The sequence below is a fragment of the Crinia signifera genome, chromosome 9, assembly GCF_055691185.1.
Source record: "Crinia signifera chromosome 9, ASM5569118v1, whole genome shotgun sequence".
NCBI lineage: Eukaryota > Metazoa > Chordata > Amphibia > Anura > Myobatrachidae > Crinia > Crinia signifera.
The window spans coordinates 128,135,234-128,207,097 of record NC_139225.1 but is presented as its reverse complement, the minus strand read 5'-3'; the positions used below and the strand labels follow the sequence as shown (position 1 = coordinate 128,207,097).

General features: G+C 46.7%; 1 protein-coding gene across 3 annotated transcripts; it reads right to left on the bottom strand.

Annotated features, from left to right (window-relative positions):
* Positions 1-22,026: 22,026 nt before the first annotated feature.
* Positions 22,027-62,776, bottom strand: AKT2 (AKT serine/threonine kinase 2). 3 transcript variants are annotated; one of them, XM_083159737.1, is made up of 14 exons: positions 62,573-62,776; positions 44,377-44,497; positions 38,644-38,778; positions 38,450-38,561; positions 38,090-38,246; positions 35,252-35,383; positions 34,389-34,454; positions 34,230-34,298; positions 30,547-30,669; positions 30,115-30,243; positions 28,588-28,802; positions 26,345-26,432; positions 25,148-25,250; positions 22,027-23,689 (listed from the first exon to the last, which is right to left on the bottom strand). In XM_083159737.1, the coding sequence occupies exons 2-14, from the start codon at positions 44,420-44,422 to the stop codon at positions 23,610-23,612; spliced, it is 1,455 nt and encodes a 484-aa protein (XP_083015863.1). In that variant the 5' UTR covers positions 44,423-44,497; positions 62,573-62,776; the 3' UTR covers positions 22,027-23,609. The 3 variants fall into 3 exon arrangements, with proteins under 3 accessions (XP_083015863.1, XP_083015864.1, XP_083015865.1); XM_083159738.1 differs by having other exon boundaries at positions 62,598-62,776; XM_083159739.1 differs by lacking the exon at positions 62,573-62,776 and adding an exon at positions 53,967-53,989.
* Between the last annotated feature and the right edge of the window lie 9,088 nt (positions 62,777-71,864).

Below are 71,864 nucleotides of genomic sequence, written 5' to 3'. Positions count from 1 at the left end.
GTGTGAGGCATATGTATATTGGGCATCACAGTGTGTGACATATGTATAATGGGCATCACGGTGTGCGGCATATGTATAATGAGCATCACGGTGTTTGGCATATGTATATTGGGCATCACAGTGTGTGACATATGTATAATGGGCATCACGGTGTGTGGCCTATGTATGTTGGGCATCACTGTGTGTGGCATATGTATAATGGGCATCACGGTGTGTGGCATATGTATATTGGGCATCACGGTGTGTGACATATGTATATTGGGCATCACGGTGTGTGACATATGTATATTGGGCATCTCGGTGTGTGACATATGTATAATGGGCATCACGGTGTGTGGCATATGTATGTTGGGCATCACTGTGTGTGGCATATGTATAATGGGCATCACGGTGTGTGGCATATGTATATTGGGCATCACGGTGTGTGACATATGTATATTGGGCATCTCGGTGTGTGGCATATGTATAATGGACATCACGGTGTGTGGCATATGTATAATGAGCATCACGGTGTGTGGCATATGTATATTGGGCATCACGGTGTGTGACATATGTATAATGGGCATCACGGTGTGTGGCATATGTATATTGGGAATCACGGTGTGTGGCATATGTATAATGGGCATCACGGTGTGTGGCATATGTATAATGGGCATCACGGTGTTTGGCATATGTATATTGGGCATCACAGTATGCGGCATATGTATAATAGCATCATGGTGTGTGGCATATGTATAATGGGCATCACTGTCTCCCCTCCCTGCATCCTCCACCACTTATTGACTCCCCTCCCTACATCCTCTGCCACTCTGCATTCCCCCTCCTACCCGGCATCCTGTGCCACCATGCCCCCCTCACACTCTGTGTCCTGTGCCACCCTGTGTAAGTCTTCCCTCCCTTCGTCCTCAGCCACCCTGCATCTCCCCTCCCAGCATTGTACGCCACCCTCCGTCCCCCCTCCCTCCCTGCATCCTCTTCCACCCTGCCACTCTACTCTCACCCCTCGTCACCCCCTTCTCACCCTTCATTACCAACCCCTCTCACCCTGTGTCTCTCATTCCGTTGCATAATGTTTTTTTATCTCAGCCGCAAAAATTGGGCGTGGCCTTGTCGGGATAGGCCACACCCCCATACTGATAGACCACACCCCCAAAAATCGGGCGCGCCACCGGCGCGCAACAACATCCCCCCCGCCCCCTGTCAGGGCTGCTTCAAAATATTTCCCGGGCTGGTTTTAATTTCCAATCCGCCCCTGGCCATCGCCATCCCCTGCAAAGATGAATCCCGCTACATCTGTATGACAAAGGAGCGGCTATGCAGCTGACTCAAGCGCAGTGGAGAATTATTTCCATCTTGTCCAAGGTTTTCCCTTTGAACTTGCCACATGGGAAGTCAGTTCAGACACTGCCAGCTTGAGTCAGGACATTTCCCTGATCAGGCTGTTGTAGAAGCAGCTGAAGAAAGTGAAGGAGCTAAAAAGGAGCGATTCTGTTAAGTATCTAGGTTTTGTTAATGAAGCCCTTTATCCGCTTTGCTAGGATTCGAGGGTGGTCATTCTGTTCAAATGACCACTGCATTTTGGCTACCGTGTTCAATTGTAGATGGGCCAGGTGTTTGTACCACCCACTTGTGTCGCTTAGCATAGTCATCCAGCTACCTTGATGCAACCTTTAGGCCTAAAAACAACATAGTGAGGTGTTCAGAATAGACTCGAAATGAATGTTAGTGAGGTCAATAATAGCAAAGGAACAAACAAAAAAAATTATGATTTTATCTGTTTTTGTTTTTTTGTTTAAAAAAAAATACAGATCCAAAACACAAAACGTGCCCGGTACATACCCCAAATTACAGCTGAAAGCAGCTCCAATGGTTAAAGTGAGCTGCTACCAGCCCAAAATCGTCCAGTGAGTATGGGCCTTTAAAGGGATGTGAGGGGAGGTTGTTCAAAAAGTTGTCAAACCCATTAACATCTGGCAAATAGTTATTGCATTATTATTATTATTATTATTATTATTATTGTTTGATTAGTAGCTTTAGCCCACTTTATAAATGGGCAAATTTCAGGATGTTAATGTTGAAAAGAGTAGGTGAGTATAACTAGGGATACATCCCAAATAGAATGTAGATACTTTTGACTATAATAAGCATCAGCTGCTTTGCAAATTAGTCAGTTTTCCACGTGCCACAATTTTCACCTTAGGCTGGTTTCACACACTCCGGCTCATGCCGGACGGTGAAATCCCGCACGGCCAGGGAGCCGTGCCACACACAGTAGTTTATCATGGAGGGGATGGCCACAGCCCGGCAGCCGTCCCTTCCAGTGGCAGGATCCGGCTGCAGCCGTGCGGCCGGGCCGTGGCCGTCTCGTGTGAATGGACACAATGGTGTCCATTCACAACTAATGTGTGCGACACGGCTCCCTGGCCGTGCGGGATTTCACCGTCCGGCAGGAGCCGGAGTGTGTGAAACCGGCCTTAAAGTTTCCTGCAGACATCTTAGACATCTGCAGCACAGGGTGTTCATTAGTCTTGTGAGAATGTAAATACCATACACTACTGTGATTACATTGTAGACCCTTCTGACAACCATCCCAACTACTAGATTTCCTATGGGGGCGTATTAGTTTTTTTTTTTTAGTTTGTCATCTAACATGCCATAACGCAACGCCTTAGAATGGCTTTCGTAGCACCATATTGCAACATCTTAGCACACCCCCCACTATGCATTACAGCCACTCCTTAGCGCATATCATCTCTCCTTCGAACGCCACCTAAGAATTCCTCTAGTTGCACCATATAATCTTACCCTAGATTTCCTCACATTACTTTGTTACACTCATTACACTACATAAACTATCCCTATAACTTTGTATTAGTGCTTATGGGATCCATTCTGATTATTGACATGGCCTTAACATAGACAAGATCAATTTCAACATGATTGCAATGTAGATAATGAACATGTTAACACTATTTTTGTGTTATTGTTGTGACAGTACTGGGCACAGTAGCTAGATTATCCCATATAATCTTTCTGCAGCATAAGAACTAGTCCCATACTTGCTCCTGACGAAGCTGGGTGTTTGACCCAGGGAAACGCGTTGAGCCTCCCACAATCGGACATTCCTCCCATCACCCAAACCAGGCCAAATCTACACCGCAGCGGACAGCGGTAAGAGCATTTGCACCACCCTATCCGGACTCATCATCCGAGGCAGCGACTGGAAATTACACTCATCCTCCAGGTTTACCATCCTTTCCCACCAGAGGAACCTAATTCTCCAACTGGACTCTGTGTTTTGGGACTGCTATTGGCCACCTGGCTATCTGCTGCTTTATGGGACTACCATCTGCGACGTCCGTGTGGTAATATACATATCCAATGCCCGTATACTATATCCATTGTGATGCTCACTGAATGTCCTATTATATTATTTTATTGTAACCCCCTGTTTTACATATCAATTTACCAAATTTAATAATGGTACAGCTATTTTAGCATTTTTTATTGGTAATAAATTTTGTAAAGGATACCGTTCTGTATATTATCCACAGCCAGCGCTGGTACATTTCTTTTTCCTTTTCTAGTCCCGTGTAATACTATACCAGCTGTAATAAGGTGATTTATAGTCATACCTGATTAAATCCTTTCCCTCAAACTCTATAGTGGACACATGGATTACACTAGGGCTGGGGTAGCCAACCCTAGTCCTAGAGAGCTACCAACAGTGCATGTTTTGCAGGTCTCCTCACAGAATCACAAGTGAGCTAATTAGCTCCATCTGTGTATCTTTAAAAATGTGTCAGTGATTAATGAGTGCAGCAGCTAGGTTGTCTGGAAAATGTGACCTGGTGGTCGCTCTCAAGGGCTAGGGTTGGCTACCACTGCACTAGGGTATAGGCTGTCAGGGACTGTATTGACATTCTATATTAACCCCTTCCCGACATTTGACGTATATATACGTCATGGTCGGGAAGGACTTCCCGACACATGACGTATATATACGTCATGGCTTTAAACTGTCACCGCGTCTATAGACGCGGTGACAGTTTGGAGATGTCTGCTGTCCCTGACAGCAGACATCCCCCCTCGCCGCCCAGGGGGGGCAGGGGTGCCCCCCCCGGTCGGCGATCGCTGCGATTGGCTGTTCAAAAGTGAACAGCCAATTGCAGCGTTTTCTGTGTTACCGGCGGCTAAGCCGCTCGGTAACACAGAGATCGGTGGTGATCGGTGCTGTTAAGTACAGCACCGATCACCACCGAGCGGCAGCCCGCCCTCCCACCTGGCAACCTCTCTCCCACCCGGCAACCTCCCTCCCACCCAGCCAGCAGCCGCAGCAGCAGCGGCAGCCCCCCTCCCACCCCCCCGCCAGCAGCAGCATTTATTTGTATGAACTACAGTATATGAACTTTTTATGAACTATATATATATATATATATATATACACACACACACACACATATATATATATATATATATATATATATATATATATATATATATATATATATATATATATATATATATATATATATATATATATATATACAGTGATCGGTGCTTTTAAGTACAGCACCGATCACCACCGATCGCCAGCCCCCCCCCCCCCCTCCCACCCGGCAGCCCCCCCTCCTCCCACCCACCCGGCTGCCGCAGCGCCAGCACCCCTCCCACCCCCCCACCAGCAGCAGCGCCAGCCCCCCTACCAAAGCTGGTGAGCAAAATGGGGTCACATGTGGGGGGGTTCCACTGTATTGGTGCTTCGGGGGTCTTGCTAATGCGACATAGCACCCCCCATTCATTCCACCACCAAAAATCACTCCTTCCCTTCTGAGTCCTGCCATGCACCCAAATGGTATTTTTGGGTCACATATGAGGCATTGCCGTACTCGGGAGAAATTGGGGCACATATTTTGGGGTGCTTTGTCTCCTTCATTCCTTGCGAAAATGAAAAATTTTGAGCCAGAACTGCATTTTTGTGTAAAAAATTACATTTTTTTACACAAAAATGCAGATCTGGCTCAAAATTTTTCATTTTCACAAGGAATGAAGGAGACAAAGCACCCCAAAATCTGTGCCCCAATTTCTCCCGAGTATGGCAATGCCTCACATGTGACCAAAAAATACCAGTTGGGTGCATGGCAGGACTCAGAAGGGAAGGAGTGATTTTTGGATTTTGCAGCACAGATTCTGGTTGAATGACCCCTGAAGCACCCATACAGTGGAACCCCCCACAAGTGACCCCATTTTGCAAACTACACCCTTCAGGGAATTCATCAGGGGGTATAGTGTACATTTCAAACCCCCAGGGGTTTCACCAATTTTGATACAACTGAGCTGTGAAAATGAAAAATTTAATTTTTTCATTTTCACAGCCCAGTTGTATCAAAATTGGTGAAACCCCTGGGGGTTTGAAATGTACACTATACCCCTAAATGAATTCCCTGAAGGGTGTAGTTTGCAAAATGGGGTGACTTGTGGGGGAGGTTCCTAACTTTTAGCACTTATGGTGCCTAGAAACCTACATGGTGCCTAAAAAAAAATCTCATAAAAAGGAGGCTCCAAAATCAAGTAGGTGCTCCTTCTATTATGAAGCCTGTGGTTTGGTCAACGTGCACACTAGGGCCACATATAGGATATTTATGAAAACAAAAGAATTGGGGGAATCAATTTTTAGTCACATTTCTCTAGTAAAATCTACTGTATTCGTTAGAAAAATGTATTAAAATTGAAACTCTGCAAAAAAAAAGAAATTTTGAAATTTCACCTACACTTTGTTTTAATTCCTGTGAAACACATAAAGGGTTAACAAACTTCCAAAATGCTGTTTTGAATACTGTGAGGGGTGCAGTTTTTGAAATGGCATCATTTATGGGGGTGTCTCACATACAAGTCCCTCAAAGTCACATCAGAACTGAACTGGTCCCTAAAAAAATCAGTGTTTGAAATTTTCTTGAAAATTTGAGAATTTGCTATTCATATTTGAAGCCTCCTAGTGTCCAAAAAAATGAAAAGGAGGTTGAAATAATGATTGCAACATAAAGTAGACATATGGTCTTTGTTAGTTATTAACTATTTTGAGTGGTATGTTTATTTGTCTCACAAGCAGAAAATGTGACATTTTGCAAATTGCTAAATTTTCCATTTTTTCACGACATTTTGGTATTTTTCACAAAAAAACACAGACTGTATCGACCCAAATTTACCACTAACTTGAAGTACAATGTGTCACGAGAAAACAATCTCAAAATCACTGGGATAAGTAAAAGCAAAAAAAAGTTATCCCCACTTAAGTGAAACATGTCAGATTTGAAAAAAATGGCTCTGTCAGGAACGCAAAAACTGGCTGTGTCAGGAAGGGGTTAAAGTATATGTATTTGAATACAGTCTGCTAGAACAGTGTTTACTCTTCTCGGGAGTTTTCCACAAGATTTTGGAGTGTGGAAATTTGTGCCATTCATTCTTTAGTACATTTATGATGTCAAAAACTGATGTAAGACGAGAAGGCCTGACTCCATTCCAACTGATACTAAAGATGAGCAATGTGGTTGTGGCCAGGGCACTAGCTGGCCAGTCAAGTTCTTCCCCATCAAACAAAATCCATCCACCAAACGTAAAAGCCTCCGAGTTCAGTGGCTATGCCGGATAACAGCCAAAGTTTTTTTTCTTAAGGCCAATCACTTACAAGGCAAAACCAAGCCTGGTGATTGCCCCTTTAAAAAAACATCTGAGTTCAGCCAACATCCCACACAGATTGCAAAGAATGGGGAAAAGCAGCTGTGGTAATTCGGATAGAATCAAATGGCTGGGGTGATGGAAGTTAAGAGAGAAAGAAAAGCATAGAGAAATATAGATTGCCAAATAATAATACAGGTTGAGTATCCCCTATCCAAAATGCTCGGGACCGCAAGCATTTCGGATAGGGGAATTTTCCGGTTTTTGAAATATTTTTTTGTAGCCATACTTACCTGTCCCCTGATGGTGTCCGGTGGTCCCTCGGCGTCCGCGCAGTCCCCGGGCGTCCACAGCAGGCCTCCGGTATCTTCTCCTGGTCTCCAGCGGTCCCAGGAATGCATTGCGCGAGTGTGTGCGCGCGCGCGCGCGCCGGTGACGTCACCGGCGCGCGCGCACACTCGCACATTCCTGGGACCGCTGGAGACCCTGGAGAAGATGCCGGAGGCCTGCTGTGGACGCCCGGGGACTTAGTAAGTATGAGAAGAGGGTTAGGGGGTTAAAAAAAAAAAAATTCGAATGATTCCAAAAACCACGGTTTTTGGAATAATTCGGATAAGGGATGTCTGGATACCGGATACTCAACCTGTAATACCAATAAAAATAAAAATATTATTTAAAATGCCGGTTCAAATGACTGGAATGTTTTCAGCTCTTTTTCAGACTAAGTGCAAAAGTCCTGTAACAAGTTTAGGAGATCGCAATGATGTTGAACACTAACTTTCCCTTACTGCAGGGGTGGGGAACCTTTTTTGTGCCAAGGGCCAATTGTATGATGGAAAAATCCTTTGGGGGCCATATGTAAAAATTTCTCTTACAGATTGTCCTGCTGCAGCCATCCCATGCTCCGGCGGCTGCCACTGAATAGGACTGACAGTCTCTCGTTGCTGTTAATTAAGAGGAATCCCGCAAGAACTACCGACCTCTCGCAAAAAGTCCCCTGTACTTGACTCCCGGCAAAGCTGCCAGGTGGGTAGGAGGGCCACTCAGACCGGCTACGGGGGCCACATACGACCCCCGGGCCTGAGGTTCCCCACCACTGCCTTACTGTATAATAGTCTTGCTTGTAGCGATACCCACTTCACGCCGGGAGCTCTGTGCAGCGACTTCCGGTTTCAGCGCTCGTACTCGGATGCGGCTCTACACTTGATACGGCTTCTGGACTTTGCTCTTTAGCCTGCTCCAATGCATTTCATGCCTGTGACACTTATTCATGGATGACAGCAGTGGTTATCCTCCCTCTATTTAGGGAACTTTTGAAAAACTTTATTCATGAAAACAGAAATCATTGCAGGAAATGGCTAAAAATTGGAGGCAACCGCATGTTGTAATCCAATGGGTAAAAATTTATAAAAAAAAAAATGGTATTGCAATTTTGAAAAAGAAAAAGTAGAATAGTGGGAAAGCAAAAGCTTGAAATAAGGTTTATTCTCAATAGTTTCTTGTTTAGTATTTAAATGGCTATTATACTTTTGGAGGAGAGTTTTACTTTAAAGGAAACTTTTTATTTCAAAATCTATATTTAATCCATAAGGATGTAAGGTTTTCAAGTGATCCATTTTGTTTCGTTTTTTATTAAGGATATCAAGTCGCCTCCTCTCCAATGTTTTTTTTTTTTGAATCAAGTGTTTTTTTATTGATTTTTTCCAGATTACATGTAATACAATGACATATCTAATTTAACTAAAAAAGAAAATAATAAAGACATACAGCTTGAACTTTACTTGCGTGGTACATTATTCCAGATTGGGAACAGGTTAGCATATATCAGTTATAGTGGTTAAGTACAGGCATTTTCACACTAGTACTGAACAGAGATCGTGACCGGTGTTGCGCACAAAGGTACCCAGGTGAATGTGGAGACAGAATCTCTAAAGGGTTCAACCGAGCTCTAAACATAAGCTGAGGTTTATCGGTTCTGTAATTACAGGTGGGGGGGGGAGGGGGGGAGGGGGGAGGTCACAGGGAATCACTGACATGGGTCTTGCAGATACAGGGCAGATGACTGCCACAGGTTCCAGATTTTATCATATTTCCGCATACAATTCCTCTTGGTGTACATAAATCGTTCATGAGATATGGTAGTGTTAACTAGAGCCACCCACATAGCATGGGACGGGGAGGAAGAACCCATCCAAGTCCTGGCTATACACACACGGGCCAGAGTAAACAGGGTATTTACATAAATTCTATGGCATTTAGGGAGCAGCTCCTCCACTCCAGCCCAAAGACACAGATGCGGGGATCAGCAAGTGGGACTTGCACACCCGTATCCCGAGCACTAGCCAGGACAGTCTCCCAAAAGGAGCGTACCTGCGGACACTGCCAGAGTAGGTGCCAGAAGTCCGCATCTGGGATCCCACACTTGGGACATGTATCGGATCCAATGCCCCCCATCCTCATTAGTCTATGTGGAGTCCAATAGACCCGATGCAGGATATATAGCTGGATCTGTTGAAACCGTGCAAACGCTGTGGCCTCCCTGGGTGAGCCCAACATATGAGACCATTCTTCATCTTCAATAGGTCCTATATCCACCACCCATTTAGCCCGGAGGCCTTCCAGCTGGTCCACCCCAGAGAAGGTAAGAAGAGGAGAGTACAGAGCAGAGACTTTTCCTCGGTCTGGCAGCTTACTGACCAGTGTACGAACTGGGGATACAGCAAGTGCAGGCACACTCCCCCTCCACTGTGCACCTACTGCATGCCTAAGCTGAAGGTACTTATAGAAGTACTGTCTTGGTATCTTGTATTTGGTTACCATTTGCTCAAAAGAATATAATGTTCCATCCTGAAAAAGGTGGCCCATTTCAGAGACCCCAAAGGAAGTCCAATCTGAGCCCGTCCTTAATTTACAAAGTTCAGGAAACTCCCTGTTTCTCCATATGGGGGAGGAGGAGTCCACAACCGGGTCCCCCCGTATGGTCCCCACCGCCGCCCATACCCTGTGGGCCTGTTGCAATAGAGGAGGAAGTATCCCCAGCGTGGTTTTAGCCAGAAGAAATTGTAGGGGTGTGAACGACAGGTTTGCCTTGCGTAGTAAGGCAGTGGGCAGGTTCCCGTGGTGTATTGGTGTGACCCATTCAGCTAGTTGGGCCAGTTGCGCTGCCAGGTAATATAGCTTAAGGTTTGGGAGTGCTAGGCCTCCGTCATATCTAGATCGGCATAGAGTCTTAGCTGCCACCCGAGAACGTTTGCCCCCCCATATAAAGGAAACTATGTGTCTGGTTATAAGTTGGAAGTGGGAAACAGGAATATAAACAGGTGAATTCTGAAGAATATACAAAAATTTGGGCTGGACTGTCATCTTAACGAGGTTCACCCTACCCGTCACCGATAGTGGAAGCGTCTGCCAAGTGCGGGCCCTCTGTCGTAGATGGTCAATCTGCGGGGTCAGGTTCAGGGATACAAATTCAGCGGGGGAATGGGAGATCTGGATACCTAAGTATTTAAATTGCGTGCACCACCGTAGGGGGCAATTATAGGACAGGGGCTGTTGTGTAGTAGGGAGTAGAGGGAATACCACCGACTTATCCCAGTTTATGCCTATCCCTGAAAAACTGGCATATTCCGTCATGAGGGCAAGTAATGCCGGAAGGGAAGAGGTCATATCAGACAAGTATAGGATCATATCGTCTGCATATAGTCCAATTTTCTCCTCTGTATCTTCTACATGAAACCCTTTAATTAGGGGGGATGCCCTGATATAGCAGGCCAGCGGCTCCACTGCCAGTGCAAAGAGCAGGGGTGACAGGGGGCACCCCTGTCTAGTTCCCCTGCCCAGGTTGAAGGAGGATGTGGTGAAGCCATTAACCATCACTCGGGCAGTCGGCCCGGAGTTCAGCAATTTAACCCACGATAGGAAATTTGGGCCTATTCCAAACCTGCTCAGGACCTCCCACAGGTAGCCCCATTCTACCGAATCAAAGGCGCGGGCTGCATCCAAGGAGACCACTACCGCGTCATCCATTCCCCCCCGGGCCCACTGCAAATAGGTAAAGAGGCGGCTTAGGTTAAGGGTTGTCGATCTGCCAGGCATAAAGCCGGTCTGATCGGCATGTACCACCTGAAGTACAACCGTGTTTAGACGCATTGCCAGTAGTTTAGCCAGTATTTTGACATCAGTGGATAATAACGAAATGGGCCGATATGAGTCAGGCGACAACGGGTCTTTACCAGGCTTTGGAATAAGGGCTATCAGCGCCTCCGCCATAGATGCAGGGAGAGATCCCTGCCTCAGCAGATGATTATAGAGGGTCAGCAGTCTGGGAGCGAAGAATGTTATGTGGGTTTTGTATAATTCAATAGGTAGCCCATCCACCCCCGGGGACTTAGAGTTGGGGAAGGCCTTAACTGCCGCCTCAATCTCCTCCAATGTGAGGGGGCTATCCAAAAATTCCCTGGAGTCAGCGTTCAGACTGGGAATTGTTATCCCATCTAGATAGTCAGCTAGTTCTGTCGGGGTGTAGGTTGCTCGGGATTTATACACTCTTTCAAAATGTTTACAAAATGCGGTTGCTACTGGGAGGGTCCCCGTACATATCGTACCATCGTCCTGTCGTATACTGTGTACAACTGTAGGGGGGTGGTTTTCTCTAGCTAAATAAGCCAGGAATTTGCCTGATCTATCACCCTGTGTGCAGAAGTCATGTGACTGGAACAAGAGACGCCGCTTGGATTTATTCAGCAACATTTCGCACCATTGTTTGTGGACAACAAGCCACTCCACACGGTCAGCCGCAAGCCCCGACGTCAGATATTTCTGCTCAAGCTCTGTACTCTGCCTCTCCAGCTCGGCCTCTGCCTTTCGGCTAAAGACCTTAAGTTGCGCGACCCGGGAAATCAGTGAGCCCCGTAATACCGCCTTGAATGTATCTCAGACCAGTGGGGGATCCCCCTCTATAGAATTATTTTCAAAAAATTCCTCCCATAGTGCCAGTAGTTCAGAGGCCGCTCCCATCTGCGTCAGCCAGAAGGGATTGAAACGCCAGAACTTTGCGCCTCTGGTGCCCCCCAGCTCCACCTCAAGACATACCGGGGAGTGATCAGAGACACCTCGGGGCAAATATTCAATGGCAGTCACAGATGGGACCAGCCGCCTGGATATCAGGGCCATATCAATACGTGAAAAAACCCCATGGGTACCCGAGAAGCACGAAAAGCAGCTAGCCGTTGGATATCTTAGTCTCCATACATCTACCAGGCCCACCTCTCCGACAAGTCGCGCAAAGGGCGTAGTCCCGCCTCTCCCTCCCACAGGGACAGGTCTCCACCTGTCCAATGACTGGTCCATTACAGCATTAAAATCTCCAACACAGATGACTGGGTATGTGGGGAAGTCCTGCATAAAGGTACAGTACATGCCTTATTAATTATAGTGGGCTGGTATGGAGGCAGATTATAAATGGCCAGCAGTACAAGGGGGGAGTCATGCAGAGTGCCTGCCAGGAACACATAACATCCCCTAGGGTCGGTTTGCACTTTTTGACAACTGAAACCCATGGATTTATTTATCAACACCGAGACTCCCCTAGAATTAGGGTGAAAAACTGAGTGGAAAGACCACCCCACCCAGGGTTTTTTAAGTGCCAGCACTCGACTGCCCACAAGATATGTCTCGAAAAGGCATGCAATTCCTGGGGAGCGAGCTCTAAGTTGATTCATCACCAAAGCACGCTTAACCCGGTCATTAAGACCTCTGACATTCCATCCTAAAACTTTCACCATTGTACAACAGCGGGAAAAATAGCAGGCAGGAGGAGACGATACTCAGTAGGAGCATCGCATCATACCTTCCCATTCCATTCGGTAACCAGGAGCTAATATATTGGAACAATGTACACATTTCAAGAAAAATAAAAAAACTAACACATAAGAAAATCCCAACCCACCCGGCATACCCACCCAAACATAGGTATACTTTGTTCCCCTAACATCAAACCCCGAATCGACTCCTCTAAGGAGACGTTTCAACTAACTTAAATCAAAAAAAAGAGAAAGAACTAGGCCCTTAGGGGGGGCAGCTACTATTTATGGCCTAAGGAACATGTCGCTCCTGACCATGGAGCATAATCTTTTAGTCAGATAGGAGAGAATACCTCTTAGTAATTATTTCTAGATAACATTTCTAGACAACATGACCTTATATTTCAGACATTATCAATGTGAGGTGCCTGTGAAGATGAAAGCGAAAAGAGAGGGCCAGGAGCATATTGGGCAAACTTCAATAGACACATCAAGGGAGGGGCAGTTCAGGGAGGTAGCTCCTGTGGGGCCGGCTGTGTGTCCATCCATGTTGAAGCAGCCCGGGGCGTGTCAAAGAAGTGAGTACGGCCGCCAGCAACCACCCTCAGTCGTGCCGGGTAAAGCATCGAATATTTCAGTTGGAGGGTGCGTAGACGTTGTTTAACCCCAGTAAACTGTGACCTGGACTTCTGGACTTCCACAGAAAAGTCCTGGAAGGCCGCCACCCGCTGTCCCTCGTATTCAAGGGGACCCTTCACCCTTGCCAGTCGAAGGACTGCATCACGGTCCTTGTAATGCAGAAATTTTGCAATGAATGTGCGTGGCTGAGCACCAGGAGGTAGCGGACGCGTGGGCACTCTGTGCGCCCTCTCCACCGCAAACTGTGGGGTGAAGGCATCCTTTCCAAACAGGGATGTCAACCAAGACTCGAGGAAGGATTCAGGATTCGTACCCTCCGCCTTCTCAGGGAGGCCCACAAATCGCACATTATTCCTCCTCAGCCTCCCCTCCATATCAGTCAGCTTCTGCTGGCAGGTTGACATTTGGGATTCTAACGTGGAGAGGCGGTCGGGGATAGGCGCAGTGGTATCCTCCAGCATAGAAATTCTGGTCTCAGTCTCCTCAACCCTGTCTCTCAGCTTCTGCATATCCTGTCTTATAAAGGATATATCAATTTTAACTTCTGCAACCTTGCCAGCAAGCCTCTTTTCTGAATCAGTAATGGCCTGCAGAAGTTGCGCCAGCGTGACCTCTGGTGATTCCGCCATGTTGGGATCGGGGGAATGGACCTCAGCTGGGGGTGGCGTGGGGTCTTGTCCAGCAAATTTTGCCAGTTTAGCCGCAGCAGCTGGTGTACCTCTACGGGACATAGAGCAGGCTGGAATCTCCCAACAGGGTAGGAGGGCACTCACTGATCCCCTGTAGCAGGTGTTTGAGTCAATCACGGCAGCCCGTGGTCAGGGGGCACACTCGGGGTCGGCACAAGTGTGAGTTCCTTATAAGGGATCTAAGGAGTATATCACTTGTCTCACAACATTCTCAGTCACCAACCACTGCAGTAAGGAGTGTCAGCAATAGGGTAGAGACTGCAGTAAAGAAAGCAAACCGCTCTCAGAGGCAAGCCAGGTCCCACCACCCTTAAACCCAGTTCAGCAGGTTTCAGAGACACATATATAAGGTATCAAATAGGCGCCGTCCACCAGCAGGCAACCCCAGCGTCTCAGAATGCTTTACAGCTAACTTGCTCAGAAAATGGCGGAAGGTGCACACTATTTAGTAGCAGTTCTTTTCCCTTCACGCGTAGGATGCCAAGCAGGAGGGTGTATACTTAGTGAAAGCTTCCACTGCAACGGTGTCCCTTGTTATTGCCCAGTAATAGGGGGTGGGGGTCCCCTTATAAGCCGCAGTGTCTCAGTAGGATGTGCGGGGCGTCTAGGCCTCTCAGCTTTCCCTCCTCAAGATGGTGGCAGGGGTACTCACTGTTACGCAGGGCCTGGATAAGGAGTTCTCCGGGAGCCGGTCGTCAGGCAGGGGGGGGCACGCTCGCCCAGATCTGTAGCAAGTAGCAGCTGTTCTCTCCTCTACCCCTCCGTCAGCACCGCTGCCGTCACAGGTGGATGCCGGAGAGAGAAGCGTCCTCCGTCGCCGCCGTCCCTCTCACGCGGCGGGCGTCTGCGCGCCTGCAGCAGCAAGTCCCCCTCCACAGACCCCCGACGGACAGAGATGATATGTCCAGAGCAGACGGGGGGTACCGCAGAGCACGGAGGTCGTCGTCCGTGTAGTCCCGCGCGATGAGCCTCTGCAGCAGCCGCAGCAGCAGCCGTCGTCTCTCCTCTCCGTCCCAAGATGGCGCCGGGTAGCGCGTTCAGCAAGGAGATATCCCTCCCAAGCCAGACACAGGTCACTCCGTTCAGAGCAGGCACCTCACCTCAGTGCCAAAACGATCAGGGGCATGCAGGTCACCTGTCCCTAGCGAAGTAGAGGTTCTCCCCGGCGACAAATAGTGTTTACAGGATTATTTGGTCAGGAGCTCAGCAGGCACGCGTCCTACACCATCTACCGCTAGGCCACGCCCCTCCTCTCCAATGTTTAGTGATTTTCTGAATGCCTGTGAATTTCGTAAGTGATGGATCGTGGTTATGACAATCGAAAGTGATTCGATATGCGGAGTCCTTTTTTTATGTTGTCGAATGTTTAATTTTCTCTTTGTCTGGCCGATGTATTGAAGCCTGCATGGGCATTCCAATAGATCACAGGTTCTCAAAGTCGGTCCTCAGGGCCCCACACGGTGCATGTTTTCCAGGTCTCCTCACAGAATCAAGAGAAGTAATTAGCTCCACCTGTTGATCTTTTAAAATGTGTCACCTGTTGATCTTTTAAAATGTGTCAGTCAGTAATGAGTACACCTGCGCTCCTGCCCGGTGACCTGGAAAATGTGACCTGTGTGGGGTCCTGAGGACCGAGTTGGAGAACCACTGCAATAGATATATTAGGCCTTCTGTTTCACAGGTTATTTGGTCCTTAATTTGATATATTTCATCAGTTTGATTGGATTTAAATTCTTTTTTTTGATTTGCACTGTTTTGTGGTTTTGCAAATGAGGCAGTAAGAAAAACCATCATTTTTATTTTTGTTGTCTTTTCTGGTGAGATAAAGCTTTTCGGGACTTCTCGCTTTACATTTTTTGCTTTTTTGAAATTATTTTTCGTTTGTTTGGTACAATGTCCTTCAATCCATCATCTAGTTTCAGGATCTGCCAGTGTGTTCTCAATATTTTGTCAATTTCTTGATGTTCACTATTGTATTTTGTGATCAAACTTATTTCATATTCTGTATTTTTTTTTCTTTTTTTGTATTGAATAAGGTCTTTTCTTTGTATTGAATAAGGTCTTTTCTTTCCATATTTTCAATTCTTTCTATTTGCTTTCTCATTGTTTCGTCACTGTACCCTTTCTGAGTGAACTTGGTTTTCATAATTTCACTTTGTTTTTTAAAATATTCCTTGTTGGTGCAATTTCTCCTTAGTCTTCTGAATTGACCTCCAGGGATATTGCTAAGCCATTGTTGGTGGTGATTGCTTTTCATGGGTAATACATTATTTCCACTGACTTCTTTTGTGTGATTTCTGGCGTGTCATTTCTCGTCCTTGATGTAAATTTCTAGGTCTAAATACACTACTTCTTCACGACTAGGGGTAGAGGTAAATTCAAGGCCATGTTGGTTGTTATTCATGTAGTTTAGGAATTCTTGTAGTTCTGTTTCTGGTCCGTCCCACAGGAATAGCAGGTCGGTGTAACATTTCCAGCTTTTCAAGTGTCCTCTATATTTATTGTTATTCCAGATTTTTTCTTCCTTCCAATGTGCTACAAATAAATTCGCATAACATGGGGCAAAAGATGTCCATGATTTGTTTGAAGAATTCACCATGTGACCAGAAAAAGTTGTGTTTCAAAATAAAATCAATGTTCTTCATTATTAAATTTATTTGTTCATTTTTGAGGTCCATCATTGTGGAAAGGAAATGTCTTGTTGCATTTTGTCCCAGTTCGTATATAGTTACTTAGGGGGAAATTTACTAAAGGAAATTTGTAAAAAAATAGTTGTATTTGTATCCAGAAATACACTCATTTTTGACATTTACTATCCCGAAAATACAGCAATTCGTATTCGTATTGATGTGCTATCAATACGAATTGAAATATTTTCGGGATAGTAAATGTCAAAAATAAGTGTATTTCTGGATACAAATACACCTATTTTTTACAAATTTCCTTTAGTAAATTTCCCCCTTAATGTCACATGTGCAAAGTATCATTCCTGGTTTCCATTCTTCTGTCTCTAGATACTGTAAGATATGCATTGTGTCCTTGATGTAGCTTTTCTGTTGTATTACTAGGTCTTGTAGAAAGCCGTCAATATATTTTGATAATCTTGACGTGATGGAATCAATGCCGGAGACAATTGGGCGACCTGGTGATTTTCTGCATCTTTGAATTTAATTTCTCTTTTCTGGTAGATTATTTATATCTTTCTCCACTAGTCTTTGGAAAGTTTCAACATGTGCTTCTTTGATGTGAGACGGGTAAAATGTGGATTTCTTCTTTAAGTTGGTATGTTTGCATTTTTCAATGTTTTCTGGTTTTGTATAAAAAAATTTTTGCCAAACGTACTAACGTAAAGAAAAAATCCACATTTTTCCTGTCTCTCATCAAAGGAGCACATGTTGAAACTTTCCAAAGACTAGTGGAGAAAGATATAATAATCTACCAGAAAAGAGAAAAATTAAATTGAAAGATGCAGAAAATCCCCCAGGTCGCCCAATTGTCTCCGGCATTGATTCCATCACGTCAAGATTATCAAAATATATTGACGGCTTTCTACAAGACCTAGTAATACAACAGAAAAGCTACGTCAAGGACACAATGCATATCTTACAGTGTCTTGAGATAGAAGAATGGAAACCAGGAATGATACTTTGCACATGTGACATTAAGTCACTATATACACTTGCATAGATCACGAACTGGGACAAATGCAACAAGACATTTCCTTTCCACAATGACGGACCTCAAAAATGAACAAATACATTTAATAATGAAGAACATAGATTTTATTTTGAAACATTTTTCTGATCACATGGTGAATTCTTCAAACAAATCAAAAGGCACTGCAATGGGGACATCTTTTGCCCCATGTTATGCGAATTTATTTGTAGCACATTGGGAGGAAGAAAAAATCTGGAACAATAATAAATAGAGGACACGTTACAAAGACCTGCTATTCCTGTGGGACGGACCAGAAACGTAACTACAAGAATTCCTAAACTACATGAACAACAACCAACATGGCCTTGAATTTACCTCTACCCCTAGTCGTGAAGAAGTAGTGTATCTAGACCTAGAAATTTACATCAAGGACGAGAAATTACACACCAGAAATCACACAAAAGAAGTCAGTGGAAATAATGTATTACCCATGAAAAGCAATCACCACCAACAATGGCTTAGCAATATCCCTGGAGGTCAATTCAGAAGACTAAGGAGAAATTGCACCGACAAGGAATCTTTTCAAAATCAAAGTGAAATCATGAAAACCAAGTTCACTCAGAAAGGGTACAGTGACGAAACAATGAGAAAGCAAATAGAAAGAATTGAAAATATGGAAAGAAAAGACCTTATTCAATACAAACAAAGAAAAGAATACAGAATATGAAATAAGTTTAATTACAAAATACAATAGTGAACATAAAGAAATTGACAAAATATTAAGAAAACACTGGCAGATCCTGAAACTAGATGATGGATTGAAGGACATTGTACCAAACAAACAAAAATAATCTTCAAAAAAGCAAAACATTTAAAAGTCACGAAAAGCTTTATCTCACCAGAAAAGACAACAAAAAATAAAAATAATGGCGGTTTTTCTTACTGCCTCACTTGCAAAATCACAAAACAAAAACAGTGCAAATTAAAAAAAGAATTTAAATCCAAATCAAACTGATGAAATATATCAAATAAAGGACCAAATAACCTGTGAAACAGAAGGCCTAATATATCTATTGGAATGCCTATGCGGGCTTCAATACATCAGCCAGACAAAGAGAATATTTAAAATTCGACTATGAGAACATGTATACAACATAAAAAAAGAACTTCAAACTCACAGTGTATCGAATCACTTTCGAGCATGTCATACCCAAGATCCATCACTTATGAAATTCACAGGCATTTAGAAAATCACTAAACATTGGAGAGGAGGCGACTTGATATCATCATTATTAAAAAATGAAACAAAATGGATCACTTGAAAACCTTACATCCTTATGGATTAAATATAGATTTTGATATAAAAAGTTTCCTTTAAAGTAAAACTCTCCTCCAAAAATATAATAGCCATTTAAATACTAAACAAGAAACTATTGAGAATAAACCTTATTTCAAGTTTTTGCTTTCCTACTATTCTTCTACTTTTTCTTTTTTTCAAAATTGCAATACCATTTTTTAGTAAATTTTTACCCATTGGATTACAACATGCGGTTGCCTCCAATTTTTAGCAATTTCCTACAGTGATTTCCATTTTTATGAATAAAGTTTTTCAAAAGTTCCCTAAATAAATAGAGGGAGGATAACCACTGTTGTCATCCATGAATAAGTGTCACAGGCATGAAATGCGTTAGCGCAGCCTAAAGAGCAAAGTCCAGAAGCCGTATCAAGTGGAGAGCCGCATCCGAGTACGAGCGCTGAAACCGGAAGTCGCCGCACAGAGCTTCCGGCGTGAAGTGGGTATCGCTACAAGCAAGACTCCGTTATACAGTAAGGGAACGTTAGCCTTCAACATCACTGCTATCTGCTAAACTTGTTACAGGACTTCTGCACTTGAAAAAGAGCTGAAAACATTCCAGTCATTTGAACTGGCGTTTTAAATTATTTTTTTGCTACTCTTTACCTAGCACGGCGCCCACGATTTTGATCATGGGCATCGCAGGTAAAAAAAAATCGCGGGCATCGCGGCCATTGAATGCACTAAAAATCGGGTGCGACGCGATTTCCCATAGGGAACAATGTTAAATGTCTCAATTGACCCGATTTTCATGTTCAATGCCTCAATTGACCCGATTTTTCCATAGGAAACAATGTTAAATGGCCCACAGAGGCCAAATAGCCACCCTGAAGTGTGAAATGGCCCCCACAATTGTTAACGCCACCCCACGATCAACCCGAAGCGTGGCGAGCGGCGGCGGTACGCGTCCTACGACCTTTTCATACCCCCACTATCCACGTTGGCGTGGAGTTGAGAATAGAATAGTGTGGCGAGCGCAGCGAGCCACCGAGCCCGAAGCGTGGCGAGCGCAGCGCGCCCCCCGCGAGGGGACGCGGATACCTTCACAGGTAAACGCGTCCCTTCGCGGGCTTCACAGGTATCCGCGTCCGCTCGCCACGCTTCGGGCTCGGTGGCTCGCTGCGCTCGCCACACTATTCTATTCTCAACTCCACGCCGACGTGGATAGTGGGGGTATGAAAAGGTCGTAGGACGCGTACCGCTGCGCTCGCCACGATTCGGGTTCATGTTGATCGTGGGGTGGTGTTAACAATTGTGGGGGCCATTTCACACTTCAGGGTGCCTATTTGGCCTCTGTGGGCCATTTAACATTGTTTCCTATGGAAAAATCGGGTCAATTGAGGCATTGAACAGGAAAATCGGGTCAATTGAGACATTTAACATTGTTCCCTATGGGAAATCGCGGGCATAGCGACGCACCCAATTTTTTAGTGCATTCAATGCCCGCGATGGCCGCCGTGATAAGTAAAGAGTACCATTTTTTTTTTTATTTCATTGGTATTGCAAACTATTTTTCTCTATGCTTTTCTTTCTCTCTTAACTTCCATCACCCCAGCGCTTTGATTCTATTCTATCCGAATTTCTGGTGCAGAACTCGTTGAATAGTTTTTGTGCATATTCAAAGCCAATGGAATATGGAGCAGGGATCAAATTTCACACACCGTCCTTCAGCAGCGGTAGCATCTTATAGAACCACGCTCGAAGTCACTGAGCACTTTTAATATAATCCATTATGTACAGTATGACAGATGTTTACAATGAAGATTGCGCAGCTAGGTACTTTTATACACCTATCGCATCAGGTCTGATTGAAACACCCAAATTCAGTAATGAACAGGTGTGGCCAAATACTTTTGTCCATATAGTGTTACATGTCTTCGGACAAGGCCTCCTACAGCGAATGTTCAGGGTAGTGAAAGGCCGAGACCACAATCCCCTGGATGAAGTGAACCAGAGAGACTGCCTTTGGGAGGTAACCGGAGTCTGAAGAACAGCATAGTCCACTAGAAAAACCATAAATGGTAAGCGACATGCCAGGATGCCCTGCTGCAGGGAAGATGTACAAATATTTGAAAAGATTTTGTCGTCATGTGTCAGGTCCCTGCTCCTGGCAGAACGTTAAAACTAGTCTGCCAGGCACTGGTGCTGTCTCCCCACAGCCACTGTGTTCACAGCTTGCATTTTAGCAGGCAGCAGTGGGGGACAGGCAAAGTGTACGGCTCTGTTCGGACGTGGGGAGAGAACCGAAGTGTAGAGCCAGCACCAGGCAGACTAGTTTTAAGCGCTTCCCACCACAAGGAGCAGGAATCCAGCACGTCAGAAATCTGTAATGGCTCTACCCCTCTCGCACGGCCGCTACTTGTACCTTCTGCTGCAGTGCATAGTGTGCCTGAACTATGCCCCTCCCCTGCACCATGTGCCGTAGCATCACATGACGTCACATAGGCTACACCCCGCCGTCCCCCCTGGTCGACCGATCGGTCAGAAATAGGCTGATTGGCAATTGTTTGCCAGAGTGTGGCACCTTAAGGTGGGTTTTACCAAGTCTACAGAATATAGCACTTTGTTGCTGCCAGGAAGAATTGCACCATGGGTAAAATTTTATATGATGAGAGATTCAGAAAGTGAGATATTTGGTAAGAAATCTCCAGGTTTTTTTAAAGCGGCAATCATTTACACGGCAAACTGGTTTTGCAGTGTAAATGATTGCCGCTTTAAAAAAAACTGGAGATTTCTTACCAAAACTCCCACTTTCTGAATCTCTCATCCTATTAAATATCCCCCCAGATTTCGGTAAAGTTGGCAGATCTTTTTATGTATGTAACATAAAAGAATACCCATTAGCTCTTTAAGACCAGGTCTACCAGCAAAGGGGTCAATTTAATGAAGTCAGAGGGTTACAAGAGCGGAGGTGTTGCAATTAGGGTGCCCCTAGTGCCAAACATTTAATTCTTCTCCACAAATCCCAGAAAGTCCCCGCTTATTTTTTTAGCCTACAAATCTCATGGCTTAATTTTTTATTTTTTTTCAAACCATTTAAAAAGTGACAGAGGCAATTATTTTAGTGTCAAACTCCTGGTTTAAAGAAAAAGAAAAAGCACAGGCCAAGTGCTACCTTCTCTTTATAGCTTATGCCATGAGTAACTCGAAAAAAACAGAAAACACATTAAAATATTTTTTATATCCAGAAAAAAAAAAAAGGAGACCGTAATGAGAAAAACCATGTGTTTTTTATCTCAAATGTCTAAAACATAATAATAATAATAAAAAAAAAAATTGAGATAAGAGACATTCACCTCATACAACAAAGTTTAAAGGGCCCATCTGTCAAAATTAATTCATAAATGTTTCAAACTGACATTCTGGAGGACATTTTGAAATCATCTACTTCCTGGAAACGTAACTACAAGTGTGACTGAGGAAGATGAAGACATTCACAAGCTAAATTAAATAACAGCTATCCTCAGGAAGGAGAAATAGATTAATATTTAGAACTAGTGTGTGGGACCGCCCCCTTTAAATGAGGCTTTTGCGAATTACAACACAGTCCCACCCACCAGACTTTTCAGTAATCCTGTAAAATAAGAAATTCCATTATTGCTCCACAAACTGCGGCTTTCAGCTCTTATTGTCTGGAATGCTGCAGCCTTTGTTAAAAAAAAAAAAAAATCTAACAACGATTTAAGGGGAAAAATTCATGTGAAAAAGTAAACCAATAACCCCGCCCGACCCCCTAATTTCCAGGGAGTCCTGATGAATGGTACATTCCACAAAAGTCGGAAGGCGGGACATACTGTACATATTTGACAAAGCTCTCAACCAATGAGCTTGCTTGGATTTTGCCTGTTGGTGGATAATTATATTGTCAAGTCGCTCTTCTTGTGCTGGGTCATGCCAGTTATATATATATATAGATATAAAAAAAAAAAAACTAAAGTATTTACCTCTAGGGTTACACATACATTAAACACAAAATTATTGCTTTTGACCCGAAAAATTAATTTGTTGGACAAAAAAAAAAAAAAAAATAAATTTTTTTTTTTTTTATAAATTCAGCTATAGAAGCTAAGCCACTTACATGCCTGTGGAAAGCAGGTGCTCACGGTGTACACCCCATATTTAAGAAGTGTCATAGTTCATCTATGGGATGTAGAACAGACTTGCTGCTGCACAATGCAGCACAGTCATTAACTTCTGCAGAAAAAGGAGGAGGTGACTATGTGACGGGAACGATTATAATATATCTTGTGTTTCCTGCATGTACCGACTGAGTGGAAGAGCACCATTAGACCCAACTAACCGTCCAAACATTCTACAACCTATGATTCCTACCACGAAACACACGAATAGAGCCACCCGTGATACACACGTTTTTTTCCACCCCTCCCCCTTCCCATTGTAAAATCACGGTACCGTTATAAGGACTGGACGACGCTCAGGAGCGACTGGGCCTCTTGTCGGAGGCAGTAGCTGCAAAAACATTTTGGGATGTTTTCCCCTGTCTCTCCCCAACACTATGGCTTACAATCCTGTTACTGCCCCACCAGCACAAGGCAATAAAAAGATATGAAGGTATTTTCATTCCACGATGAAGGCCCATGTTATATAGCAAATAGTTTGTTTTGTAAATTCTGCAAAATGATGTAGTCTTTTTTTTTTTAATTCTGAAGATTCGGGGACGGTAGGCAAGTACATGGTTACTGTCCCATTTCAGAAGGGGACAGAATATTCTCCACTTTCAGTAAAAAGAGTCTTTCATATTCTCTCCCCCGAATGCCTCTTTGAATTAGAAGTCTACTCCCGAATGCTGGCCGAGTATGAGAACTGGGGAAAGTGAGTGCGCTGGTCAGGTTCTAAGGCATCTAGGTTATCATCTGTAATAGAGAGAGAGACAGAATCAGTCCACATTGGAGTTATACAACGTTGTCTTTATTCCACATAATCTCTATCAGCGGGACAGGCCCATAAAACTGGGAGCAACACAATATATTGCTAGACCCCACAGACCAATTTAAAGTTGTGACATTTGTACACCGGTGTGCAACTAGGGATGGCCATCGGTGCACCAGCCATCGATGGTAACAAACTATGTGATGGATATCCATCCATAGTTTTAGCTATTGATGGTCATACATTTTCATAGCTAAAACTAACTGGCTCATGGGCCAATTAGAATGTGGGGGCAGGGCTTCAGGGTTTGTTTGGATCCCAGCACCTTGGAAAAAAAAAACCAACCACATTGGTTCTGCTGTGCCATTGATGGAGGGAAACAGTCTGGTTTCCCCATTGATGGCAAAAGTATTTGACATAGGCCATAAACAATCGATGATTTTTGAATCATCGATGGTCATCCCTATGTGCAACAGAGTCTGAACCTGTACAGACCCCCGATGCATGTGGCTGCGGCTTTTCTCACAGCAAGTACAAATATCAGCTAATGGTGTCGTTCCCAGTTATGCAACACAGCCGATCCCAGATATATATATATTTATATATCTAAAGACATATCAGCGTATCGTGCTGTGTGTATGGGCGATCCACCGACCGCTCGCACACGAGTGGTAGGTGATTGACAGCTCGACTGAGCGAGCCCATCCAGTTTTGGCTCCAGGCATGACGGATCGGGCAGTTTGTATTGAGACCATGCTGCCCAATCCGACAAGAGATATATCCGCAGACCAACTTTAGTTGATTGATATTAATTACCAATCGGCATTAATTATTTTACAATTCACGAACAGCTGGGTTTTGCGTTGTAAGAAATGATGGCTTTAAATGTAGCGGCTAAATCCCTGAAACCTGACGGGTTATAACATTTATTGCCACGTGTTCGGAACAAACATATTGGCAGCGAAACACACGTTCAGAGAGGATGCGGTCAATATGCCAGCGGTCGGAATGCCGGCACTTTGTCCCTCTATGGGTGTCCACGACACCCACAGAGGGAGAATAAAATAGTGTGTGGTGTTGGGATTCCGGCGCCGGTATTTCGACCATCGGGATTCCAACCACCGGCATTTCATACCGACTCTGTTCAGAGTGCTCATTTCAAACATACTAATGCAAGAATTTATTTTATTTTTTTACACTTCATCATCCACATGGACTGTGATCGGGAACGGTAAATGGGGCCAGGCGCAGGTGTAGTGGAGCGAAGCACCTTGCCCGAAGCAATGGAACACAGTACACTAATTTGGAGTTCACATGATGAAATCTACAAACACCAAAAAAAAAACACCCTTGTGTCAACTTTTGCATATTGAGCTTTTGATGTCTACTTAGACGCGGTCAACCATTTATACCATTACCAAGAGACCAGAACATTCACTTACATCTGTCAGGTGGCGTTACTGTTATGGACTGAGCCGTAAATTCATCATCAAAGTATCTGGTGTCGATTTCAGAGGTGACTTGCGGCTTGAAGGGAGGGGTGAGCTAGGCATAAGAAAACCATTTGTTACTTTACCTCTGAAGGAAAGATAGGTACATACAGTATGTGGGCACCAGTAGTTGCCAGTGTGTCTTGTAGTTGCACACACAATTTATTCATGGTCAACAGGAAAGTCTTTGCTTGAATGTAGGGTGGTCAATCCCCGGATCGGTGGGATCCCGGGATTTGGCCCCTAATACCCCTTTCACACTCGCAGAGCCGGGTCATACCTGGGAATGTGGTCCCGGATGCTTCCCGGGACTCTACCCAGGAATGTACCCTTTCACACTGCACTCAGACCTGGGATCGACCCGGGACAGCCCCATTTACACTGATCCCGGGAAATCCCTGCAAATACATATGCATGTCATTAGAAATGGACTCCAGGGCTCTGAAAGATGACATCAGCATTTGTGAGCCCAAGAAAGCTCCAATCAGCAGTCTAATGCCGGGCGCAGCGTCTGAGCTCCCACTGCGCAGCATGACTTGGACATAGGTCACGCTACATAAGCCTGCTGCTGGAACCCTTCACCTCGCGGCCTGCGCTTACAGCTCCCCCCCGACCTGTGGCTCCAATCCCAGTGGCACATAACCCTGATTCCCGGGATTAAGCATCCCTACTTGAATGGTATAGCAAAAACACATTTATGATGTGAAAGCAGACAGTATTTACTCGGAACGAAAAAAAATAGTAGTGTTTTTGTTTTTATCTTGTTTTGCCACAAACTATGAATCCGCCCAGTATCCAAACAGCAGTGACTTCATATTACGCTTTCCCATCAAGCAAATAGAACAGGGCTAATCGCATCCGAACAGAGTGACAACTGAATTGTTGCTTTGGGTGCCATCTAGTGGTGGCCACAGAGAAAAACATCCGCATTTCCCCCTATCAAACATCCTGTAATGCTTATGGCCACTTACTGTGCATAATGCTAACAGCTTGGCCTTAAATAGGCTGCTAAGTCTAAGAATTATCCTATTGATCATAAATGCAGCTGGAAGATGACCACAGGTGGGTAAATGAATATAGAGACATGTCTGGCATAGAACAATGCCCCCTGGGGAGAAGAGCCATTAGACACCCTGCGCTATCACTCACCTTCCTCTGGGTCACATCTTGCCAGTTAATAGAAGAAAAGAACCGGTGATCCATTACTTCTTGGGCATCATTTGCACCTCCCCCTAACCTGGATAGGGAGAATCAGACTACAATGATCATACAGTGTATATAAAGTATGTATACTAAGTCTACGCTGCACTGACATTCTGCAGATAGCATGCATATGACAAACTCTCAGCACTCATTAGATCGATCTAACAATATTAGAAGACCGCTTCAGTCACTGGATTGTCCATCCACTATACCATAACCATGAATTACAATACAATCACATAGGTGACCACTAATGGTCGGCCGCGTCTACTTAGACGCATAATAATGCCCAACAGTAGATTGACACAAGCAAAATGTTGATGGTAACGTGGTAGACCATAACAAGGTCAACACGTGTTTCTCACTTTTTTGGATGTTTATGATGTCCTAGGTCAACCTTTTGCTGGTGTCGAACTGCTGTTCATGTCTAGATACTGCCGACCATTTATAGATGTCTAGACGCATTGAAACATTAGTGGTCGACCAAGTCATTGTCCATCCATCAACTAGATATGGCAATTCGCCATTACTGTCCGAACAACCAGCTATTTATGTACATCAGTAAAATATCTGCTTAGGTGCCTCAACATGTACATGGATACGCACAGTTGAGTCACATTATTTTGACCATTATTATAGCGGGTGCATGGCGGAGGATCCATAGAGCCAACGCTACGATCATGGGGGTCCCACAGATGCTTAATTGGGTTCAAGTCCAGGGAATTTGGGGGCTAGGAAAGGATTTGAAGTCTTAGTCGTGCTTGGCCAACCACTGTTGGACATTTTGAGCGACATGACGCACTGTCTTGCTGGAAGATCCCATCCGCCCCAGGGAAGACCATCGATATGTATGGGTGTACATGATCTGCAATGATGGATTTATAACCAAAATTGGTCGAGTGGGCCCAGAAAATGCCACAAAGAGATTCCCCAGAACATAACGCTGCCACCACCAGCTTGTGTTCTTCCAGCAATGGTTGCAGGGTGGTTATACTCTGAGGTTTCTTGTCTGACATGGCAACATCCATCCGTTGGATGAAGTAGAAAACAAGAAGGAGAAGGCAACCCTTTGCCAAACAGCAGAGGTCAAATTACGATATCGCTGAACAAATTAATACCGCTGATGCACCTTCGCTAGGGAAGTTGCAGTGACTATTCCTTTGATTTTGGAGCCCCATACGCAGCAGGCTTCGATGAACTGTTGGTTTAGACATTTAGTCTGGTATCCCCCAGGTTCATTCTGACGGTGAGCTGCTCCACTGTAGTATGTCCGTCTACCCTAACGCACCATCGTAGCAGATAGTCACTTCTGACATCAATGGCATGTCTGTTATTCTGCTATGAAGTCATTTGTCCACTCACGATATACCCTTCACCAAAGCAGAACGTGAACAGTTCACAACTGCGCTGTTTCAGAAATACGGCCACTCTTGGCTATAAGCCAATAGTCGCCCCTTTGATCGATGACCGCAACGAGTGGGGTGTGTGCAGACGGCCGCACATCTTATGTATCCAGGAGCCGGATGACTGATATCGGAATCACAGCTTAAGGGGGATATTCAATCGCCGTCGAGCATCTCCCGTGGGGGAGATGGTCGACGGGCCCTATTCAATGCTGTCTTCCCCGACAGCATTGAACAGGGTTTCCTGGCAGAACGAGCCCGACATCTCTAGCTGTCGGGCTCGTTCTGCCGAGAACAGCCGGGAAGTGACGAGCTGCCGGCTGCATCTCGTCACTTCCCGGCCGCAACTCGCGGCCACGCCCCCTTCTCGTCCCGCTGCAGGCGGGACATTGAATCCCGCCTGCATGTTCTCGGTCGAGCTGACCGAGAACGGGACTGGGTCACGGCAGGCGAGCAAGCTCGTCTGCCGTGACCCGAAGATTGAATACCCCCCTAAATGGGCTATTTTCCCACGACCCCCTATAGAGGCAGAAAACATGTGGTGAGCCCAGCAATCTCGCAGGGAGCTTAAATGCACTCGCTCCTCCTGTTGGGCTCCTGACAGTTGGGATTCTGATGTCGGAGAAACGACCATCGAAATCCCTACAGTCGGTAAGTTATACCATACCCATATACTGTACCCACCAAGCCAGCGCATGATCTACTTAATGGGCTAAGCGCTGCCAATGCCAAATGAAGGAGGTGGTCAAAATATTATGACTCGACACACTGTCCTTACAACGGTACCTTTGTTTAGGATCCTTTTTCAGGAGCCCGGCCAGAAGAGACTTCGCCTCTGGACCCAGTGTTCGGGGGTAGCGGATTTCTTCCATGAGGATGAGCTCAAACAATCTCTCGTGGTCCTGATTGTAGAAGGGTAACCTGCCGCACATCATTTCATACATTACCACTCCCAGCCCCCACCAGTCCACGGCCCGCCCGTAGTCATTGTCTTCTAACACCTAGAAATACATACAAATATTACATCCGTTACATATTCCCAGAGAGGAATTCTACACATATTCTTAAGGCTCCCATACACTGTGCAATTCACCTGCAATTTGGTCTCTTTTCCTGCAATTAAATCGGAGGAATAGAGCCCAAATTGCAGGGAAAGGACAGTGGGTTTGATGCGCTGTCCTGTGCGTATCACACCGGAGCCTGCGAGTCGCAAAGCAATTTCTTGGAATGCTATGCCGGGCAGGCTTGATTGGGATCACATGCGATAGATTGCATGCGATCTTGCCGCTTGGCTCAATGGGCACCTTTACGGAGTTCTATTCTATCTTGAAACCAATAAACTTAAATCACCTGCCCGTATGCAGAGCCTTGCGTTCAGAAGGAAACATCAGAACAATATAAGGAAACAACGGAGGTTTCATGCTCTGATAACAAAGTGCAATCTGATAAAGGAGGAGCCAATGCAGAGACCCTATTTTATGTGACAACCCAAATTCACAGCCACTGAGCATGTACCTTTCATCCTCAGTATGATTTTCATGGTTTTAACTTGTGTACACTTTACATTCTGATGTATGTCAGATACTTAATACTACTATAGGAAGCACTGTCCAGGCTCCTATCATACAACAGGATGACCACTTCTGTATGGCTGAGTGCAGGCGGCTAATAGGGCCTACACACCGGGTGATTTCAGACCATTTTCTAAGCAATCTGACTTCATTTGACTAGATCGCTTAGAAAATGCCACTGCAGGTGGAGCACCTCTCAGTCAGCGCTGGGAATCGCCATCTGGCGGAGAGACGCTCCATCTGATGGGGACGCGTGAGTGTCTCACATGCCCACATGGCGGTGGGGAGCGGAATCTCTGCCCGTCTCCGCTTCAGGTGACGGGCAGGGTTGGGGCAATGGGGGAGCTGCGGCGGTGCTGAGGCAAAATGGGGCACGTGAGCATCTCGTGCCCCCTTCTGTCTGCACGCGGGTCTCCATCAGATGGTCGTCGATAGAATTGCCAGGACCCGCAACAACCAGAGGCGCTCCACCTGTACATCTTTCCGTATGTAGGGGCCATAGCCTTATGTGCGGCCCCCTGCGTCACATCGTCCGGCGTTTAAGATCCAGCATGCTGGATAAATCTAGTAATATTGCCGGGCACCGGAGAACACTGGCCGTGACAGATCGCTTAGCACACATTGCTGTGCAATCCGGCATCGCTCAGCACAGTCGTCCCGCGTGTAGGCCTCATAAGCTTGAGCTGGCAAGACTTGGGAGCGGGAACTGTATACATCATGTAGTCTATACAAATAGAATTACCTCTGGTGCCAGGTACTCTGGGGTACCACAGAAAGTCCTCATAGTGGCCCCATCTGTTATCCCTTCCTTACACAGACCAAAATCTGTTATTTTAACATGACCATCCTTGTCCAGCATGAGATTTTCCAGCTAATGGGAAAAAAATGAGATCACCGGTTAGCACAACAACCAAGGCGGTACTGGGAACAAAGATCACTGCCTAGCAGTATTAGTTCAGTGGCAATTTGCTCCCTCTACAGGACATAACATGATATGGGAGAAAATAGTTATATTACATTTATTCTAAACTAAAAGAATAAAAACTTTCTTGGGTTGAGATTTAGTCAGATTCTGAACGCAGAATCAAACAGGCCGCAAGTGCAGCACGAACGAATCACAAGTCCGAATCGAGTAGATGTTTCCCTGGTAACCATAAAATCGCCAACTATGTACCTTTATATCCCTGTACACCACATTCCTAGAGTGGAGATATTCCAGGGCAGACACAATCTCTGCACCATAAAACCGTGCCCTGTCTTCTGTGAAAACTCGTTCCCGGGACAGGTGAAAAAAAAGCTGTGGAGACACACGCAGACACCTCAATCGCAAGAAGACATGTACAAATAGATTAAGATAGGACCTAGACTGGTTATTCACTACCTCTGTTCCTGAGGCACACTATACAGTGCAGGTTTTCGTAATATCCAGGTGGCAGCACACATGGTTAAATAAAAAAAAACTGAGGCACTAATTAAGTCACCTGTGCTCAAGCCTGGATAATATGAAAACCTGTACTGTTAGTGTGCCTTGAGGACCAATGTTGGGAATGCCGGATCTAGATGATGTTACTAACTCTAGTTGTAGTTTGAAAACGGTTTCAGATTTCTCCAAAATTCAGTTCAGGGAGTCAGGAGATGGAAACATGCGAGACACCACAGCACCCATTCTCACACACAGAGCATAGGGCAGGATGGAATAGATGCCGGCCATAATCGGATGGATTTTAAAAAAAAGGACAAACATTTACAAGGCATGGTTTTGCATTACATTCTGCCCCATATTACATATTGTACAAATATCACACACACACACACACCCACACACAGACCATACTCCTCCACATACTGTACCCAATACCTCCCCACACAGACCATACTCCTCCACATACTGTACCCAATACCTCCCCACACACAGACCATACTCCTCCACATACTGTACCCAATACCTCCCCAGACACAGACCATACTCCTCCACATACTGTACCCAATACCTCCCCACACACAGACCATACTCCTCCACATACTGTACCCAATACCTCCCCAGACACAGACCATACTCCTCCACATACTGTACCCAATACCTCCCCACACAGACCATACTCCTCCACATACTGTACCCAATACCTCACCACACAGACCATACTCCTCCACATACTGTACCCAATACCTCCCCACACACAGACCATACTCCTCCACATACTGTACCCAATACCTCACCACACACAGACCATACTCCTCCACATACTGTACCCAATACCTCCCCACACAGACCATACTCCTCCACATACTGTACCCAATACCTCACCACACAGACCATACTCCTCCACATACTGTACCCAATACCTCCCCACACACAGACCATACTCCTCCACATACTGTACCCAATACCTCCCCAGACACAGACCATACTCCTCCACATACTGTACCCAATACCTCCCCACACACAGACCAGACTCCTCCATATACTGTACCCAATACCTCACCACACAGACCATACTCCTCCACATACTGTACCCAATACCTCCCCACACACAGACCATACTCCTCCACATACTGCACCCAATACCTCCCCACACACAGAACTCCTCCACATACTGTACCCAATACCTCCCCACACACAGACCAGACTCCTCCATATACTGTACCCCAACACCACACACAGACCACATCATATATTGTACCCCACACAGACCATGCCATACACTGTACCCAACACACACAGGCCATATCATACACTGTACCCAATATCCACACAAACCATACTCCTCCACATACTGTACCCAATACCCCCTACACATACAGACCATGTCATATACTGTACCCCCCACCACACACAGACCATGCCATACAGTGTACCCCACAACACACAGACCACAGCATATACTATACCCCACACACACACACACAAACCATGCCACATACTGTACCCAACACATACACAGGCCATATCATATAATGTACCCAACACACACAGGCCATATCATATACTGTACCCCACAACATACACAGACCACCCCATATACTGTACCCAATACCTCCCCACACAGACCATACTCCTCCACATACTGTACCCAATACCTCACCACACAGACCATACTCCTCCACATACTGTACCCAATACCTCCCCACACACAGACCATACTCCTCCACATACTGTACCCAATACCTCACCACACACAGACCATACTCCTCCACATACTGTACCCAATACCTCCCCACACAGACCATACTCCTCCACATACTGTACCCAATACCTCACCACACAGACCATACTCCTCCACATACTGTACCCAATACCTCCCCACACACAGACCATACTCCTCCACATACTGCACCCAATACCTCCCCACACACAGAACTCCTCCACATACTGTACCCAATACCTCCCCACACACAGACCAGACTCCTCCATATACTGTACCCCAACACCACACACAGACCACATCATATATTGTACCCCACACAGACCATGCCATACACTGTACCCAACACACACAGGCCATATCATACACTGTACCCAATATCCACACAAACCATACTCCTCCACATACTGTACCCAATACCCCCTACACATACAGACCATGTCATATACTGTACCCCCCACCACACACAGACCATGCCATACAGTGTACCCCACAACACACAGACCACAGCATATACTATACCCCACACACACACACAAACCATGCCACATACTGTACCCAACACATACACAGGCCATATCATATAATGTACCCAACACACACAGGCCATATCATATACTGTACCCCACAACATACACAGACCACCCCATATACTGTACCCAACACCACACACAGGCCATATCATATACTGTCCCCAAACACACAGACCATAACATATACTGTACCCAATATCAAACACACCCAATACCCCTCCACATACTGTACCCAATACCCCCCCACCCACACACAGACTATACTCCTCCACATACTGTACCCCCCCCCCCACACACACACACACACAGACCACGACAAATACTGTACCCCACAACACACAGACCATACTCCTCCACATGCGCTACCCAATAACAGACACACAGGAGTAGATTTATGATGTGTCGATCAGCGGAATATGCGCTATCCCCGTGCGTTAAGGCAGGGGATAGCGCTTCCCCTGATCTATGACACCTGCTGGGCAGCGAGGCATAGCGCAGTTATATTATTTGGTACAGCGCGACTGCCTCCTGCCTGATTTATGAACGGTCAGCATCACTGACCATTCCACCGCTGCAGGCAGCGATGCCCTATGCCCACAGCAGGGACAGCGCTCTTCCTGCTGCTGGCTCTGAGCTGTGCTGGGGATCTCGCTTGAGTAGTGAGATCCCGCGCATGCGCAGTCCAGCCGGCCGGGGAGAAGCAGACAGCGCGTCAGTATTAACTGATGCGCTGTCTCCAGGAGGGGACATCGCCGGAGGGGGGAGTTAGCGATCCCCGGCTTCGGCCGGCAAGATGTTAATAATCTTGTCGGTGTCCCCTCCTGCTTCGCCTCGCTAATGAGATGAAGCAGGAACTGTTATAGCGGCGCGTTTAGCACCGCTATAATTATAATAAGTCTACCCCTCCGACCATATCATATACTTTACACATTTCACTACACACACACTGAACACTCTCCTTCTACATATTGTACACAATATCACATTGATCATGGCACCTCTACATACGGTTTCCAATCTCTCGTACACACGCATCATACATTCTTTACTAAATACTTCCAATGTGTCACACAGATCATACTAACCTAATATGCAAACCACCCCCCTCAACACACATACACAGCCAACCTCAGACCACTGTCAGTCAAGGTGGAAACAAACATGGCACATTATTATCGCACCTCTCCGCCATTAGCATACTCCATAACGAAGCAGAGTCTGTCACTGGTCTGAAAGGCGTATTTCAAAGCCTAGAGAAGACAAACATCAATATATATTATTGAGAGACTGACCTGTAAAGCCATTGAGTAAGATGTTAATGAAGCACTGATGGCACATACCGTAAGAAAGGGGTGCCTGGTGTTCTGCAGGACTCTGCTCTCTGTAACTGTGTGCGCCACTTCATCCTGAAACCACAAAACGTCATCAGGACCACACAAAACACTGGATAAGTAAGAAAGTGATGCTGGCCACATTCTTAGATCAGGTGGCCAATATCTGACCACCGGCCTAAAGCTGCAGCCAGATTTCTCGCGATGACCGGTAACTATCCATTTGGGCAAGGACTGAAATATTAACTGTATTGGATTATGTGTGTGTCATTTGTCAGCCATTCAACAAATCAACACAAGGTGGCAAGCCACCAGATTGTGTCGAATGTAGAGAGCCTGTATGTGTCCAGTGTAATGGGGCCTACACATGTAGCGTGTTGTGTGTCATTTGTAAGAGATCGGACTAGATTGCTTAGAAAATGACCCAACATCGCTCCGTGTGTGGAGACCATAGCGATACGTGACCCTGTGCATCGCTATTTCCGGGCGATTTAGATCATGTATGCAGTATAACTTTAGTCAGATCGCCAGTGTTCTCACCGGAGAACACTGGCCCTGAGAGACGGCTCAGCACACGTCGCTGTGTGCAAAGCCATCGAGCATCGCTCTGCAACATCGCCACGCATGTGTAGGCCCCTTAAGGCAATGTTCCTGAAATACAGCAATATTACTTTAACTTCAATAAATGCACTGCTATATAAATGGCAGATGTGCTGGTATCAAGACACAACTTAATTCCAACAATACCATCTACGTAGTAACAATAGCCATGACAGTTTGGGGTGCGGATGTCAACATAGAAAAAAAAAAAAAAAGGGCCTGTGAAAGCATAGGTGGGCTCGCAGACTGAGGCTCACATTGCCTGCACTTACCTTGGCGATGATGACTTCTTTACGCAAGATCTTCATGGCATAGTAACGACCGGTTGCCTTTTCTCGGACCAGGATTACCTTCCCGAAGGTCCCTTTTCCAAGCAACTTCAGATAGTCAAAATCATTCATAGTCTGAAGACAGTTTGCAATTAAAAAAAAAAACACAAAAAACTGAATATGATAAACAGATCATTTCATCGTCAGCTAAACTTGTACAGGTCCTCAAGACTGTAGCAAAATTCATCAATATAACTGTCACAAGTCACTCTATGATACAAAGGGGGACATTCAATCGTCGGGGAGATGCCCGCCAGGCCCTATTCAATGCTGTCTTCCCCCGACAGCATTGAGCAGGGTATCTCGGCAGAATGAGCCCGACATCACAAGCTGTCAGGCTTGTTCTGCCGAGAACGTCCGTGAAGTGACGAGTTGCCCGCTGCAGCTCGCCTCTTCCCGGCCGCAACTCGTGGCCACGCCCCCTTCCTGCTCCCCTGCAGGCGGGACATTGAATCCCGCCTGCATGTTCGAGCTGACCGAGAATGGGACTGGGTCACGGCGGTCAAGCAAGCTCGACTGCCGTGACCCACACATTGAATACCCCCCAAAGACTGTTCTTTAAATCCATTGGACATAGTAATCACAACATGCAAACATCCAGGAGTCAGGTATTATTAACATTACGAGTTTGTTCGCAGTTTTATTTGCAGCAGCTCTAGCTCACAGATCTGGTGAACGCTTCCCTCATACTTGCACGTGTGGGATTTTCCCCCTAGTTTCTCAAAACGAGACGTGCGAAAGCCATTCTACATTCCTCAATCGGTCACTCCTGTAAGTACATTAGGTTGTAGTTGGGGGAATGTCTTAGCTCAGCCTGCTGAGACTTTGTTGCCTTCATTTTTCTACTCCCTGGCACTGGCTATGCCAGTCAGTACCACTTCTCTGCCAAGTGCAGTAGCGCCTCTCTCATGCTTAATGACTGGAGCATTTTATATTTTCTAGAAATGCTTCCACCTGGTTTTCGCCGAATAGAACTTTGTAGCTGTTGCCAAAAGAAAAAGTTTGTTTTCTCAGTCCACAGCAAAGATAATTCCATACGTCATACACAGACTTCTGTGATAAGATTGTAGGAAAAGTTCCGTTCTGATGACAGCGGTGCAGACCATTTTTGTGCCAGCAACACTGCACGGTGAACCAATAAGCTAGCATCAGCTAAAAATTCTGTATTACCACACATTGTATGTACAGCTCTATCTGGTACTGTTCTGGGTGGCCCAGCTATTGCGTTCACTTAATCTGGGTACACCGCACGATACTGGGTAGCTGGCATCGGCAAGTGCGTACACACTTGCTGATGCCGAGCGTGCAAAGTGATTGATGGCGGGGAGCCATGTTGCAGTCCACAGGATGGCTCTCACTAGTGATATCCTCTGTCGTCTTGCACGTACGGACCACGGAGGATATCGCCAGCGACCCATGGTATCCGTATTGTTAATGATACGGACGAAATGCACATAAATATTGATAACAATGGCTGTTATCGTGCATATCATTTAATAGATCACCTGATGTGTACGCACATTTATTATTAATTTATTAACAGTTTCTTCTATAGCGCAGCATATTCCGTTGCGCTTTATAAAATTAAGGGGGTATTTAAGAATGCCTGTATTTTTAGGCTAGCTGAAAAATACAGACATAACTATAGAAAAGTGGTTGTTTTCCGACACCTTTTCGACTGACTTTGATTAAAGTTGAATCTGCATCCGTGAAAATAGTCCAAACACAAAAACATGTGGATCGGCAAGTAATTGACCGATCTACATGTTTCCCGACCACCGAAATATCAGCACTTCTAGTGAATAGGTCAAATATAAATTTCACTGAAAATTTTCGAAAAGTGCTGATTTTCAGACTGTCAGAAAATTTGGCACAGACTGAATACCCCCCTTAAGGTGTGTACACACGGGCATGTTGTTTACAGGCTGGTAACTAGTACAGTAACCACCATAATCTCTTGCACATCAAGCCCTCGGATTTGATAAATGTAGTCTGATGTCACCGGTGACTCAGCCCGATTACGCCTCCATTTCTTGTTAAGCAAATGACACAATTGTTACATAGTAGGTAAGGCTGAAAAAAGACTTGCGTCCATCTAGTTCAACCTGGTTTAGATATCCATTGCTGATTTGGTAGGTTCTGATATTTTACAGACAGATTATATTTCTTATTTGTACCCATGGATGTTTTTCTCCAGTACATGTTTGTCCAACTTTGCCTTGAATGCATTTAATGAGCCAGCCGCTACCACCTCTCTGGGAAGAGAGTTCCAGAGTTTGACTGTTCTGACCGTAAAGAAATTCTTTCTACTAGCTGAATGAAATCTTTTTTCTTCTAATCTATACTCATGCCCTCGTGTCCTAGATTCCTTTCTAGTAGAAAAGAGGGTGTGTGACAGTTCTTTATATTGGCCCTTGATATACTTGTACATGTTGAGCATGTCCCCCCTTAAACGTTTCTTTTCTAATGTAAATAGTCCCAAATTGCTTAATCTCTCCCCGTAGCTTAAATTCTACATTCCCCTAATAAGCTTTGTTGCTCGCCTTTGGACTTTTTCTAATTCTATGATGTCCTTTTTATAGTGTGGGGCCCAGAACTGTACTCCGTACTCTAGGTGAGGTCTCACCAATGCTTTATACAGTGGCATAATTACCCTTGAGTCCCTAGTTTCCATTCCCCTCTTAATACATGCCAGAATTTTGTTGGCCTTTTTTGTTAACCAAGTCCTTCTAAAGAGAGTGTCCCTTCTTCCTCTTAAGACGATAGCTATATATAACTTACCACTTTGGGCCGCCCCTTGGACACGGCCACATCCATCTCTTCAGTGCTCGGCGTGTCGCTAGGAGAACCACACTTGAAGTCCATGGTCTCCTCTTCCTCGGTCTCCTGGTTTTTTAAACTGTTGGCGACGGTCTGTATCGCTCTCATCCATTCCTCTCTGCAATAGTAGAAGCCAGAGATGCATATATTGCCAGGAGGTTTAAACCGGACAACCCCACGTGGTGCCTGTAACACGGGCCATAGAAGACATCCAGCACTAAAGCAGAACATTGTGTTCTGCTGCACCCATTTATTCGCAGGTTCTAAAGCCATTTATCCAAAATGAGCAGTGCAGTTGTATTGGAAGAGAAACCCGCTTACCTTTCCTCAGGGGTGTCCACATGAAACGTTCGCTCAATAACCGTAGTCCACTGCAAGCATCGTATCACAAAGGTGTTGGCCCGGGGACGCTCTGTCTTCATGAGCTGACATTCTGTGGGCATTACAGAGGGTCATGGCACAGCTTGGTGGCACGTACATGCTTAGTAGGTGGAGCATCAGACACAAGCACTTACCTCCTACAGAGAAGTTATTGAGGGGAGGCAGTGCTAGGCTGTTTTCTGATGAATCTGGCTTTTCCTTATAACCAATAAATGAGCCATCACTCTTCAGAAGAAAGTATCTGGGTCTCCAGGTCTTTATGTATTCACCTGAGGACAGAGGGACACAGGTGCACCTTAATAACTACAGACAAAGGCGGTAACAGGCAAAAGCCTAAACAATCAGAATCAGCCTAAATTGAACTTACCATACTGCCAGCTAAGAGCCACAATCCACTTTCCATGCCAGCAGCATAAACTAATGCCATGCCCTCCCCACATTGAAGTGAGCATAGTTCCCATGCAGGCACACAAGCCTATTCACTGCAGGTAGTGCAACATCTATGGCACCAGGAACTGCAGGCAGAAAACTACACCACCACCATAGAAACAGGCACGGCACTTAGGGAGGCACGGCACAATCACTCGCTAATGGACAAAACCATATGCACTGCAGGTGGGCCTGATGTAACGTGTGCAGAGAGCGTTGAATTTAAGTGTTTTATTGTTTCTGTGCAGGATAAATATTGGCTGCTTTATTTTTACACTGCAATATAGATAGTGTAAAAAAAAAAAAGAAGTACTGCAGGTAGTGTGTCAACAACACCACCAGCATAAAAACAGGTACTGCAGGTAGTGCGACAACTACTCCATCAGTATAAAGCCAGGCACTGCAGGTAGTGCGACAACTACACCATCAGCATAAAACTAGACACAGAAAATTCCCATTGCCAGTATAAAAACAATATCGCAGCCCACAGCACCATAGCCACCACATAATATAAAGATAAATACTGTATCTAAATGATAGCACATTACTTCCTATAGTGTGATAACTTCTGTATCAACATAAACATTTGCCAAGAAAACCACATTACACTAGACCACACAATGCGCCAGCGTAACATCAGCCCAGCCCCACAATGCCCTCTGCAGAGACACAACCACTTTATATATATTTCCTTCACATCAATATTACAGGTTTTTTAAACAAAGCAACTTTCCCCTTTAAATGGTGTTGCAGGTGGAACAGAGCCTCACGCATGGAAAAGGTTAATGTTACAGTAGGTAATTCAACACAGCGTTCCAGAAATAGCATCTAATCAGGGAGCTAATTTTACCAGCTGTCTATCAGGGGTTAGTACGTTTCTCCTCCATACTACCCGGCTGCACAGCCATCAGCCACCCCTGGGATCACAGAGCAGTCCATGTTAGTATACACTGGAGTAGATATCACCGCAGTGACCTGCGCAACTTCTCAGCCCTCCGAGAGAGAGAGTCATGGGGGCAGCCCTATCCAGGACCAAAACACAAAGGAACAATGGTGGGACACCAGTGGTGTGAGGGCTGGGTGTGGATCTCCTGACCACAGTGATTCTATTGACTGTAAAATACACTTAATAGTGATGACACGGTAAGGCAGGCATGGCTAAACAGTGGCGCACCAGCTGTTGTGGAACTACACAGCCCAGCATGCCTTGCCAAAATTTTAGCATTCCTTAATAGCAAAACTGTGGCAAGGCATGATGGGACTTGTAGTTTAACAGCAGCAGGAGGGCCAACTTTGGCCATGCCTGCGGTAAGGCATCCTTCTGCAACTACTTAACCCACCATAAGCTTAACTGCCCAGTCAGGAGGTGTTACTCTGTCAGGCAGGTGCACTGATTGGATAATGGGACACAAAGCTTGTTTGCAATATTACTTGGTGACACTCCCGTCTACCCCGTCCTTGTTCGACAAAGAGCAGCTAGTTGTGGTTCTGTAAACATTACTTTAGGAGCCGGCATGTCCAGCCAATAGATGGTTCTGTAAGTACAAGTCTAGCCTGTGTAACCTAGAGCGATTTGCAATGCTCAGAAGTTACACCATGTTTTATGTTGTTTACCAGCAGGAAAAAGCAAACAAAAAACACTAGAGAGAGGAAGTGACACGGACCCCTCCCCGCTGTACAGAGACAGCTCCTAGCAGATAACACGGCCATGTGTGTTGTAATTAGTACAGGACACAGAGAGAGGAGCAGCAGGACACAAGACAAATAATGGATATTATCCTCACAGTTCGGAGACCAGGACACACCACATGATGTACAATAAGCGGATACACTAGCCATGCCTTCTGTGATATTTTTGGCATCACAATTACATACCTCCCAACATGACCCTCTCCAGGAGGGACACAATGCTCTGCTCCTGGACTTTCCTCTTAATGTATGATTACCAGCACCTGTGTTGAACAGGTAAATTGCTAAGAAAGGTGCTTCAACACAGGTGATGGCAATTATAAATTAAGAGGGAAGTGCAGGAGCAGAGCAATGTACCCGTCCTGGAGAGGGTCATGCTGGGAGGTATGCAATTAGGATAGTCATAACAAAAGGCGATAAGCGTTTATACCGTTTTTATCCTGGCAGCATCAGTGCCAAGCTAAGCGCTCACGTGCAACGATAACTGCAGCAATACTAACCCTCACAAAATGAAAGCTACACACTAAGCACACACGTTACAGCGTGCCCGCATCAGCCACAGAGAACACTGTTACAAAGCCTCCTGTGCCCCGCTGCAGGAAAGAGAGGGGCCGCTGGGGAGCAGAGGTGTGTTTTTTATTAGGATTCGGCTTGTGGTATTTTAGGAATGCAGAGAGGTCAGGCAGGGTTACATGAAATCACAGGATGCCCCCAAGCACAGGGTATAGCTGGCCCAACAGCTGCACAATAACACACCGGCAGATTTCGGGTTTGCAGCTTTAAGCTGGCCATACATCTACAGATTTATTGTCTGATCTGGCTGGCTGGAGCAAAATCCTGGTAATGGATGAGAGAAAATGACAGTTGGCTTTGAAATGCTGGAAAACTGCCAAAAATGGTCACAGATATTACCAGGTTTTTGTTCCAACCAGCCGATCTGACAATCTGTAGATGTATGGCCATCTTAAGGTTTGCGGATGAATGCAGACGGGATGTAGAAGAGGCGTCGGTAGCGTCACATGTATGGATACTGCGCCTAGGTTTACTGAACAGTGCTATTTATCCTATATTTTGGATTCATTCCTATTTCTCATAAGGGTACCTACACTTTTAGGGTTAGAATTGGTCAATCTTCTTTTAGGAATTGCCCTCTTATTGCTCATGATAACATACCACTTCCTGCAGTCTAATACTGCTGAGTTATACTTCAGAGAGTGTATTAGCAGTTTATATCCAACACTGGGTCGGCTTTGGAAATGTGGTACCCATGACTTACATGCATGGACGATGGTGAGAACATGTCCTGCATTGTTGGGTGCAGTGCCCCCTGAACCATTACCTTATTGGTTATGGATGTTTGGGGGGCGGGGCAGGTGTGCGTAGCGATGGTCAGTACACTCAGGAGGCTGGTGCTGAAGAGAGTGATCTGATAACGCGTCTTCAGATGTATGAACGAACCAGACAAACATGCAGGAGGCGCACATCTACTAAAGACACCCCCTGATGCGGATGAGTCATTTTGCTCAGTAGCTGCATCCAAAAGGAGTCTCTCAGTCAGGCACACTGATACTAAACAGAATTAGGGCTTGTAATCAACAGAAGCTGGGACACCTGTAGTAGTAGTTTGCATTCGCCCCACGGGTCATCAATACAGCAACTGCCCATTGAAAGCACAATTTGGAAGCCTTATCACACACACACACACTCATCCCCACCAGTTATCAATGGCTGACTGACCACCCAACCCACAGCTAGTGACAGTAGCCAGACTGTTCAGTCAAACATTACAGTCACAATACCCAGGCCCAACCATCCATGGTAGACACACGTCAGGACAATTCAATGTTAGTAACAGGTAGACATTGTAATTAAAGGTTACAGTAACAATAGCATTAGCCAGGCAGCAATATTATCAAACATCACAGAAGTCAGAGTACAATACAATGTTACAGTGACACCAGTCACAGAAATCAGACAATACATTACAGTCACAGGTAGCAGACTGTACAATCCAAGGCAAGCAAGCCTGTCCGTAGAGCCCAATGTTACAGTGGCCAGACAGTACGATCCAGTATAATTACAGTACACCCCAATGTTACAAAGAATACATCCATTGGTACAGTCACAGTAGCCAGGATATATACAGTACCTGGCTGTTCGTCACCACAAACACAACATTATACAAGATTTCAAGGATGGAAACCGAACACTCTTGAATCCCAGGCGTTTATCCAGCTAGAACCAAGCTAGCATTCGCTTCTCACATTGCTCCATGCAGAAACAGCGACGTCACATCAGAGTAATAAGGCTCAGGAATCACCGCATGCAGCATTTTCATTGCTTATCCCCACTCACACGCAAGTCACCTATTCAAGCCAACGCCTCTGCAGAGGAGGCTACTCTACCGCAAGTGTTGCCTATTTTCTTTCTGATCAAACTTTTCTAATGAGCCGTGCTAGGTCAGGCAGTGGTGCGCTGCTGTTGTCTGTCGCTATAACCCCCTAACACACACAATGATGTCCAAAGTTGCTTAGAAAAGGTCTCAATATCGGCATGTGTGTAGGCCCTATTAGAGACTCTTGTTTTTAGCTTGATTGTTGTGTGTCTAGATCACCGTCACAATGTTAACACACATGAATAAATGGTCTCACAAGAGTACTTTTCTGTTTCGCCTTGTGTTCATATTTCTCATAATACAGCGCCAATCCGCTATGTGGTCATTAAGGACATAACATGGATGCGTTTGGGAGAAAGCAGTGGCACACTGCAGCCTTCTCGTGGAGGCCGGAATGGGATACAATCATTAGGTCGACCACTGACCCTTAACACTTAGAATAGGGCGACATGGCTTAGGTTGACAGTCAAAAGGTTGACAAGGGTTTTTCTTTTTTTTTTGCCAACATGCGCCGACAGGCGGTATTTCAAACCCTACCATCCACTAAGGCTTGGTGGGAGAATAAAATAGCGTGCCGAGAGCAGTGAGGGGCCGCAGCACACTTGACGGTCTCCATGTCCATTATGTCGACATTCAAAACAAAAACAGTTAAAAACTCATGTCAACCTTCCCATTGTCGACCTTAGCCCTGTCAATCTATTTCAGGTGTTGACCTTCATGCACTTCACCCGAGTACCATACCCACATAGAAAAACAATTCAATCAAGTTTCGTTTTCATAGGCTGCACCTGCTAACACGGCTGCAATTATTGCAGATGGGCAAAACCATGTGCACTGCAGGTGGGGCAGATGTAACATGTGCAGAGAGAATTACATCTGGGTGGGGTGTGTTCAAACGGAAACCTAAATTGCAGTGTTAAAAAAAGCAGTCAATATTTTACCCTGCACAGAAACAAAATAACTCACCCAAATCTAACTCTGCACATGTTACATCTGCCCCCCTGCAATGCAGCATGGTTTTGTCTATCGGCAAAAGTTGCAGTCTTGCTAACCGGTCTGAATAGACCGAATATTTCTTCTTAACAGGTCACATTTGCTAAGTACCAAACACTTTTAAGACGCTATACTCGGGTGGTGCCTCTATAAACAGCCTTCATTAATAGAATGACCTCATTACCAGCTCTGGCCAAGGACTGTTACTACTGTGGGTGATGCGTGCGCTTTGTATAGCAGGACAGAGTCTCACTGAGCTGGAAGACCGACGTGGGGACCATCACCGCCCTACTGACTTGTACAGCGTGTTATATTATATATCCTGCACAAAGTCACAGGATAACATCCCGTCCTCACTCACCTCTCTTCTGCAGCCAGCCTTCCTTAACCACCATTACTTCATTCATGGCGATTAAAAGACTGAGCCCAAAGCGTAATCAATCAGCTTGTGGAGAAGGCAGGGTTTAGACAATAGGCCGGGTCTGTAAAGAAACATAAGAGACAGATTGGTCAGTGAAGAGAGGCCATTAAATTTGAGAAACGACAACACCACACATCAACTTGGCAAGGGGAGACATCTTCCCCAATCTAGCGGGAGACCGCGTAGTCTTGGGAAAAAAATAGATGCAAATTAAGGACCGAGGTTGAGAAACTGCTCTAGTACATAGCAGCTCTAGTGCTTTTTTTATTGCTCCTTTTAATAAGCGCCCATTACGTCGGAAACGCAAAAAAAAAATCAGAATGGCCCTTCGGAGACACGACCAGGCTGGCATCTGTGTAGCGAGGAAAAGTTCCTCTTCCCACAGAAAGCAGCCCCTACATAGAACATTTCCGCTCACCTCGAGGGATTGTGTTTAAGAAAGTATACTGTAATCTAGTTGTACATGGATTCTGTCACAGAGGCTTCCTACAGTCGCTGCCAGTCACTAACCAAACATCATTTGTAGACGGCTAACTGTACCCGCAATGACCAAGTTCCCTATTCGGATTAAACACACTACAGAAAATAATAATAATAAATACATACTATAAACAAATTGTGTCACCGGAAGAAAGTGATACAATCTCTACTTCCACATCAGTAGCACAACATCCAAAATAAGTGGGCTCAAACACAAACTAAAAAGGATTGCTAGGTAGAGATATTTTACGTGTATTGGTTTATACCCCTTTAAAACTATTTCTTCCCATATAATATTGAAAAAAGTTGAAGATAATGCATTATACAATGACGCCATGGTAACGGCGAGCTTCAGTTTAGAAGATTAGAATTCCGTTACACCATGTAGAACGGTTGCCATTTGGATTACCTCTGATTGTGGTCATCGTTGGGGGAAAAGCCGCTCTGTGCACTGAGCGGCTTTCCGCCTGCCTGGCACTGTTAGCAGGGGACGGATGGGCTTTCCATAGTGCAGCGCTATGCAAAGCCATTCATCTGCTGGTAATACCTGTAGTATATTGCCACAGTCACTGCACATTGTGTTGTGTGTAACAGACAATGGCTAGTCCTTTACCAGTAAGGCTTTGTGACAAAATATACAATGGGAGTAAAATATATAAAAAACCAGCCGAAATAAATTTCAGGGTCACAATAATAAAAGGAAATCCATACACATTTCTGGTGCAAATAGAAGCTTGGTAGGATATATATTAATTTAATGTTGGTATTACCCTCTAACGAGAAATGATTTTGCCTTTACAACATAGAAGAGAACCGAGCAGGGGGTGGATTGTTTAGGAATTTATGGACATTAGTGGAATGCGGAGTAACCAGGAAAGCGACAAGTCTGTTTTTGGGAGGATTCTAGAGCGGAAGCCTTTGCTCTTTGCGGGGCAACAATTTCCATACAGTTGGAGTCACAAAGCTAAAGGCTTGCCCCCAGATGAATTCAGGAGACCCTAGGTACTGCTAATAGTCCATCGGCTACAGACCGCAGTAGTGACCGGGCAGTCAGGCGTCCAATGCTGCCTCAGGTACCTTGGGTCCTGGCTATGTAGGTTTTAAAAGACCAACTTAAAATAGATTTGGCTCATACCATCAGCCAGTGAAGGGAGCAGGGAATGGATATTTGGTGCCTGGACTACCACCGTGGGACAGGCGTCTGAATCCAGATATCAATTAGCATGTCAGGAATGCCAATCCTGGCGCATTTTTTCAAATCCCGGGAATCGGGATTGAAAAATGCTCAATCCTGGGATTCCTGGGATTGGCATGCCTAAAAGAAAATTGCCCCTGCGCCACCCACACTGACTGACTTTTGGGGAGGGGGGCAGGTGGCAGCGGTGCGGAGACAGGCGGCGGGTATGACGTGGGTGGCCTGGCGGCGAGCAGGTGCCGGGGCCACACACATACTTTTGGGGAGCGGGGGAAGCAGGCGGCTGGGGTAGGCCCGGCGGTGAGCGGGTTCCGACGCAGGGGGTGTAATGTCAGAAAGGGAAAGTTGGGGGTGTTTAGAATACTTTAGGGAACCCTGCTGGGATTCCCTCTTTTATGTTGGTATTCTGGCTTCTGGCCATCCATATATATCCCCATTGTAGTAGTCAGGTGCGATGGTACAACTGCATGTATGATTTTAGGTAGATCTGAGGGAATTAAGGGGTAAATGTATGAAGCTGGGAGAAGTGATAGCTAGCAAAGTGATAATGCTCCAGCCAATCAGCTACAATATGTAAATGGACAGTTAGGAGCTGATTGGCTGAAGCATTATCACCTTGCACATAACATTCTTTATGGGTTTAGATAACCCAGCTTCGTCCATTTACCCCTCAGTGCTTGATCCTGGCTATGTTCCTTATAGGAATTGAGGGCGATACCGGATGTATAATGCATACCCGTCCAACATGACCCATTGCATTCGGTACACAATGCTCTGCTCATGGACTTCCCTCTTAATGTATGATTGCCAGCACCTGTGTAGAACTAGGTAATTGACGAGAAGGGTGTCTCAACATTAAGAGGGAAGTCCAGGAACAGAGCATTGTGTACCGAATGCATTGGGTCATGTTAGGTATGATAATGGTCAAGCCACGGTCCAGGCCAACACGGACGGTGTAATGGTTAGCATTACTGCCTCACAGTGCTGAGGTCATGGGTTTGATTCCCACCCTGGCCCTAACTGTGTGGAGTTTGTATATTCTCCCCGTGTTGGCGTGTGTTTACCCATGGTACTCCGGTTTCCGTCCAATAATACAACAATATACTGGTATCCATCAAAAATTAACCCTAGAATGTCTGTGTGTGCGTATACATGTGGTACGGAATATAGATTGTAAGCTCCATTGGGGCAGGGACTGATGAGAATGTTCTAATATTCTCTCTGTAAAGAGCTGCAGAATATGTGTGCGCTATATAAGAAACTTAATAAATAACAATAATGGGTACTTGTGACTTATCTGGGCGCCCGATGTTGAAATTGTATGCCAGTACCCTAAGCATGCGATTTGACGCGATTTCCTTTAAGAGAAAATCACGTTGCATTGTATGCTATTGTATTGCATGCGATGCGATTTGATGCAATTTTAATATGTACAGGCACCCAGATGCCTGTTTCATATGTGAAATGGCCCCCCAGACCCCATTTTTAATTGTATACCCACCCTAATTGCTAAATGACCCCCATTGTTAAAGCCACCCCACTATCAACGTCAACCCGAAGCGTGGCGAGCGCACGAGTGGCGGCGGTACGCGTCCTCCGACCTTTTCATACCCCCACTATCCACGTCGGCGTGGAGTTGATTTTATATAGTGTGGCGAGCGCAGCGAGGGGACGTTGATACCTTCACAGCTATACGCGTCCCCTTGCGGGCTTCACAGGTATCCGCGTCCCCTCGCCACGCTTTGGTCTCGCCACACTATATAAAATCAACTCCACGCCGGCGTGGATAGTGGGGGTATGAAAAGGTCGGAGGACGCGTACCGCCGCCCCTCGCGGGCTCGCCACGCTTTGGGTTGGCGCTGATAGTGGGGTGGCGTTAACAATGGGGGGCATTCAGCCATCAGGGGGGGTATACAATTAAAAATGGGGTCTGGGGGGGCCATTTCACATATTAAAATCGCGGCAAATCGCATCGCATGTAATCTGATTGTATGCGATGCAACGCAATTTTTAGGTGCGATGAAGAAAATCGGGCGCCCAGATAAGTCACAAGTACCCAATAATGAATAAACACCAAGATTCCACACATAATTCAGGGTCTTGTAATTCTGACCCCCAAGCCTGAAACCTGTACGGCTAAGCTGTATATAACGGCACCAGGAGCCTTATTTCTTCACACACCATGAAAATCAAGGTTCTGAGGCGTTTAGCAGCAACACCACAAATAGCGCTGGAAAGTCCTGCAAGTGTAGCCCGTGGCCAAGTACTTCATTAGTAATACCGTGTGTTCTAAACATCAGGATGTGATCTATAGTAATAGTATAGTAAAATGGCGGAATAAAAGCACAGCTTGTCAGTTATTTTCCGTTAACCTGGGTGTGGTCACTGACAATATCCAGTAGGTGAACCCGTCATGGTGTACAGAGGATTTATGAGAACAAAAACTCAATAACAAGATAACGTGTGATAGGTAACGTATAAACAGAGCAGTTATTTAGTGTATGTTATGGAGCTTTTCTATACATTAACCATGACCACCTTGTGCGCTTTGTTTCAGCCAGACTAGTTTGTTGTAACACAATATTTTTCCAGCAGTGTACTTATTGTCCCACGGCCCGGTGCCCCTACCAGCTACTCCGCCACACATCAGCCTCAATGGTCTACAGTGTACAGGGTGCTTATTCCCATTCTGTACAGGCTCCCTGCTACAAGAGAAAGAGCATGCGATGTTGCAGAACTTTACTTCAGGGCTCGTCTTCACACTTTTTACCCAATTCCAACGGGTATGGATCATTAGGTCACCAGCATGTTGGTCGACATGGGATTTTTCTAATTTTTTTGTCCCTAATGTCAACGCAGTCGACATGGACGCTGAAACGTAGCACCGCTGCACTCAGCACACTTCTATTATCCCACCACACACTAGTGAATGGTAGGGCATGAAATACCACCTGTCGGCACAAAAAAAGTGTGAAAAACCCCATGTCGACCTTCGTGCATGTTGACCTAATGGTGTCGACCTGACTGCCGACCAACATGCTGGTGACCCAATGACCGTATCCCATTCTAACAGATTGGGATGAGAAATCGGTTGGAAATGGGCTAAATTGGATGTGTCTGACATCCGATCCAATGTCCCGTACTCATCGGATCGAAGTCCGGACCTGCTGTAAGCCTGCGGGGTCGCATACGAGACATCACATGTCTAAGCACCGCATGTGAAGTATTACCTGTGATCCAGGAAGGTCACGGTGGCCATACACTGCTGCAAGAAGCCGCAGCAGTGTATGGCCACCTTAAGAGCAGTCTCCCAGGGGGTAATTTACAGTCATCCAGACATTACCAGAATGCCATTTATGGGTCAGTTCTAGGCTTTGTCAGTCCCACTATGAATGCTGCCTTATCCTCTGGAAGTGCAAACAGAAGTCTGTGTTAAGGCCCCCATACACTATACGATTTTGGGACGATTTCATCCGATTTCGGCACTTTGGGCCGATAACCGGATGAAATCGCCCCAAAATCGCAGGTGTGTGATGTATGACCCGATCCGATGCGCGGTCCTGTGCGCATCGGACCGGATCAGGGAGGTCGGACGGTCAGCACATAAGATCATCCGACCTCCCTGTATGCTATGCATATGCCTGCCCACCTGTCAGGCATATGCATGCAGACACCGGGGGGCGGGGGAGCACGGCGGGCAGACACACTGACCTGGCCGGGCAGCTGTGATCAGAAATAGCAGCGCTGCCGCTGCGGGACGGGACGCACAGTGGCGGCTATTAGATTTTTAAAATCCCTGTCAAATGACCGGCCGTTCTGTGATTGGCTGAGAGCTCTCTCAGCCAATCACAGAACGGCCGGTCATTTGACAGGAATTTTGAAAATCTAATAGCCGCCACTGTGCGTCCCGTCCCGCAGCGGCAGCGCTGCTATTTCTGATCACAGCTGCCCGGCCAGGTCAGCATCACTCGCCGCACACAGCACCCGCCGGGAACACATTTGTTTGCCGCCGCCGCCCACCCCCACTACTGACGCCGCCCGCCCCCCACTACTGACGCCGCCCGCCCCCCACTGCTCCTCACCGCCCTGCAGCTCCCCATTTGTTTTACATGTGATAAATCGCAAGCGATTTATCACATGTAAAAACTGGCTCATCAAGTGCCAAATTGTATGTGAGCCTCCCGGGGAGCTCTCGGGCGGCTCACAGGAGAATTGGGTCCGACTTGTCCTAAGGACAAGTCGGCCTAATGTATGGGGGCCTTTACAGTAAGTGCCACCTCGGGGTCAGACTTAGAAATAAGATGTAATAATAACCAACAACAGTCATGGACTGCTACACGAATAGCCCCAGGCACTTTACTCAGGAGCTGACGTTGCATGGTAAAGCATGTAACACACTGAATCCCCCCCTTACAGAGGATCCAAGCTTTGTGTCAGTCAATAGGTCAATCCTTTCTGGTCAACATGAGTTATGTTGACATGGACAATAAGTTGACACAAACAAAAAGACAAAACAAAATTTTTTGGTACTCTTTACCTAGAAGGGCGCCAGCGATTGAAATCGCGGTCGTCGGGGGTAAAAATCGCGGTCATCGCGGGTAAATCGGGATGGCCGCGATGACCGCGATTTTCCCATAGGGAACAATGTTAAAAAGGCTGATTGACCGCGATTTGACTGTTAAATGCCTCAATGGACCCGATTTGGCCCTAGGAATCAATGTTAAATGGGCCACAGAGCCCAAATAAGCACAATTAACCCTTAAATGTCCCCCCCAATTTTTAACGCCACCCCACGATCCACGCGAACCCGAAGCGTGGCGAGCGCAGCGAGCCCGCGAGGGGCGGCGGTACGCGTCCTCCGACCTTTTCATGCCCTACTATCCACTAGGGCGTGGTGTGAGAATATAATAGTGTGGCGAGCGCAGCGAGCCACCGAGCCCGAAGCGTGGCGAGCGCAGCGAGCCCCGCGAGGGGACGCGGATACCTTCACAGGTAGACGCGTCCCCTCGCGGGCTTCACAGGTGTCCGCCTTGCCACGGACACCTGTGAAGCCCGCGAGGGGACGCGCATAGAAGGTATCCGCGTCCGCTCACCACGCTTCGGGCTCGGTGGCTCGCCACACTATTATATTCTCACACCACGCCCTAGTGGATAGTAGGGCATGAAAAGGTCGGAGGACGCGTACCGCCGCCCCTCGCTGCGCTCGCCACGCTTCGGGTTGGCGTGGATCGTGGGGTGGCGTTAAAAATTTGGGGGGACATTTAAGGGTTAATGGGCTCTGTGGCCCATTTAACATTGATTCCTATGGCCAAATCGGGTGGATTGAGCCATTTCACAGTAAAATCGGGTCCATCGCGCCTTTTAACATTGATTCCTATGGGAAATCGTGAGCATCGCGTCGCGGGCATCGCGGGTACATTTATGGCCGGCCGCGACGCGACCGACACGATTTCCATGTTTAACATTGGTTTCAATGGGAAATCGCGTCGGTCGCGGCCATACATAAATGTACCCGCGATGCCCGCGACGGGCGCCCTTCTAGGTAAAGAGTACCCATTTTTTTTTTTTTTTTTACAAAAAATTCTTTCATACTGTACTTTAGCATCTACATGGACAATTTGGAATGGAAATGTACGCCAAGGGGTCCTTGTACTCTAATCTACAAATGGAGACCAATAAATTAGAAAAAGTCATGTTGACCTTTTCATGTGTCAATCATTTCCAGGTTTGCATTTTGGGGTGAACCTATGATCTCCACACGCCCTTTTTTTTTATTCCGTTTTGATACTGAATACAGCACTGGGTTATGTTATGCAGTCACTGTTCGATTGGATACAGCTGGAGTAGTCGACACCAGTGGACAGAGGGGAGACTTCACCAAGGCTGTCTGGTAAGGAAGCCAAGCTGTTTGCTACCATGAGGTGTGGAAGAGAGAGAGGGGGGGGGGGGGGGGGTGTTATCTTCCATCTTGCGCATTAAACAACCTCAGGGCTCTACTGAAAGGGTGCCTGATCACATCATCTGGCTAAATACGTGCTCCAGTGGAAAAGGCATATTCCAGAAAAAATAGTCCCCTGACAGCCGTCTATAAGCCTGTATTGTGGAACTTGGAAGGCTGGGACTCCCATCTTGCATTGCACCTCCTGAGTTCATTCAAACTCCAGTGGCTGCAGATTGCCCCTGTGGCCACTCACTGAATGGCCTGCAGCATGTTATCTGATGTTCCAGACTGCATTGCTTGTTTTATATACACTGTGCCCTGCGGCTTTCCATACACTATCCCTGGTGGCGAGCCTTAACTCCTTCAGCACTGTGCTTGCTCTTCTTGTCCCAATCATTTGGCAGCACCCAGTGATGTCACTCCGCGCCAGGCTCTGCCAACACAGCATTGCAGCCCTGAACTAAGTGCTCCTGGCTGCAGTTTCTGTGAAGCAATAAGGGGATGCGGCACATTACTGGCATGAAAACCGTTTTTTTACATGGTGCAGAGTGGCGTTAGCTCTTGAAAGTGATGTCGCAGCATAGCGTATTAACCCACTCAGTGCCACGGCACTGCTAAGTTTCGGGGGATCTGCAGACACATGGTACCATGAAATATTCTATGAACTCCCTAACAAACGATATATCGCATACACCCTGAGTGATTTTACAAACAATGTCATCAGTGGCCACATCCAGGCGTCGAACGGTCGATAATGATATTCTAAAGCCCCGTACACACGGGTATCGCTCAGCGAGCACATCGCCCAGTGTCCCGTTTTTCATCAGCAACCGGCATGGCTTGCCACAGGCATGCTGGGATGTGTAGTTTCACAACAGCTGGAGGGCCACAATTTGGACATGCCTGCCTTAGACTTAGCAGCAAGAACAGACGTCAGGGGAAGTCGCTAATGACTGGAGGAGGGAGAGCGCACGGTTAAAAATATAGTGTGTACGCACTGGATGACACACGAAAAATGTTATGGTAGTTTTGGCGCATATCGTTTAAAATGTCCTTGCCGCAGTCACGCAAAACGGCCTTTCCCAGAATTCCGGGTTCTGTTCTCCAATGCACAAAATAAGAAACGGGATGCGATAAAACCATATCATGAGACTGCAACGATGAATTTTACATCTGTGTGCGAATTAGTCTCGATCTAGACTGACAATCAAAACAAATTCCTGTACAAGTCCAAATCCGTTGTGATTACAGGGTAAACGTTAAAAAGAGAAAGTTGCTGCAATGCACTACTTGGTGTAGCTCCCTCATTGCACATGGTACTGTATATTGAGAACCAGGTCTGAAGACACATTTGTATGTGGTTTAAAAGTTGTGCTCACTTTAAAAAAATAAATAAAATTCAGGCATTGCTATTTCAGCTTTGCTTTTAAAGTAGCCTGTAACTTCCCACATTTTATCAATGTCCTTCGAGCAGCGAGACAGCATCCCTTTATCTTTAACCCTCAGCTATGCTGGATTAACATCTGAATTCTGTGAATGAACCAGAAGCTCCGCCCTTTATGCAAAACACTGCAGGGCGGAAAAAAAAAAAAGCAGAAGAGACAGCCACCACAACAGGGAACATGACAGCAGATGTAACCTAGTAATCTGTGAGCAGATCACCACGCTCGCTCAATTAATGCACCTCTGCTGGGGGCACTAGCGCGATTAAAGCGTGTTCCGATCAGCATCGCGGTGGAAACACAGCAGATTGCAGTGTTTGCTTTGTGTGCTGCATAAATAATACGCCAATTCTTATCTCTCTGGAAACTGCTATCAGCAAAGAGACAAAAATCAAGAGAGGAAAAACAGCAGAGCAGGTCAAGCAGCCAGCGCAGGAGGCTGTGCAGAACAAACACCGGGTCAGGGGCTCACCTGATGCCGCTCAGCTCTCTCCAGGAGACATCACGGAAAAGACTGGATGGATCAAAATGGGAAGAGACAGATGGGTCACTAGGGATGACTTTAATGATTTTTGTTTAAAATAAAAAAAGTGGCAAAAAGTTGCTATTCACAAACTAATAAATAACTACAGTGGCATTAAATGCTGTATACCGGGCACCCGTTCATACGCCAGCTGCCCATTAATTCACACGCAATACCACGCAGGCAAAATGTGCTGGTTACACAATATGATGGACTTTAACTTTATTCTGCTTATGTACATAAGAGATCTCACCATAGGGCGCTCTGTCCACTAACTAATGCCATGTGACTGGTCAGCATCGGGTGTATATTGTGATCTAACATTAGCCTAGAATCACATGTCCCATTGATCACCTATTAAATGATGTCACATCATAAGTATATATATATATATATATTACATACACAACAAAAATAAATCTGTATCTGTATCTTGCGTTTTTAACGTCAGTTGACAAGTTATATAGTCCTCACACTAGGTTGTTTGTGGCGCCCTGCACATTACCCAACTGCACAACTGAGCCCTGCATTTTTAAAGGGTGATTTGCAACAACAACAAAAAAACACACACATGCTCCTATAGGGCAATTTAATTGTTTAATGGGCGCCCATAATTGCATTTTCCATCACTGCAACTGGGTAATATGCAAATGTTTGGGTAACCACGGTCTTATTGCACCCAAAAGTCTCATATGAGAGATTAATCAAGGTACTTTGCACATTTCTGCTCACAGTTTGGGGGGCTAAAGGGCCCATTTATCATTCAATATTTGCGGTTAAATTCACAGGGTTAGCGGCAGATATTAAGTATCACACCAATGTATGTCAGAGGGACTGCAGCAGGAATCGTCGATCCCTGCTGTACCGCCTCCCACATAGGTTTCTATTGGGGATGTGAAGCTGCCCAATGTATCAGCAGCGCATCGCTAACCCCGGGCTACCGCCATTCTGAGATGGTGCTAGCCCATTGCTGCTGGGGCAGAGCGGTTAGCAGGGGGAGGTTTCAGCGCTAACTGGGAGGAATATTACCACCCAGGATTACATTTTACAATGTAAGGTGATCCTGGGTGGTAATATTCCTCCCAGATCGCATTGTAAAAGGTAATCCATGATAATTGTGGGGCCCCTCAAAGCAGACATGTTATCGCCGGCTGGATTGCTGAGAGCTGCCGCCCTCTAGTGGCAGGTGCTCATTCAACAACTGAATTACCCCAAAAATTTGGAGGGGAATTATCAAGTAGAAGTCTTCTTTAAAAATAGGTGGTGGGCTTGGCTTTTCCCCTTATGTGCCAATTTTGTAATAATTATGATGTGTTGAAATGAGACTTAGCGGAATCACCCGGATACTCCTGAAACATATGCCAATATAAATAAGTTATTAAAATAAATGAAACCAAAATTTGGTAACTGGAAAACGTGAAAATATGTTCAAATATAAAATCTAACGACTGTACAAGACAAACTATTAGAGAAACATCTGACTTTATATAAATAGGATCAATGTAGGGACTGGAGTTGACATAAGGCAGATTAGGTCTTGGAGGCATAACAAGAAGGATAAATGCATGTGATAGAAACACATCTTCCTCATCTAACCTCCGTACGTAATTAGTCGCGGCACAAAGGCCCATGAGAGCCGCCAGCTCCCGTGTGACTTGGCCAGCTCAGAGTGCCTTTGTTTTCCAGGAAAACACTTTAATGTAGCGTACAGAGAATGGCTTTTACTCAGCAAAGTCTGCTTGTGCATCTTATTTGCATGGAGATCTGAATAAGACACATTCAGGGAGAGGGACTGCTAAAAAAGACGCTTACCATTCATAAACACTCACAGCTAGAAAAGCTGCTTAACATGACTGCAGCAACAATGAGGGAGGATATATCGGTTATTCCCTGTCTGAAGAACTGGAGAATATAGAGGAGAGCAACTTCATTAATAAAAAGGGAATAAGTATTCAAATACTAGGTTACTTTTAGGAAATGGAAAATGAAGATCCATCTGATGCAAAGCTTTGTCAGGTTAACTTTTCTTACTAAGGACCACAGAGAGAATAGACAAGAGTCAGCTGCATAAGTTAAGGCCCCCATACATTTCTCCGATTTGGGCCGATTTCACCCGTTTGGGCAGAGAAACCGACCCAAATCGGATGTTTGATGTCCCCTCGGGTCCGACGCGTGGTCCTGTGCGCATCGGATTAGATTCGGAGGTTGGACCTGCATGCGATCCTGATGTTCGGGAAGGTCCACTGCAAGAAGCAGGGGACATACTGTACAGTATCAGGAGAGCCCACCAGCACCAGCGAGCTGTGACAGCAAGCAGTGCTGATTGCTCGCCGGTCAGTATTCAACTGACCCCCCTGCACCCACCTCACCTGGTTTTTTACAGCGAGGTTGAAACTGTGTGCGCGGCCCCCAAAATGGCAAAGCTCGCAACTAAATGCAGCTGGCTCCCTGCATTAGCCGCAAACCTCGGCGTTTGGGGGAATCCTCGTCGTCGTGTGACAGCCAGGTTTCCCCCGGAACATTGAATAGGGCGAGTGGCTGGCGCAGTGGTTAAACGGCGACGATGACTCGTTTTCAGCGATCCTACCCGAAAACAAGCCACTCACCACAAAAAAAAACCTTGCCAGCCGAATTGATTACACCACGATATATGCTAATGTCATATCCTATTCAATAATAGGCTAATGCTGGACACTCAGGTGTTCTGTTTGCGGTCGGACAGTAGATGTCACACGATGGAGCAATATAAAAATATTGCCCCATTCAATGGCATACAGCCGCTGGTGATGACATCACTGTTATGTTATCTTGTATTTTGACAGGCTACTAACTAGTACAGATATATTGATAAATCTGCCTTTGGCCGCAGAATCCATCGAATAGAACATCACAAGCAGGTGGGCAAATTCAAATGGTTCTGGTGAATCAAAAGGTGACTGGTAAATGTATGCAAAAGATGGTTGACATGTAGCCAGCTTAATGTATTGTGAACCGCATCCATATCTGTAATTAAAGCAAGAAACTGGGCAAAGCCGAGCTGCACGAGGGGTAGATGTAAAATGTGCAGAGGGGAATAGATCTGGGTGGGTTGTGCTCAAAACAGCAAGTTTGAACAGCTTTCAGCTCAAAGCCATCCAGTGTGTATGGCCCGGTGATGAGCGCTGCTGCGCGCTCCCGCATCATCGCCGAGAAAGCTGCTCATTGGCTGGAGTGACTCTGAGGATGGAATTGCATAGCTCTGCGCTACGCAAAGCCGTCCGCCTCCTGATCTCGGCGCCGGGCAGGTGGAAAGCCGCTCAGTGTGTATGCACTGAGCGGCTTCCCCCCCCAGCAATGATAGCGATCATCGCTGTCCATACACACTAGGCATAATCGCCCAGTGTGTAAGGACCGTAACAGACTAAATGCAAAAGCAGTCAGAATGGAGTCTGCACAGAAAAAATATCCATGTATTTGCCTGGCAACATGGTTTGTACGAGACAAAGTAATTTCTTGGGATTTATTTACAAACATGAAATCAGGCCCTGTGTACAGGCTGGAGAAGAGTGCAGTTTAATCGGGGTTCATAAAAGAGATATTAATAACCGATGAATATTTTCTATAAACTCATTAGATGCTGGACAGGGATGCGGTCAAAATCCCGGGTGTGGAAATACCGACGCTGGGATCCCGACTGCCGCAATGCCGGCACTTTGTCCCTCTATGGGTGTCTACGACACCCGTAGAGGGAGAATAAAATAGTGTGCCGAGCGTAGCGATGTACCGGGCCCGCTGCGTGGAGAGCGCAGCGAGCCCGCAAGGAGGGGGGGGGGGGGGGGAAACCCCCTCCACCTTGTCGGCATTGCTGCGGTCGGGATTTCATACTGATCCTGCTGGACAGACCCCAAACCCAAACTATCTTTGACCTGTTAATGGGACTATTATAATTGTCCTTTCATTTAGACATGCCAGTGTGTTAAGCTTTAGATATAGTGACCAATGTGGTCGTTATCCAGTCAGAAGTTTGTTATTTTTCTGATCATCTCTGGTTTTGATTTATCACGTGATTATTCAACCCCTATCCAGACACCTTATATCTGTCCAATCTAGCTAGTTAGAATGAAAACGTTCAGGTAATGCAACAATTTGCCAGAAAATATACAAAAACTATTGTGCTGATAAATTGGTTAAATCAAATGGATCTAGCCAATATGTGTGACATTTGCTCCCATTTATTACCAGATTTTCAACCGGACAGATAAATCATTAGTTGTGTACCCAGTTTAAGCCAGGTACACACTAAACGACTCTCTTTATCAGCAATAGCGTCAACGAATTCCCTTGAACTCATGGGCTAACAATAAACGATATCTTTGAAGATAATATTTCCAACCATCCAACTAGCCGGCTTTTTAAAATAAAAACCTGGTAATGTACGGGAGAAAGTGACAATTGACCATTTGCTCTCAAACACTGGGAAACAGACAAAAACCATCACTCAAACAAATCAGTTGAATCCAGTATTATCCTGGATATACACTAGAAGATTATTGGTTTAATCTTTCGGGTTGTAGCAAAAATCTGGTAATATACAGTAGTAAAAGACAATCAGCCGGTTGCTCCTAAAAGCCAGAAAGTGGGGAAAATGGTCATTTGGATAAAATCATTAAATCAAATGGATTTTACTATATTGTCTGAAGGTTCATTTTTGTCTCTTTTTCAGTGTTTAGGAGCAAATGGTAAATTGTCATTTTGTTCCACACATTACCAGATTTTCATCCCAACCAGAAAGATTGCAGAGAATCTTATATTGTACATCCAGGTTTAGAACTCATGGTTAATGTGGACACCATATGTTAAGTATCACAGATCTAAATGAACATGTACATGGGGAACCGCACCAACTACCTAGCGAAACATATTTATTTAGGAGTCTGTCCTCCAACAGGAGCCCCAGTATACGGCGTTCCAAGGTCTCCTTTCCTTTTACAAACCTGGCCGAGAACTGAAGGAGTAACATTTTGTCCAAGAAGTTGTGGCTTATGAGAGGCCCTAACTCAAGTTAATTAGTTAATTGCTTTACTGGTAACTTATTAAATCAAAGAATGACAGCATAGAGCAGCCTCTTGGACTCCACCTAGAGGAAAATGTGCATTATACCCCTTCAGATATAAGCCCAAAACCTTGGTTTTCACCAATGTACATGCATCAACCCAGGGCCTCCTTAAATATGAAAAGGTCTGACCCAGGTTGTCAGTGCAGGGTCTACAACAGACAAGTGTTACTCCTAGGACATGCAACAGAGCTCATTAAGATTTGGCACTTGATGTGCGGATTTTTGCATACGATTTATCCCATGTAAAATTCCCAGGGAGCTGCGGGGGCAGGAGAAAAAAAAAAAAACCTGGGCAGTGCGGGGTCCGGGCTGCGTGAGGTGCCTGGGGGACTATGGGTGCAGCAGCGGAGCAAGCAGTCCGCAGTGTCCGTGAGCAGACACTGCGGACAGCAATGGCAGAATTTGAAAATGCAAAAGAAAGATTGGCTGAAAAAGAGAGCACTATCATCCAATCAGCAGCCGGCCAATCTTGAATTTTCTAATTCTGCCGCCAGCTTACTCCGCCCTTCCCGGACACTGCGGACTGCTCGCTCCACCGCTGCACCCATAGCCCTACAGGCTCTTCACGCAGCCTGTACCCGATGCTGCCCAGGTTTTTGCCATGCTGCCTGCCCCTGCCGAGGACATTGCACCCAAAACCCCCCAGGTGTTGTGCTGCCAGCCGCCTTCACAAAAGTGTGTGCCAGTGGTGCTTCACCGCTGGCACAAACCTACAAATTGGACAAACATTGTGGGTGCTAAAAGCACCCCCGATGTGCCTCTGATGGGTCCAATCCAATAGACTGAACCTGCAGCATCTGGTCAGATGGGATGTTAAACACATCCGATTTCTCAACCAGATTTGTCGGAATCGGGCGAAATCAGCCCAAATCGGATAAGTGTATGAGCACCTTTACACTTTGGAGAGGACATCTCAAAAGCGGCTACTGTAAGCCACAGAACCCAGATCCTGTGTGAAGGATGATGACTTGGGAATAACCCAGGTCATTACCCATGTTTGAGTGGAGGGAGAGTACAGAGAACCAAGGCTTCAAACCACCCCCCTCTGCTCAGTGTCCCAAGCCCAAAACAGGTTAAAGCCAGTGTTTGTGTTTGATGAGGTTATTGGTATCTTTCCTCCTCTCTGCACCATTGTATCTGCTCACAATGAAGAGATACAGATTCAGGAACTAAAGGGCTGTTAGGGCAAGATATGGAAATGGTCTACATAGTAAAACATCAATTACGCTAATGAGGCTTGTGTGGAGAAATGCCATAACCAGAACATGAATGAATCATCCTTTTATTCCCTGCTCCTTGTACAAGTACGATAAGCAATAACTATTTATATATACACAGGTGCATATTGGCAGGTGGTAGAAAACTTTCATCTGGCTAAGCGAATTCCAGATCTCATTGACTGTAACATACTTTGCCATTTAAGTAAGTTTAGAGATATTTAATCATTTCTTTGTTTTCCGATGCCCATTCTTTACTTATAATGGAAAAAAAAGCCTCTAGTGTACACTTACCTTTATACAAGGATATTGCACTAGTTGAAAACAAGAAAGGCAGCAACAGGGGAGATGTACCACACCTTGTTAAAAACTGATAGGTTGGACCTTTAACTGTTCCCAATATTTCATGCATATTCTCCCCCCGTCCCCCCCCCCCCCCCCCCGTCCCCTTACCCCCAACAGCCTTCGCCCTGGCTCCTGTCCCCTTACCCACCCTAGCGCTCACCCATGCTGCCGTCCCCTTACCCCCAATAGCCTTCGCCCTGGCTCCTGTCCCCTAACCCACCCTAGCGCCCACCCAGGCTGCCATCCCCTTACCCCCAAATAGCCTTCGCCCAGGCTGCCATCCCCTAACTCACCCTAGCGCCCACCCAGGCTGATGTCCCCTTAGCCACCCAGGCTGCCGTCCCCTTAGCCACCCTAGCGCTCACCCAGGCTGCCGTCCCCTTAGCCACCCTAGCGCTCACCCAGGCTGCCGTCCCCTTAGCCACCCTAGCGCTCACCCAGGCTGCCGTCCCCTTAGCCACCCTAGCGCTCACCCTGGCTGCCGTCCCCTTAGCCACCCTAGCGCTCACCCAGGCTGCCGTCCCCTTAGCCACCCTAGCGCTCACCCAGGCTGCCGTCCCCTTAGCCACCCTAGCGCTCACCCAGGCTGCCGTCCCCTTAGCCACCCTAGCGCTCACCCAGGCTGCCGTCCCCTTAGCCACCCTAGCGCTCACCCAGGCTGCCGTCCCCTTAGCCACCCTAGCGCTCACCCAGGCTGCCGTCCCCTTAGCCACCCTAGCGCTCACCCAGGCTGCCGTCCCCTTAGCCACCCTAGCGCTCACCCAGGCTGCCGTCCCCTTAGCCACCCTAGCGCTCACCCAGGCTGCCGTCCCCTTAGCCACCCTAGCGCTCACCCAGGCTGCCGTCCCCTTAGCCACCCTAGCGCTCACCCAGGCTGCCGTCCCCTTAGCCACCCTAGCGCTCACCCAGGCTGCCGTCCCCTTAGCCACCCTAGCGCTCACCCAGGCTGCCGTCCCCTTAGCCACCCTAGCGCTCACCCAGGCTGCCGTCCCCTTAGCCACCCTAGCGCTCACCCAGGCTGCCGTCCCCTTAGCCACCCTAGCGCTCACCCAGGCTGCCGTCCCCTTAGCCACCGTAGCGCTCACCCAGGCTGCCGTCACCTTACCCACCGTAGCGCTCACCCAGGCTGCCGTCCCCTTACCAACCCTAGCGCTCACCCAGGCTGTCGTCCCCTTACCCCCAAATAGCGTTCACCCTGGCTGCCGTCCCCTTACCCCCCAATAGCGTTCACCCTGGCTGCCGTCCCCTTACCCCCCAATAGCGTTCACCCTGGCTGCCGTCCCCTTACCCCCCAATAGCGTTCACCCTGGCTGCCGTCCCCTTACCCCCCAATAGCGTTCACTCTGGCTGCCGTCCCCTTACCCCAATAGCATTCACCCTGGCTGCCATCCCCTTACCAATAGCGTTCACCCTGGTTGCCATCCCCTTGCTCACCCTGGCTCCCCTTACCCACCTTAGCGCTCACCCTGGCTGTCATCCCCTTACCCCAAATAGCTCCATAGTAGCTGCCCCATACCCCCAAATATCTCACCCAGGAAGCCATCCTCCTACTCAGCATGACTGTTACCCGGGCAGCTAGCTGTCTCCTTGCCACGCACCTTAGCTGTCAACCAGCAGCCGCCCCCAGCACCCCGCAGGCAGGGGACACGCTGTACGCAGAGCGCCCATACTGCTACGTACTAATCCCCGCAGCGCAAATCATTAGTAGCCGGTGTGATCCTGGATTAGAGGCCGACGTGCGGCCAGCGGCCACGGTGTAGCAGAGTAATGCCCCTAGGCCTCTGTGTACAGCGCACAGCACCGGCCCTCCCCTTAGGCTCTGCGTACCGCCGCGAACACTGCCCCTGCCCCGTCGCACTATGCTGCAGGCCGCAACCTCGGGCCCCCCGTCCGCTTACCTTCCAGGCGTCAGGCTCCACTCACCCCGCCGTTCCCCGATCTCATGTCTCCCTCCTAACGAAAGTTGCAGCGCTACAGAGAATGGAGGCGAGAACATCCGCCTACATCCGGCCAAAAACTAAACAGCTCCGGAATGCCCCGCGCCGCCATCTTCCGTTAGGGCAGCTGCCCGGGTTGCTGTGCTGCTGCCAAGCACTGGATAACGTGTGAGGGGGAGGGACGCTGGCTGGGTGTTTGCGCACTCAGCACACACACACAGTGTATGATGCAGTGCTGCTGGCTGGGTCACGCCAGGCAGCACCCATGTGAAAGGGTTCTTCTCTTTAGTAAATTACGTCTCTTTCATACCCTCCAACATGACCCATTCCATTAGGTACAAAATGCACTGTTTCTGGACTTCCCTCTGAATTGATAATTGCAGTCACCTGTGTTGAACTAGTTCAGTGATATTAACAGTGTTCCAACAAATGTGAAGGCAATCTTAATTAAGGAAGAAGTCCAGAAGCAGAGCATTTTGTATCTAATGGAATGGGTCATGTTGGAGGGTATTCTATTTATGTCTTTATAAATAATTGTATAATTCGCATCATTTCTGGGCATTCAGTGGCACGCTAAATCACCTCCATTTTGTCCCTGAAGCCAAGGTATGCAAGGAGTAGATATCTCGACCGATAGGTGACACATCGTTACCACGATACACATCAGAATGATGTAATGAAAGACAAAAGGTCATCACGCTCCGTTCATTACACTGCACTGCAACGCATGCGATATCGCCAGGTGGGCCATGCTGCAAGGCCGACCAGGTGACATCACTAGCAACTGCGGGTACAAACGTTCGACCCACATCAAGGGCCAGATGTGCTAAGCTTCAAAAAGTGATAAAAAGGAGAGTGATAACCAACCAGTTCTTGCCTGACATTTTTCAAACACAGCTTGTGACATGGCAGTTTGATAAACAACCAGCTCCTAACTGCCATGTCACAAGCTGTGTTTGAAAAATGTCAGGCAAGAACTGGTTGGTTATCACTCTCCAATTTATCACTTTTTGAAGCTTAGCGCATCTGGCACCAAATCTGTCATTTACACATCTTGTTCATCACACAGTCCAATGTGCTGCATGTCACATGGGACCATACATTACCCAGGAAGTCCAGGAACAGAGCATTTTCTCCCTGAAGGAGAGGGTCAGGTAGGTAACCCTGTCCATTCCAAATTGTTCTATGATCGTCGAATTTGAAACGATTTGGCCCCTGCGCCCAAGGATGTTTATCCATTTACAGCCGCACAGGGAACTCATCGAGGGAAGGGATTCGGAGCAGCGGGTAGCGTTAAAACCACACGCAGCGCTTCCTCCCCCTAGAGCCACAATTGGGTCACACCATTGATGGTCTTCACATGTGTAATACAGTCAAGGATTGGATTTTATTTTTACATCAGAACTAAAGTCATCAATAAACTTGTTTTTCTATAGTAGGGAAAATTATTGGCAGCATTGCGCATTGTCCACCGAATAGTTTCAGGTTGCATTGCATTATTGTATGAGGGTGGGCCTGTGTTATTGGGAAGGGTCTGTCCTAGAATAGAACATGCAATTCAAGGTAGATTGAGTGTAGCGCTCAACCCCTTAGTGTTCGGTGCTGTGATGTAATTGATAAGCAGGTTTGGGTGCTTCAAATAAACTTTACTAATAATAGTGCAAAACATACAAGGGTTTAAAAATGAACAGACAGTTTGGTGCAGTTATAGGTAATACAATGGGATAGAAAGGATTGTTCCAGTTCGGTTGGGTGTGGGGTCCGATTGTATTGCAAAAGTCTGTTGGGTGTGGGGTCCGAGGTGGAACAATGGGGGTGTGGAGGTGAGTTATCGGTGGGCACAGGTGCAGCGTTCGCTTGCCTGTGTGATAGAGCTGCCCTGCGATGGTGCTCAGGGTCAGGGTCCTGATTGCCGCTGCTCGATGACGTGCGGTGGGTTGTGGGTGTTTGCCGGCAGTCCTCAGGTGTTCCACAGAGGTGGGTGGTGGGTGCAGATTGCTCAGGGGTAGCCTGGGTAGGGGTCCGTGGTCGCTTAGGTCTGGGCGCTTTGTGTGCCCCCTTCTCAGGCCGGCTCGACTAGGTCTGGTGTTCGGCTATTCGCCGTCTGCCTAACTGCCGTGGTCGGGGAAGTGGAGTGTCTGGCAGAGGTCGTGAGCAGGAGTTGGCTGGTGTGCGTCCCCCCGTCGCGAGTCCTTGCCGACGGACCCTGGCTACTCACGTCTTCCTGTTCCCGGCGAACTCCTATCTCCACTTCGCAGCTGTTATTCTCTCCTGTTGTGGCTACGGGTGTGGTATGGGACTCCGACAGTCGGGATCCCGACAGTCATTATCCCGACTGCCCGGAGTCAGACAGCATGGCGAGTGCAAAAAAGCCCCTTGTGGGCTCGCTGCGCTCGCCACGCTGCGGGCACGGTGGCTCACTATGCGAGCCACCTATTCTCCCTCTATGGGGGTCGTGGACCCCCACGAGGGAAAATAGCGGGTGGCCGGCGGTCACCCGGCTGCCGGCGTTTTGACAGTCGGGATGCCGACGTCGGGTAAATGACTGTCGGGAACCCATCCGGCACCCGTGGCTACCGGGCGGTGTCTTCCCCGCGCTGTGCTCCTGGTCCCGCAGGTTGATGAGGCTTCTCAGGATGCTCTAACTCACGGATATTCTCACTGGGCTGTTTGGAGTGTTCTTCCTGCTTGTTGTCCTCCAACCCTGGTCGGACCAGTCACCCGACAAGTGAAGCAGCTAACCCCGACAAAAATTGGGAGCAGTGTGCAGGAACCAAAAAAAACAATACCTAGAATGGGACATGCTATATTTCACACTGGAACCAAATCATGTCAGTGTTGCCAGCTATAGTGGTTTTACTATTCTCCCCCTAGCAGAAACAACCTGTGTGATGGAACAGTCACACTGCTGCAGGTGCACGCATTATTACAGTTATACAGATGTACTGTGTTATTACTGCTTTGTTGGGTTTGGCAATATATTCTTCTGCTTTTTTATTCCTGGTAAAAGCAAGCGGCTGTGTTTTATCTTCTGCTTGATCAAATGTTTATTTGTTAAGATGATCTTCTCTGAGACACATATTACAGTAGCCGGCCCATTCTGTCATCACAAAAACTGCCAATCACAAATGAAGGGGTTTATTCTAGTTCATTCTTTCTGACAAAATCCTTCTTAGATGGACAAAACCATGTGCACTGCAGGGGGGCAGATGTAACATGTGCAGAGAGAATTAGATTTGGGTGAGTTATTTTGTTTCTGTGCAGGGAAAATACTGATTGCATGATTTTACACTTCAATATAGATCTCACTTTGAAGAAAAACCCCACCCAAATCTAATTCTCTCTGCACAAGTTACATCTGCCCCACCCGCAGTGCACATGGTTTTGTCCATCTAAGAAGGATTTTGTCAGAAAGAATGGACTAGAATAACCCCCGAAGTGTGGACAAAGCTTGCAGTTTACCGAGCATTTGTGTCTCCACCCCGCCAAATAACCATCCCCCCACCGTTTCCCCTCGCACCCATGCAATGGGATGTGTAACGAAGACACATGCTGCCACTGCAGGAGAAATCATTTGATGGTCGCAGAAATGCGCATTGCGCAAATCCCAAACATCGGGGAATGGGCCGAATTCGGATCACTACGAGTGATCCAGAATCAGCCCTTTAGGGTCTGATTCAGAGCCGATTGCTGCTGTGCGAATTATCACAGTGGACGATTATTGATACATTGCGCATGCGTGCAGCCCGCAATAGAAATAATGCTACTATTTTTCTTCGCTAAGGAAAGGCTCAGCCAGCCTGAACAGAAGTGGGGCTAATAGGAAAGTGGGTGGGGCAGCTACCCCCATTGTTGGGGGCGTGCCCAGCGCTTCCCTAGCGACTGGGCAGCCACCTCACTGCCCTCCCTCCTATTCCCTTGCACTGAAGAGATGTCGTGTCAGCATCACTCAGCCATCACCAAACTAAATAGCAGGATTGTCCCAGATGCAGATATGACAGAAGAAAAACACACAAGATATGCCTAGGAAAATGCAGGTGTGCATTGTATGGGACGGTGTGACGTCAGGCCGTATATGCCTGTTTTCATCAAAGTAAGTTCCTGGCTACTCCTAGCTTGTGATGACTGATGCCCAGTAGAAAATCATTGATGGTGAGCCTGTAACAAAGGATTTTGGACATTTTAGCTCAGGTACAAATTCTTTGCTACCCGTTTACATCTATTTGCACAATTGGGGTTATTCAGATTAATTTGGCCCTCCGTGCATTCGCACAGAGGACCGATGTTGTGCATCTGCGCATGTGCATACAAAGGGTGCGTGCACCAACTGTGAACATTCTGTTTGCCGGGTGCACGCACCCTACACGGGGGGTGCAGAAGGGGTCGGGGTACTGGGCAGCCCAATCACCATATGGGAACGCTCAGCGTTTCATAGGCGTTCCCATGAGAACGCTGGGTGTTCCGATGGTAATGAGGCGGTGACGTGGGTGCGGGGGGCTGGCAGCTGTCCTCACCGGATGTCAGCTGCCCGACCATATCCGTCCCAGCGTACACGCATATGTAAGTGTCTTGAAAGTACCTTCCACCTTTTGATCGAAAGATGTGGGAGGTTACCCGCGGCATACCTGTGCGGACGAACCCGCGCTGCGAGGGGGGGGCAGGCGGGCGGACACCCGCCTGGTGGGGTTTGGTGGACTCGCAAGGCTGCAAATTCGCAGCCTTTCGAATCAATAAGAATAACCCCCAATGATTTCACTATATTAGGGCTGGCCGCTGCACATTTGCTCGGCAGCGTTCAAGTCTGAATTACTTCCATAATCTCAGTATTACTCAGCTAATGTCAGACCTTAGACTTATTAAGGTACTTGTTTCCTAGCACGGCGCCCACGATTTTGATTGTATTGATCGGGTCGGAAAAATCGCGTCGATCGCATCGCATGCCAACCATATCGCATGCGATCGACGCAATCAACACGATTTTTACATTGGAATCAATGTAAAATGGTCCCTGAGACCCAATTTTACATTGACTTCAATGTAAAAAGCCCCAAAACCCCCCATTTTAATAGCAACCCCCCCCCCCCCCCTATGGGTGAAATCGCCCTCTATTGTTAAAGCCACCCCAGTATTGACGCCAACCCGAAGTGTGGCGTGCGCAGCGGTACGTGTCCTCCGACCTTTTCATACCCCCACTATCCACGTCGGCGTGGATTTGATTTTATATAGTGTGGCGAGCGCGGCGAGCGCAACAAGCCACCCAGCGAACGAGCATAACTTCACAGGTATACGCGTCCCCTCGCGGGGTGCGCTGCGCTCGCCACGCTTTGGGCTCGGTGGCTCGCTGCGCTCGCCACACTATACAAAATCAACTCCACGCCGACGTGGATAGTGGGGGTATGAAAAGGTCGGAGGACGCGTTGATCCTCGTTGATCGCATCGCGGGCCATTATAATGGCCCGCGACCGATGCGATCAACGCGATTTTAACTTTAAAAATCATTTAACATTATTCTCTATGGGGAAAATCGCGTTGACCATTATAATGGGCCGTGATGGACGCGATCAACGCGATTTTCTCTTTTACCAGCAAATAAACGGGTGATTGACAGATAATCGGGTCCATCGCGTGAATCGCATGCCTTAAGTACCGTAAACTTAAGGCATGCGATCAACCCGACGGGCGCCGTGCTAGGAAACAAGTACCCTTATTAATTATCCTTATTTGAAGATGCTGCCTGTATTGGACATTTTCTGTGCATGCCTTGCTGTTGTGGTGATTGTGAATGTAATGTGGGATATGCCTCAGGGGACGGGCACAGGTGTGTTTGGGTATAATATTTTGTGAGTGGTGCAGCCCAAGTAGTGTTTATAAGCAGCACACCTGTGCGTGTGTAATACACGGTATCACTGTCATCGCCTGTGTAAACGACTCCTACTTCCTGTACTGTGTACTCACCTGCCTGCTGTGTGTTGTCACTATTATGCCCAGCTACTGTTTACTCTGTAGTGTTTTCCCTCAGTCATTCAGCACGTGCGTGTATGTGTGTGTACGTGTGAGACTTTAAGGTGTGTATGACCTGCTCCATCCCCTCGCCACAATAAATGCACAACACAAAATCTGGCCGATAAGTAGTGGACACCACATTTATTTACACGTACTGTAGTTATAAACCTGATGTATAGCACCTGCATCTTCAGCCATCCCAGGTAATAAATGCATGCCCACAGTTGTGTCCCCCTGCACTCAGCTGCTTAACAGTGTATTTTACCCATAGCCAGTGGCGGCTCCTACCTCGGCAGAGGAGAGGGGCTGCCGCCACTGCCAGCACCGCCGTTGCGGGACCGGCACATGTGTAGTAGCTTCTTTGGTACTGCACCTGCGCTGGCCCCAGCCTCTATGGGGCTGCTTCGGGAGCAGACATGTAGAATGGTATACGGCCCGGGTCTGGCGCATGTGCAGTATCGTCAGCGTTACTGCGCATGCGTAGAACACTGTTTTTAGGGGCTGCCCTGCTGTTGCACATAGGGATGGACATCGACCATCGATGATTCGAAATTATCGATGGTTCATGGTCGATGTTGAATACTTTAGCCATCGATGGGGGAGAACCAGATGGTTTCCCTCCATCGATGGAACAGCAAAACGATGTTTTGCTTTTTTTTTTTTAAGAGCCGGGACACTGAGCATAGCTCCGCCCCCCGACACCCGCGGAGCCCCGCCCCCGTGTTTTGATTGGCCCACAGGCCAATCATACAAACACAATGGATGACCATCGATATGTAAAAATATCGATGGTCATCTATAGCATAGTTTAGCACTATCGATGGCCAGTTGCAGAATTGCCATCGATGGCAACCATCGATGGCAATGGCAACAATGGCCATCCCTAGTTGCACATTGAGAGGCATCCCGGAGGGAGGGAACACTTCCCAATGGGACTGCCTTGGTGACTGGCAGGTCGGACTTCCTATAGGAAGTCACTGCCAGTCACAGTGAAGCCAGTGCAGTCTCACAGACTGTATCTGGCTTCACACACAGTAGCAGATTTTACCTATTTGGATTGTATGTTCTAGTCTAGGGACTTAAAATGTTAAAAATGGCAAAGGGGTGAATAGATTATATTGACACTGTTTATGTATCAAATGATGAATAAGAGAATCAATAAACTGGTAATGTTTAAATTTTATGTGATGCCTCACGGCCATCTCAGCCTGGATGACCCAACGCTTCCTGAAACTAAACATGGCTAAAACTAGACTTCTAATCTTCCATCCCCGGAACATCCCCTCTTCTCCCACTATCTCCATCAGCATTGGTGAAACCGAGATCGCTGCCTCGGTGTCATCATTGACTCCTCCCTCTCTTTCACCCCCCACATTCGTGCTCTCTCACAGTCTTGCTGCTTTCACCTACGCAACATCTCATGAATCAGACCATTCCTCTCCACTGACGCGACCAAAATTCTCATTCACTCTCTTGTCATCTCCCGCCTTGACTACTGCAACATCCTTCTCTCTGGGCTACCTCTCACCCGCCTCGCACCTCTCCAATCCATTCTTAACGCTGCTGCTAGGCTCATCTTCCTCTCCCGCCGCTCTACCTCCGCCTCCCCCCTCTGTCTATCTCTTCACTGGCTCCCCATTCCTTTCCGAGTTCTCTTTAAACTCCTCACCACCACCTACAAGGCTCTCTCCTCCTCCACCGCTCCTTACATCTCTTCACTGATCTCTATCCACACTCCCTCCCGTCCTCTTCGCTCCATCGCTTACCGCCGACTGACCTCTCACCTAATCACCTCCTCCCACTCCCGTGTCCAAGACTTCTCTCGCGCTGCCCCCCTGCAGTGGAACAACCTCCCACCACCCAACAGGCTTTCTGATTCCCTTACCTCCTTCAAGCGCTCCCTCAAAACCCACTTTTTTCGACTAGCCTATCCCTCCTCCTAACCTCTTTTGATCCTCCTATCCTGCCTGCGTTCCCCTCCGTTCCTACTTATCCTATTGTTTTTTGTTCGTCCACCCACCTATTTTTAGTATGTTAACTCTTATGAGTAGGGTCCTCCTTCCTCACCCTACCTCTTTACCTCACCTGTGCTCCTGTCCTGTTCTTCCCTGCCTCTACTTCATCTTCAGTCTCCTCGACAATTTTGACACCTACTTCTGAACTGATGCTGATTTTAGTTCTACCAGCTATACCCCTATTCATACTGTGTTTTTCAACACACCCTGTATGTTACCTTGTCATTTGTTTTTTGTTTGCTATGTACGGCGCTGCAGACACTTTGCGGCGCCTTATAAATAAACGTACTACTACTACATGATGTTGTTTTTTTTATTACATTAATAGAGCTCCACTTTTAAAAGTGTTTTTCTATATATAAGGCAGGGTTGCCTACCCTCCCGGAATGGCCGGCAGGCTCCCGAAAATCGGGTCCCCCCGGCCCCCAGGAAAGGTGGGTAACCCTCCCGGATAACGGCGATCCCCGCATCTCCCCCACTGCAGCATTAATTTCCGGCGCTTACAGAAAAGCAGCCACATGACGACACCGCGCGGTCTCTGCACTATTTGTTTTACAACTTCACATTTGTCTATTGTGTCTAGCCTTAATGTCATGTTCATATGCTGCTCAAGTTCTTCTCAGAAACATTACAGTCAAAGGGCCAGATGTATTAAGCCTTAATGGGGAAGATGTATTAAGCCTTAATGGGGAAGATGTATTAAGCCTTAATGGGGAAGATGTATTAAGCCTTAATGGGGAAGATGTATTAAGCCTTAATGGGAAAGATGTATTAAGCCTGCAGAAGAGAAAAACTGGAGAGAAAGTGAAATGAGATAAAGCACCAGCCAATAAACTGTGTTTGAAAATGACAGTTAGGAGTTGATTGGCTGGTACTTTATCTCCTTTTACTGTATCTCCAGTTTATCTATTCTCCAGGCTTACTACATCTTCCCCAATAAGAGATAAAGTGGAGGGTGATAAAAAGTGAAAAACACCCAGCCAATCAGCCCCCCAACTGCCATTTTCAGACAACCTGTAACATGACAGTTAGGAGTGGCTTGGCTGGACGTTTATTACTCTTTACCACTCTCTTCTTTGGGCCTGAATGAGACCCGCTGCTTAGCAGCGTTCTTTCGCTGCTTAGCGAGCAGGTTAATTCCGAGGGAGCAAATGCCTGCCCGCTTTGCCAAACAAATGCCCACACCAGCATGCCAATGAATGTGTACGCTTACACATCCATTTGCATGCGGGTGT

Bases quoted from the DNA above. Each gene is read 5' to 3' on its own strand.
- AKT2 (XM_083159737.1), bottom strand. From the start codon at position 44,422: ATGAATGAAGTAATGGTGGTTAAGGAAGGCTGGCTGCAGAAGAGAG. The intron at 30,244-30,546 runs GTACATAGTTGG...TTTTCCCATTAG, and splicing joins TGGTGTACAGGGATATAAAG to CTGGAAAATCTCATGCTGGA. The intron at 28,803-30,114 runs GTAATTCTATTT...ATGTATTTCTAG, and splicing joins CAGAGTACCTGGCACCAGAG to GTGTTAGAAGACAATGACTA.